This window comes from Callionymus lyra, chromosome 10 (genome assembly GCF_982586985.1).
Source record: "Callionymus lyra chromosome 10, fCalLyr1.hap1.1, whole genome shotgun sequence".
Taxonomy (NCBI): Eukaryota; Metazoa; Chordata; class Actinopteri; order Syngnathiformes; family Callionymidae; genus Callionymus; species Callionymus lyra.
Genome location: NC_141827.1, coordinates 14,049,081 through 14,110,028, shown reverse-complemented (window position 1 = coordinate 14,110,028; position 60,948 = coordinate 14,049,081). Strand labels below are relative to the sequence as shown.

Below are 60,948 nucleotides of genomic sequence, written 5' to 3'. Positions count from 1 at the left end.
CTATTTTGACTCACACATTTTCACAACCTGAATTTATATTTATTATATATAAATATGGTGGTAAAAGACACCAGCCGATGTTTATAATTATATAATGCACCGAATAAAATGTTTGTTTTTTTCAGTGTTTTCGTCAAACAAATTGATTGAGCTTGTTAAGAAGCAGTATTTGTGTCCATATCTAGACGGTTTGTTTTTTTACACAAAGTTGACAAGAATTCTATCCATCATCTCAGTTTAATTTTTGTTATAGCTACAGCAAAGACACTAATCTCTTATTTATAATAATTATTTAATAAATATAATTCCAGGATGTACATTAGTGTTGATTGATTCTCTCTCATTCTAGGTTTGAACTAATGATGGGTTGATGAGGCCAGTGTCTTTATTTTGAAAGGCCACTAGATGGCGCTCTCTGCTTTATAGGGTTTAGCTCAGAGCTGCTATTATAATGAAACCTGGCATCATTTTAACTGAGAGCGCCATCTAGTGGCCTGTTAAAGGTAGTTATCAGCTTCGTAGACTAGTTTGACGTCCCATCAGATTGTTGATATGATTATTGTGTAGCTCTTTTTGTCCATCCAATCAAAAACCAGCTCTGAACATTAATGCGTTTCTATTGTGTCGAGTAGATCGAACATGAACAAAAGTAAGTCAACTTACGTTGAAAATAATACAAACTCATTTAAACACATCTTCTGTATTTCTCTCAAGACAAAAAAAACCCCACAAAACTCTGCAAACATACAGAAATGTACATAACATTAAATTACAGTTGTTGCTTTAATAAACAAAATAAATCTCTTCTATATTTACATCAGCAGGGATGAAGGAACAATAACGGTTCACAGAGGGTCAAACATTTTTCTCCTACATGGTCAGTGAACGCAACCCAGCATCTTCACGAGAGGACCGGCCACTTCATCGCTGACATTAAACTCCTGAGCTCTGAAATGCTTGTGATGATCTCTGGGTCGTCGTCTTCTCCAACCGTCGGTGCTCCACTGTTACACTTTCATAATTCAGATTGAGCTTCTGTTATTGATCTGAGGCCAACATTCTTGACTCAAGCAAGTGGTTCACAAATATGTGTATGAATTAAAAATGTATTGTTATAAACCTTTTTTCACTCTGTAGAATCGTTTTTTTTCCCGTTAATTTTATATATTTACCATCAATATTTTTAAGTTTTACCTCAGAACGAGTTCTTCTTAATCTCTTTTTTTTAAATTGAAATACTTAAAACTAGCCCCACAAATATATACTTTCTTCCGATTGTTTTGTAACAAGTGTTCACAAGACACTCTATTTTTCCCACTAAAGTGGATTTAAAAAAAAGAAATCCAATGTCAGAATCCAATTTATAGATTTTTTGTTTCCTTTTTATTATTAATCATTTATTTTTTTCTATTTAAGTCGAACCTACATTCAAATTAACCGTCAATATCTTCTATCTGGAACTTCTATTTATGAACTGAGGAAATCCAGTAACAGCAACATAGTTCTTGACCTATTATATAGTTTTATTTAACCACCTGTGTTAGAAAGTGCATCAAAAGTTTTAGTATTTCCAGCATGTGTATTTCACCAGGCGTCATGGGTTCAGGAAGGGAGATCATCTCATGGATGTAACACTGAAGCACCGATCGGGGGAAGATCGATGGATGCAACACTTTTACAAACGTCAAAACCAGCCTTCACCAGCAGGGGGCAGTGCTGGCAATAATCTCAAAACGATGGCCCAACAATTGAGCTGAAGTAAACATGAGGTGTAATAGGTAAATATTTACTTTTGTACACTAGGGTGACCCCGTCCACCCGGATTCAGTCCGTCAGCAGCACCAGCTCCCCCTCGCTCCTGTCGGCGCCGTCGCTCTCCTCTCCTTCGCTGTACGGCGCCACCAGGTTCTCCCTCTCGGCCCCTGGGGCGCTGGTCATCGGCGTCCTGCTGGAGGGCGTGACGCGACCCTCGGGGCAGCGTGGAACCGGCGAGGCTTGCGGCATGTAGTGCTCCAGGAGGACGGGGTGGTAGGGCATCGTCGCCACGGGGACGGAGCCGCCGGGGAAGTGAGTCTCGCCGTGAGGGAAGTGGACCTGCTGAGCGTCGGCTTGACTGTGGAAACACGAGAGACGCGAAGATCTTGAGACCAAGACGAGAAACTTTTACAGATAAATATCATAAACTATTATTTTATTTGTATAAAAATATATTTGTAAGCGGATATATAAGCACGTTTTTCTCAAATTGACTCAAGACTTGCAAAAAAAGTAATCTTTAAAAAAAAAAAGTCCTAAAAACAAATACCCTATAATCATATTAATTGACTAGTAAAAAAAATAAAAATACAATCAACACACAATATAATTTTGAGTTTATACATTATTTTTGTCCTCATGAGGGCCACATTAAAACAGTCATAGGGCCACAGTAGATTTTTACAGTTGGGTTTTCAAGAACACACGTTTACAGCTCAATGGTTGACTTTCCTCAGAGGCCAAATTTATACAGCGGCTTTATGCAGTAAAAAGTATAAAATCAAGTAATAAATCAAGATTAATATCATAAACTATTATTTTATTTGTATAAAAATATATTTGTAAGTGGATATATAATCACGTCTTTCTCAAATTGACTCAAGAAAAAAAGGACTCTTTAAAAAAAAAAGTCCTAAAACAAATACCCTATAATCATATTTATTGACTAGTAAAAAAATAAAATAAATCAACACACAATATAATTTTGAGTTATACATTATTTGTGTCCTCATGAGGGCCACATTAAAACAGTCATAGGGCCACACTAGATTTCTCTAGCTAAAAACCTCATAATAATACAAAGAAAAACACAAATATTGGATTAGAATTCTCATATTTTTCTACTTCAATATTCAATAAAGTTTGCTCAATGGAAACAATTTACGTAATAATTGAATAATTATTTTAAATTTGAAATAAATAAATGTAATTATTGTTTTTCTATATCATTCCTGTCCACGGTGTTCTCACCTATGAGGGTAGGACACCCGCTGCTCCTGCCTCCTGTTCTTCATCATGGCCTTGTACTCGCCCACCCTCAGCCTCCTGCCCTCCACGATGCAAGTGCGTTTGGGTCTGGGCTTGTACTTGTAGTCGGGGTAACGCTCCAGGTGTTGCCTGCTGAGCCGGGCCTGCTCCTCGTAGTACGGCTGCTTCTCCTGGTTGGACATCGACTTCCACCTCGAGCCTGCAGGGACGGAGGGTTTGGAATGAGGTCTTCTCTTCACCCACGACTAGGTGGACACAGTCCAGTGACACTGGTTTTAAATGTAGCTAAGATTGTGGAAATTCCACCAGCAGAGGGCGATATCACTTCACTTTAACACTGATTTACAATTGTATCAGGTTATTTGTATAAAATATTCCAGTTGTGGCTTCTTTTCCTGCCTTTTGAAGGAATCAGTCGAAAATAGCCTAAACTAATATAATGTATAAATCCACACTTTGAAAGCTAATGAATAATTGTTCAGATACAAATGAAAACACATTTTAATTATAAAGTGATATACACCATACAGAATAAACCAAGTTATTAAACTGCAATTACAAAAATGTAATAAAAGGAAACTCGCCGAAAGTTATTCAGTTCTTTGTCTGAGCTACAGAAACGTGACGTCACTGATGGAACGCTCAAAAAGCGAACCGGGATAAACCGGATATGACGAATGAAGTATTCTACAAACATACAATATGATCACTGATGGTAATTTTCATACTAAAAAAAAAAGAACAAAAAAGAATATATAAAAAGATAAAGAAATTAAAATACGCAGCCAAATCAGTGGGAGCGCCCTCTATGGGCCACTGACGTGTGTCTACGTAAATGTAGAGCTCATGTTCCCTGAAAAAAAATCGGAAAAGTTTGGCTTTTTAATATTTAAATAAAAAACTTACCCACTATTAATCCAAAAATACAACATGAACATTGGTTGTATTGATAACAATGACGTTGTTTCATGAAAGTAAGTAAGTAAGTAAGTAAGTAAGTAAGTAATTTTTATTTGTATAGCGCTTTTCCAGACCAGGGTCACAAAGCGCTTAAACAATCAAAACAATATTCAATAAAATATATATTTTAAAGATCATAATAACACTGATAACACTAGAATATTTTTGAACATAACAAACATCTGGCAATGTTGGTGTTAAAGTTTAACAACTGTTTTACTGCACTTCTATACTAATATCCTATGAGAAAATACTTTTTCTGGTTGTTTTATGTTTTTGTTCACTGTTTTTTTTTTAAATCCATACTTCAGTTGAGTTGTGCAAAAACAATTATTCATTCTAATATTTCCACCGTTTGATTGATTCTCGGTGTGAAAAGCCAACAGGTCTCCATGACTGTAACAACAGCAGAATCTGCAACAATGTGGTCTGACCTGTACTAGCATGCGTGGGTTTTCTATTATCATCACGACGTGTCTACCTTTTTCTAGAGAACATTTAGTCGGATTTGTTTTGTTTTTTTCCGAACGATAAAGCCCGGAGGAATCCTGCAACACAGGTTTGAAGTCACAGCGTGACACCCGTGAGAGAACATATAGATGCCGACTGTAAAAGGCCAACAACTGAAACACCATCCAGGAGTTATTAGACGCACGCGAGTGTGCATCTAAGAATAAACGGTGTGTTTTGAGAGAAGCAGGTGTCGGTGTCCGAGCCAGCAGCTACATTTAAACACGCTACACGGGAAAACATCAAGTGGAAAGTGGAGCCTCCTCTCGCTGCTCACCCAGGATCTTGCTGATGGAGGAGTTGTGCATGTCTGGAAATGCCTGCAGGATCCTCCTGCGCTCGTCTTTCGCCCAGACCATGAAGGCGTTCATGGGACGCTTGATGTGTCCGGAGGAAGGAGGCTGTCGGACCTCCGAGTAGCTCCCCGGGACTGAGACCGATAGAATACCTGCGGGGGGGATGGGGAGAAGATTTCAGTTGAACACATGATAAAGATGGACTGATATCAGACGTGAAAAAACTTTTCTCAAGCATCGTTCAAAATCGTAATCTTCATTGTTATATTAAAACGTGTTCTATTGTGGTGTAGGATTCTCTAAACAAGTGTTGGGAAATGATGTTCCATCAGGGGCCACACAGTTTATACTTTAGGTCAAAATAAAGTAGCCAAAATATAAATTATTTCATTGTATTACAAATAAGTAAGTACGTCATAGTTATTTGTAAATAACTTAATTGTATCATATTTAAAAGCAAGCTTTTTTTTTTAATAATTTTGCGCTAAATAGTTTCTTTAAATAAAATTGAATTGAATATAATATAATATATATATATATATATATATATATATATATAATATTCACTTAAAAATCGTTGAGCGACAGTAAACACTCAATGACAAAAGCAAAGAACAAATGTAAAAAAAAAAACAACCCTGTAGTCAACTCTAGACACTAGTAATGAATAAATTGAATAAAAAACAAATAATATTGTTAGTTTCTACATTAAATTTAACTCCATGAAGAACAGGTGAATGAGGTCAAACGTGGCCCCTGGACCACACACACACAGATCTCCATGAGCATTATCTTTTGTTAGCAAAGTTTATTTGAGCAGTGACCCACTTTTATCTCTTTATCTTTTAACGGATCTAATCTTGTTGTTGACCAATAGATTGAACATTATTAACCATTATTTCAAACAGAGAATGATTATTAACAGAATGTATTTAGTTATTTGTCGCTCATAGATTAATTTAAACTAATTTAACCCACAACTGTTATTATTTTATTTTATTTTGATTATTTTTTATGGAAAATTGCTGTATTTGCTGTGGATAATTTGGAGAAAAAAAAACACTTAACCTAACCTAACTTGTCTCTTTGTTATATTGTTTTCATGTCTTTGCTCCTAAACTAGTTTGTAGAACAAAGCTTTTGGCTCCTATCTGCACCTGTTGCATGTGGTTTGACAGGTAACAATGATCACAACGAGCATTTCCACTTGAGCGTGTCGTGTCTGATCACCGTTGCGTGTGATTAATATTATGATTTACATTGTTAAACGAGAATAATCCAGCCATTATTAAGTAAGTAATAGTTATTTGTAAAGACCAGTGTCACAAAGCACTTGAACGATCAAAAGCAATACACAGTTAAAAATACATGCACATTTAAAAACTCTAAAATGCCAAGAGACACATAAGACAAACACAGGAGTCCCAGAAAATCAGGGAAAAGCCTGAATAAATAAACATTTCTTAAGGTGTTTCTTGAAGGAGTCAGTAGATCATCACCTTCCGAGTCGCTGCTGAGATGATCCTCCGTAGACATTAGCGCGTGTTTGTCCTCGTCACACTCCGACTGAACAGCTTTCTCCGTGCGAGGAGGATTCTTGTGCTCCTGTGGAAACATGTACGGTTCAGATACTCGTTTTCAAATGAACGTTAAGTGAACTAGCGATGGATTGATGAGGCATCACGAGGCACTCATATTCTGTTACAGTTTGAAAGAACACTAGATGGCGCTCTCAGTGAAAATGACGCCAGGTTTCATTGAATAAGGAGATAAGAGACCATTATTATAAAAGCAGAGAGTGACATCTAGTGGTCTCCAAAATGAAGACACTGTATCATGAGGCCTTGTCGACCCCATCACTAACATATAACATCTTTCTTCTTCTTTTGTTCTTAGTCGTCCTCGTTTATAAATAATACACAAAGCAAACGCTGATTATAAACACAAATTAGATGTTTAAGGAGTGATACTTTTTTGAAAAACAAAAGGTAATTTTTCGTACTGGCTTCTCTGGCTCTCGTCCTCCGTTGCTGTGGCTCCTCAGGAGCTGCTGAGCGTGGTGGATCGCCTGACTCACCACATCGCCGTCGCCCAGGAAACCTGCACGTGGAAAACACCATTGAATACTATAGAGAAAAAGTAATAGATTTGATATCAAGTCTCTAGTGTTTTTTTCCCTTTAAACCACAACCATTAGGAACATCCAAAATTAACTTCAATTAAATGAAGTAGGTCAAGCAACCTCAACAAAATTGAATAAATTCAAAATTAATTTCAATTGCATGAATCATGAAAGCAAACCTGTGGAGCAGTTATTCCCAGCAGTGCTTGTGCAAACTATTTTTGAATTGTTGTTTTTTTCCAACTTCCTGCATGGTTGCCATATCTTGGCTCGGTCGGCAGCGAGCTGAGAAGCGTATCTTTACTTTGACAATAAGGACTCACTGAGCGCTGTTCTCGGGGGGCTGTGGGCCTCCCTGTGGATCTCCTTGTGCTTGTAGGACCCGTGCAGCCTCAGCGACTCCACGTCCATCCTCTGGGGGCTCGGGGCTTTCCCCAGCTCCAGGGCCTTGTGCTTGGCGGTCAAGTTGAGCGGCTGGCCACTTTCCTAGCAAACACACAGAATGGGGCGCGGTCATGTGATCGCATCGTTTTTTTTTCTCCAGACATGTCGGTGCACATCTGTCACACCTTTGTTGGCTGACACTCACACACACATCTCGCTATGTGTTTACACAAGCGGTGGCGCTCTCACAAAAGCAGCGCAGAAACAACCTTTACACAAAGGGTGCGGCGTCCTCATTGTCCCGTACAGTCCCTTTGCAGACAATTAATCCGGCTATCAATTTTAATTTTGCCTGAGCCAACAGCTAAATGGTGCATTATCCTCGGCTCTATAAATCATCGCTCGACAGCGTTTGCGAAGACGTGGCGCTGACGGTTGAAGTACCTGTCGGAAGGAGCCGCCGCTTCTCTTGACCCCCGTGGCCATCAACTGCATGGGATAGTCCATGGCTGTGGAAGAACAAATGGGTTAATAAAGAGGGGTGATCTAAATGAAAAAAAATGACTTGTCAGCAAATTCAGTTGAATGTTTCTGAGGGTCAAAACAACAGCAACATTTTTTTTTTAACTTTGAAAAAGTGAGAATAATGGGTAAATATAATTTGTATTATTTTTTTAATCTTTGCATGATATGAGAAACAGAACATACGACAACCTGTTTTGCACCACGGACCAGTTTCATGTCGGTATTATACTCACGGAAACAGGAAAAAATAAATCATATATAATAAGTACGTTTCCCTCTTTTTCACTACTTTACAGGTTTATTCTCCCATTAAACTTGACTTGAAAACCATCTTTTTTTTCAAAACAAAACCACTTTCAGACATTAACAATGAGTTGAACAGATACAGATTCTTAAGACGTTTTTTTTGTTCAGGCTTTTCCTTGATTTTCTGGAACTCCTGTTGTGTTATCAGTTTTATCTTGATCTTTAAAATATATACTTTATTGAATACTGTTTGGATTGTTTAAGCGCTTTGTGACCCTGATCTGAAAAAGCGCTATACAAATAAAAATTACTTACTCACTTACTTACTTACTACATAAATACACACGCCAGACCGGAGACCACCATCAAATATATGTTAACTAATATTGTTGATGAATAAAATATATAAATAAATATATGTTTTAAACCACAGTTTCACCATTTGAATGCAGTCTTCTTACGCTGCTGATCACTGTCACTATTAACTGTGAGTGTGAAGCAACAGTCAAACATGTGGGGATCAGGCTCTACTGCAAAAAACAATGAATCATTGTGACCCGAAACAATCCGAACGCATTTTCTCCGCCAATGTTGTCTCTTTACATAGCAACGTACAACAATGCCCGTCACACCTCACGGACGACTCTGAATCGGAGATCAGCTGCCTCAGCTTTATAACTCAAATTCCGCACACCCGCCGCTGTCATTTTTCTCGCTCTGTCGGTCCGACGTCACCAACGTCTCGAAGAAAAAAGAAATCAGCCGAGCAAATAGAATCAGGGAGGAGAAGGCCAGCCTTTGCTCAAGGATGAGCAGGGAAGAAAGATCCTGTAACACAGACTAGTGCAGCTCAGGGGCCACATGCAGTCGCTGAAGTCTTAAATTATTAACAGTCATATATATATCTAAATGTTTAGGTGAACATTTCTGATTTTTGATATCGACAAAAGACAATTAAATATAATGAAGGTATCCACTGTTTATTTATTATAAGCCATTGGCAGGTTTGAAAGCAATTAAAAAGTATAAACATAAAATGGAATGTTTATACAGAAGAAGTATCAGTTTGTGTTATTCAACGGAGGCTACACACCGACTTGACAGCCACATAAACCACAGCCCTTATTATGCAAATGACAAGAAACCTGTTAACAGAAATCAAATTAAAGAATCACCTCCTGACAGTGGTTCATTCATAAAACGTGAGCGGAACAGATTCGTGTGTAAAATTAGCAGTAGAGAAAAATGTAAATGCAAGTTCAAGAATGCACAGCAATAATGTTTGGCACAACTTTACATTTTAATTCATATTCTCATTATGTTATTAAAGATTACTTTGAAAACAAACTGAACTTGACAAACAATTAAACTGATTTAGTTCAATTACTGAGTGGTTAAGACAATTTAAACTCCAGATCATGTTCATGTCAGTGAATAAATACGTGATGAATAGTAATAGGAATAACAATAACAATAAAAGAACATGGTGTAAAAATAGTCTATTTCCCCAATAATACGAGCAATGGTCTTGTCAGCAGGTGATATAGAGAGAGAGAGAGAGAGAGAGAGAGATTATCGGCACTCGTCACCTCCAGACCTGTCACAACTCAGGAGAAAATAAAACATTTATTCTTAACTCAACAAAAATGATTTCAATCTCTGCCTTAAAAAAGTCATTTTCTTTCTCTCTCTCCGTCTTTGTTTGGGCTTTGTCTAAAAGGTGGACTGGATCATCTACACCTCCTTATATGATCATTACCATGAGCTGCTCTCACTTTACAGTACGAGTGATAGACATTCATCATTTGTTTGTCTTTTCAAACCATGGCTGCAAAAACATTTTCTATAACCCTAAAAAAAAGTTTTTTTCAAGTGGACACTCGATGAACTTGAGCATCATTTATATTTTGGGCTCCATCAAATCACAACTTTCAATTGGTGAGTTTTATTTCCAGTGTGGCTCTGTTTGATAATGTTTTTTCTGAAGTAAAGAGCACTTCACACTTTCACGACGTGCTCCTCAAAGTGAAGATGTTGCCCTAATAAACAAGTCCGTGATACTTCCAAACAGTTTTCGGTTTTAAAAGAAAAGTGGAATAAACAAGCTGCATTCACCGAAGCAAAAGCTTTGACACCTCTGAATGCTGCCGGCTCCTCACTCGCATTCATCAGTTAACACATTATATAAAAGCCTCACATGTTTGAGAAACACTCAAAGGAAAGCTGATGAATGGTTATTAAAAATACCTCCTCCCGATTCACTCGCACTCGGCCTTGTGTCTTTTTTCTACGCTTGAAAAGACTCGGACACAAGGTTAGACATGAAAGGGTCTGCGAAGTGTACCGTCTGTATTGTCGAACCGAGGCTCTCATTTGTATTTCGCGATTTCCCTTTGACTTTTTCTATCAACCAGACCTTGAGATGGAGAGCTACTGAAGGCTCGATAAAACACTCCACAAGTGGTTCCAAAAAGAATGCGCACGTTTTCCGTTCGGCCTTCAGGAAAAAAAGAAACATCTTTGTTGACGCGTAACGGCGAGGGCCAATTAATCATGCAGGAGCTGATGAGAGCGCCAGAGTGTTCGTACGCCCCTGTATCAGAGGTGGAATTAGAAGATTTGGAAAGTAGAGAAGACGCTGGTTGTTTTCGACAACAACCTCGCTCTGAACCTGAGAAACTATCCTTTCCTCTAGTCACACATAAGCAAGGTTGAGTAACGCGTTATTAAGTAACTAACTATGTTAGTCTTTGCAGTAACCAGTGCTGTAACTAATTACTTTGTCCAAAAACCATAACATGTTAATCATTACAGGTTTGTTACTCGTTACTTCAGGCTTCGTCCTTCAGCTCTATTCGTTCTTAGAGTGTTATCCAAAAGGTCGACGGTTCAAGACCCACATCAGATTATCTTTTTTATTTTTTTTTACAAGAGGCTATATTCATTTATACAAGATGGTAAATAGATTGATGTCGTTAGCTGTTTAAAAATAATTTAACTAACTGGAAGAAAAACGACATCTGTTAACTTTCTTTGCTCCTCTTTGACTTTCTGTCTGTCTGGTGACTTGAATACAATTTGTTCATTTGATTTAATGTTCTTGAACTTTTTCTGAAAGGATTATCGCGAAAAGGTTTCCTTACCTAGTATTACTGGGTAAAACTAGTACTTATTGGCAAGATCCTGACAATACGAAACGATACGATATAGAGCGATACTGTAGTAACGAGCATATATTTGTAGTATTGTCGAGTACTTGACTTTAGCGTTCTAGAATTTACTGACCACATGACTCTTGATAAAGTCTTTACAGCTTTCATTTGTTTTTAATCCAAAATATGTCTAATCATCAGCTTTAAAGACTGCTTGAATCAACTGTATCCTCTCGTCCTCAGTCCTCCCTGGGATATTGCAGGGTTTAAATGCAATCTAAAATATTAATAATAGTAATAACAATTCATAATATAATAGATAGCAAAGCGTTGAATCTGTTTCCATAATATACTTTTTCTGAAAGGAACAATCCCAGAATCCAAACTTACACTCGCTCATACACTTTGAAATGTACAGTACCGTTATCTCTCTTTCTCTCTCTTACAAAAGGTTTCCTTACCTAGTATTACTAGGTAATACTAGTACTTATTGGCAAGATCCTGACGATAACATATCACGATACGAAACGATACAATATAGAGCGATACTGTAGTAACGAGGATATATTTGTAGTATTGTCGAGTACTTGACTTTAGCGTTCTAGAATTTACTGACCACATGACTCTAGATTTGTTTTTAATCCAAAATATGTCTAAACATCAGCTTTAAAGGCTGCTTGAATCAACTGTATCCTCTCGTCCTCAGTCCTCCCTGGGATATTGCAGGGTTTTAATGCAATCTAAAATATTAATAATAGTAATAACAATTCATAATATAATTAGATAGCAAAGCGTTGAATCTGTTTCCATAATATACTTTGTTTGTTCTATGCTTTGTGAGTATTAGTTTGTGACATTTTGTGTGTGATTTCAACACGTCAACAACTCACCAGGCTTGCACGGGATGGGCTGCAGTGGTAAAGACATCTGAGGGTCAGACGTGACTGACAGAGGTTGGGTGTTGGTGTGGAAGGCCGGAATCATGACGTAAGGCATGTTTACCTGCTGGGACCCAGTGGCAGAAAAAAATTGTCACCAAACAGTCCGAGACCATCTAGGACTGTGTGTGTCTCTGTACCTGGATCTGCTGCTGGAGAACGTTGATCTTGTGCTGCTGCTGGATCAGCTGCTGCTGCTGTTTCGTTATCTGGCACAGAAACAAAAAACCTTTTATACTTCTTAAGTAAACGTCAACATGTCCTTGTCAACGCGCATTCATATTGAATAAAGCGTGATATACATACCTAACTGACAAATCATAGCTGGGAAAAACGCTCTCATGCAATTTCTATAGACTCAAGCGTTTACATTAAACTGCTGCAGAGTTACATGTTTAAATGTGAATTTGGGGATTTTGTCTGTTAAATGTTTTTATACTAAAAACTGAAAAACAAAAGGGAAACTCACGTCTGTTGTTTCTTCTACAACTATAAAAAAAAGTCTGAGTCTGGTGCTGTGTCTCAAATCGCATACTAGCGTACTCAAAGTTAGTATTTTTAGTGCGTAAGTGCGTCTCAACGTTAAATAGAAGTAGAAGAAGAAGCTGTCGCGTCAATTCCGGTTAGTGCGTAGCGGCAGTGTTTGATTTGAGACGTACTATCTGTGGAGAATTTGCGTACTAGTTAGTGTGTACACTATCCTGATGCATACTAACTTCTAGTATACTAAGAGAAGTATGAGATTTGAGACACAGCATGGTAAATGCAGTCTGCATTTTGAATTTTTTTAAGTTTTGATAAGGCATGGCCGCTTTTAGTGGTGCTCTGGATTACCATCTGGATCCCCAGACCCTTTAAAGGATTTTTCACTCTCAGCTGAGACTAGAACTACCTAGGTAGAGAAAAAGCTTATTAATAGTGCTTTATTATTCCTTCGCCACATATTATCTATTCTTCTAAAACATCTGTAGGCCACACTGAGATGATGAGTTTTAGGTGGAACACCAGTGAGGTGCTGCTGGTACCTGCTCCTGCTGCTGCCGGGCCAGCTCCATCTGCTGCTGCTGCTTCTCCAGGAGCAGCGCCGCCATGTTCCTCTGCTCCGAGTGAGCTCCGAGGAGCTGCTCCCGGAGTGTGCTCAGCTGGTTGATCATCATCAGTAGCTGCAGCTCCTTCTCTGCCAGAGACTCTGGAGTACCTGGAGGAGACACAGGGATTATCAGTCAGGACTTTCAATGGTGTCAGCACACGTCACGTCGTTTTCAAGAAATTTGATTTATTTTAGTAATTACAATGTAAACTTAAGTTTATTAAGTCAAGGTTTTTGGTTGTTTTTGCTGGTTTTAAGTGAGGTATGGCTTGTGAATAGGAGCCGGTAATAGCCAAACATGTAGACGATGACACCTTCAAAGAGTTTTAGGTCTTTTAACCAATTTAAATTGAACTACTTTTATTATCATTCATTCATTCATTAGCCATGTTCTACCACTTGCTTTTATTTTGAGCTGCTTTCTTCCACACACACTTTAAAAATAAGGTAAAAGAGATTTTCTTTTCTCAACCTCTAGAGAATAGTACCTTGCACATTGACAACTTGACATTTGTCAGTTAGTCTATAGAAAAATAAGCGTTAATTTAACTGATTTTATTTTTACTTCATATAAGTTGAGGAAGATCAAACAAAACATGACAATGATCTCAAACACTTGCAGCTGAACTGAAATGAACTATAAACAGTATGTACATATACGAGTATCTTGATAAGAATCTGACAGGCTTTCAACTATGTCTTCAAACTAGCTATGCAACAATCAGAAAAGATTGTGATGGAATACTACACAGACACACACACACACACACACACACACACACACACCCCACACACACACACACACACACACACACACACACACACACACACACACACACACACACACACTCACTCAAGAGGTGATTACACATTTGGATCTGTTTTAATTCAAGGAATTCTCAACAGCTTTCGTGGCTAATAAGTCCCATTAAAGTAATGCCAAACGTTGATATCCTCGCATTATAGAGTGAAAGAATAAATAACTTGCTCGCTCGGTTTCTAGTGGAGATAAGAGGTGCGTACATTCATAGCAGATCTTTCCCACTCCTTTTCTGTGCTGCTTCTTTGTGTGGTATAAAACGTCTTTATTAACAAATCTAAGATTATTTTGACATCATTTGTGCAAGTGATTATTTCATAATTGTTATAATCTTTCAGACCCAGCCGTGTGAATTCACTAAAAGTCCACTGAACACGCACCACAACTATTAGTTTCTAGGACATCTAAACGGTGAGGTTGCTGGGCTCTTGATGGAGGAACGGTTCCACAGCCACACACCTACGAGGCATTTTGTCAAAAACATGTGGTTTTTCTGCCCTAAATTATCCTGAAATTATTCCTTATTTGCCGAAAACCCAAGAGGTTTTGAATGAGTGAAAGTATATTATTAAAGACGACTCCGATTAGAAAAAAATAAACCACCCAAATGGAAGAAACCTCTTAGGCGAGTTAGTGAAACTCCCTACAACTTTGAAAAGCATGACCTGGATGAACGAGAAACTTCACTGACAAATATTTTGGCTTAGTTGCATATACGACATATGCACTTAAATTCTAAAGAGATACAAAACTCATACCAGTGTGTGCTCTATCTCTAAATTTTATATTGGAGTGGAGTTTGAATGTTATCGTCAATTCAAAACCGACAATGATGTCTGAGATGTTATGAGTGTATATGTTCATAAAAGAAGTCATACAAGGACACAAAGTGCCACAGATGTTTTTCTTTTCTTTTAAAGAGGAGTAAAGTGAAAGAGTCGTTACCTTTGAGTGGGGCTGCAGCCAGTGAGCTGGTGTCCAGCATCTTCTCCTTCCAGTCAGACTTCAGCAGTTTCTCAATAGTCGGCATCACTGTTGACAAACACAACATCTACTCAGCGCTGGCCTAAAGGGTTTTCTGTCAAATAAATCCCATCTGATACCAAACTACTTTCTCCACCTCCTGGGTGCTCTCCTAATGGCACTAAAGAATAGATGAAAACATTGGCGGTGCAAAGGTTGTTTGTGAATGTGGTAGAAGTTTGGAGTGTTGGAGCCGATCAATATTTGAGTCGACAACAATCCACAAAGGTCAGCTAGTGGAGACAATTTGAGGCACATTTTAAGGCGAGGAGTGAAGGAGTTGAGGGCAGCCGTGTGTGCAGCAGCTGCTCTCGCTCTCCGTTCGAAAGCGTCAAAACGGCATCAGGCGAGGATAAAAAAAAGGACCAATCTTCACATGGCTCGCAGACAGCATCTCACTTTGTAAGACAAACAGTCACTTCTCTCCATTGATTTTCAGCAGAACACATTGTTTAATGTGGGATGGCTGCAGAATGGAGAGCACTCAAACAGAACACTGCATTCGTAAAGTTCGCCGGCCGAGAAAATTGCTGCGTTTTCAAATGACCAAGGGATGGCGGTTGACGATTGGTCGAGTTGACTTTGGCCCAAACTCCGGTTGTTGCTAAAAGTTAAAGGTTTACCACTTTCGTTTAAAACTGAACGATCCGCGCATAGAATAATAAAATCTCGGCAATAAAGGTTAAGAAATGTTCATGGATGCATTGAGAGTCATTCTGTGACTTCTTAATAATATAACTGTGAGACGCATTGTCACAGATGTTAAGGGATTACAGAAGAAGCAAGACAAATGTTTTTCTTCCTAAGAAAAAAACAATTAAAAGGTGTTTTAAGCGTTTAAGTAATCAGATTAAAGTTCAGTTACTGGACCGCCATCCTAACCTTTCAATCTTTCGCCACACTTTCTAACGCTCCTCATGAACATCAACTGTAACTACAACCATTCTTGATGATACATTTTTATATTTTGTGACTTTTTATTCCATTATTCCACTATTTGAATTTTACAGAAAAACATTTGTAAATATGAAATTTTGGATCATATAAAAATGAAAAATAAAAAGTGCAAAGCCAAAATCACACGTGAAAGTAAACTTTTTAAACTTGTTGTTTTAAAAATAATGAATTGAGTTTCGACAAACCTTCCCTGAAACTGGAATGTCCTTCCAGGTGCTCGTACTTCACGACCTCCCTCAGTCCTGTGGGGCTCTGTCGATGCGTCAGCTCTTTACCGGGTGAATCGTCCTGTCGAGACAATCCGTCACTAACCGACCAGGAAAAAAGTGCGGACGACACCAGCGTCCTCGAGGTTCTTACCAGAGGCGAGCAAGACAGCGGTGGGGTCAGTTGACGGGCCTCCAGAGTATGATTGCTGGGCCAGTCTCTGGGAGGGGAGGTCTTCAGAGAGCCGGCGTCTGCGTTGACTCTGCTTACTCTCAAAGAATCTTCTTGTTCTACTTTGACACCGATGCCTGCCATGCTGACATCACAACGGGAGACAAGGCGCAGCACAGGAGGGCAGGGCTCAACCATTCTGCGAGGAGACAATGAAGAACCCATTTAGGTATAATTTGTTAGCCGAGGCGTGGACATTAACACCCCAATTTAAAATGAGGCCTTATTGTATTACCGTGGAAAACCACAGAGAAATCACCAGGAGAACCTGTCCATAAATGAACCTTAAATAAAAGCACTTTGAGTCCAACAAAAGATGGACTATAATCGCACATGTTCACATGTCTACGTAACAAAAACATCATCATAGAGAATGAATGGCGATCATTAAACAATTAATTTGGGGATTGACTGAAAACTGTGCAAGGAGCGTTTTTATTTTGTCTTATAAGGAATGTAGGCTCAAAGCTTCATACATTGTTTCTACTCACAGAGTATTATTCATAGAGTGAATGGAAGATGATTTGGGCCGTTACCTCTTTTTGGATTTTTAACCCTTGTGTTTTCTCTGGGTCAAGGTGACCCGTAGGCCAAAACAAATGTGTTTTAGATATCCCTTGTAGTCAAGATGAACCACCTACACCACTGCATAGGTATTTCTGGAAGCCTTGACCCAGGGATTGCACAAGGATTAAATGTTTGTGAGTTTTTATGAGAAAAAAAACTCAAAATTGTCTGAAGGAAAGTATTTGGACTCCAGATTTACTACCCTGAAGATAAAATAGAATGTGTTTTAATTGAACTTGAGAAAAATACAGATGAAATCACTAAAATAAATCAAATTGTATGTGACTTTGCTGATAAAAAAATAGTTTTTATTTATTCAACATTTCGTTACGACCTTGAATTATGACATTAGTACTCCAGAATTTCACATAAAGTTTATCAGTCTGTCTGTCTGTCTGCTCTTATAAAGACATGAGAAATGAGGCCTTTGATAGCGGTATAGTATGCACTGTCGGTCCTTCTCCTTTGATCGTTTGTTTCCGATGAAGAGTTCATCTCAGGCGGCCACCATTAAAAACGGGCTACAAAGAGGACAATCTGTTAACTTGGAACGTGGGGAGCATTCATGGTCTGTTTATGTCATGACAAACAATTGAAAGGGGCACTGTTCTGGGTCAATGACAAAGTCACGGTCAAAGGTTAATTGGTAAATTCGTGGAAAAGCTTTATGTGAGGTAGAAAGAGTGAAGCGGACGAGAGCATACTTGGTGAGAAATAAGCCAGTGTGTGTGTGTGTGTGTGTGAGTGTGTATGCATGTGTGCTCCTGGCTCGGCTGCAGGAGGAAAGAAAAACACGTCAGACAGCAGAACAAAACAAACAGAACACAAAAGGGCAAAAAGTGCACATATGTATAAAGAGGCAGAAAAAAGCCATTGTTAGAGCTCAGGAACAAAGGAAGCCGGGACAATAGGGGAAAGCCTGACAAAAGCCGGCGGCCACAGGAAACAGGCCGGATAACAATGCCAGCGGAATGTGCCGATCAACTCGGGAACACGGCAAGAAAAATGCAGAGCGCCGCTATTGTACGGAAGGCATAATAATGATTAGAGCCCCCATGCTCCCTTCATTGTGCCACTTCAGTCGTATGTGCTTGTTTTTGAACAATAACACCTGTTTGCCACAGTCTACCTCAAAAATGTGGGCCAGCCAATTGTGTTGTGGCCACTTTAATATGCTTACACACGTACTGCATAGGACATGAAGGGAATACAAAAAAAAACTATACTGCACGACCATCCATTCAGGATTCTAAAGGGGACTTACGCAATCTGGGTCCTGAGTCCATTTACGGGAACACTTGACCTCAGAATGATGTAGTCCTGGAGGATACACAAAGCTAATCCACCAAACCACTCAACTACACAATGGCATAAAACAGTGAGATATTGTACCAAGTGTTTGTTTAAAGCTGCTCAGAAGTTTCTTAGGATCCAATTCACTCTCATAAAAAATCACTTTTTATCCACTTGCTCGTCACAGACTACTTTGTGTCAAAGTGCATGTGTACCAATCATTGTTGTGCTTAATGAAATATAAACTATTTAAGTTAAAAAAAAACTGTATTTCTGAAAAGTTATGTGGTTTCATATTTTAGATGACGGTAGGTTAAGTTAGTGTTTACCAACCGTTTTGAACTAGAGCACTTTAACATTAGGTAAATCACATGCAAAAATGATACATAATGAAAATTAAGGCCCGATTCACATACAAGGAACACTGTATAAACTCCATCAGTCCTACTGATTCATTACTATAAGCTGCATTAAATGCACATTAATTCCTTAAAAATGAATACAAAGGTCTTTTCCACAAATGCCTTGCATTGCAGATTCATCGATGACGAGTGGGTGATTAATAAAACATTCTAAGGCAATATTTTCCTTGGCTCTGATGATTGAAAAGATTGAGGCTCATGACTACTGAAGCCATTGTTGTTATGAGGACCATGACACATGCGTGGTACGGTCTGTGTCGACACGCCCAAACTCATCAGAACCGGTGCAACGCTTTCATTATGCTGGCGCTGGATCCCACAAACCGATCCCACTTCAAAAGTCAATATTAAAAGTTTCTAGCCTCGATTGGTGCTGGCATCCGTGCTGCGTAACCGAGCATTGCATCCAACACAAAAAGATATCTGATACGAATAGAATTGAAATATTCAAGAAAAGTACTTCCAGTCAATTTACAATATAAAACTATTTGACGACGATATATTGCTTTTAACTCGTGACATAAACATTACTTCCTTACTGACACACGTGCACCTACACATCCCTCCGTGACATCGTGGCTGAAGAAACCTTATTTTGGAGGTCCAGGGTCACCAGTTTTCAAATGACATCAAAGCTGGATCTTCATCAACATCGCTTCCAAAAAGTTGTCAAAAAATGCCAAAGTCCAGGGTAAGAAACGCGATCATTTTTGAATCATTGATGTTCCCGATCGGTCAGAAAAGTCTGTTTTATCATCTGAATGTTGTAAGAAGAAGTTGTAAGGTAAGGTAGAACTTACATCCAGATACTTTCACTCCACTCCTGCCCCCGAACTCAGAATTGTACAATTTAATATCCCGAGGAATGAATGAGTCCTTGAGTCTATTTGCTTTGCACCTGGGAATCCAATTTGATGAAGAAATAAATAGGTAGTTCATTGAGTTATTATTGATCTGCAAGTGCTGGAATACAACATAGAAGAGCAAAATATAGCTGAAATATGTAAGACCAATGAAAAACCAAGCACCTGGAATTTATCTTTTTTGCAATAGTCCTTGAAGGTTCTTATTCATCCAGGTCATGGTTATCCAAAAGGTTCAAAGGCAAGTCAACTGGACTCTACACAGTCATTAGGGTCATCATTACATAGTAGCTGACCGAGAGGACAATGTGTGTTGCTGTGACTCAACACCACTGCTAGCCACTGGTGTGTTTACACGATCACGTGCGTGAGGCTCTCACAATTTAACGTGCAAAGCAACCATCCTTGCAGTCGCAGAACCAGCTCTCTAACTCCTTTCCCGCCACCTGCTTAACTACTTTGATATGATCCTCCTCTTTGTGTGTTTGGGCCTCAATCTTGCTCAATAAAAAAAAAAAAGAAAAGTGTTTTTTTCCCCTCAGGGCTGTCAGTTCTTTTGTCATCTTAAATCCAGGTGTGTGGTTCAACATTGAGAAGTAGTCATGACTGAGGTGGGAAGTGTTTAGCAAACAAAGCTGCAGCTGCTGTTGGATTTGAACGAAGGGTTCTGTTGCGTGACTTGAGGGGGTACGGCTGGAAGTGCACGGGCGTTGTGTCCCACGCTGGAGGCTATTCCTGGGCTTCCCCCATGTGTTTGACTCAGACTGTCACAGGTGGCTCTCAAATGCTTTTGTGTGTGTCTGTGTGTGTGTGTGTGTGTCTGTGTGAGAAACACCATAAGCAAAGGTATTCAGAGTTTCAGTGACCCACAAAGCCGTTGACGGCGAGGAATGCGGCGAGATGGCTGCATGAGCGAGCGTGTGTTTTTGAACAATGCATTTTATCCACGACAAAACCAGCCGATGTTAAGACTCGCCTCCACATCGGTCTTATCTTGTCGAACACAAATGAATCTAAAGCAAGTGTGCATGTTTGTTTTCACTGCTACATTTCAACAATCCTGTTTGTCCCCGCACGTCTATCACGATACACAGCCTTCTTATGTGGCGAGAAAAATTGTCCTTGGTCACTTTTATATAAGCAAAACACAGGTCGTACATACTGCGGTTATATTTTTTCACAGTAAGACTTTTCTTTTGAAACTGGTTAGTACAAAGAAACGTTTTTATTTTCCTATTTACATTGCCTTTTGTTTGCGCAAATTAATTAAATTTGCATTTATAAATCCCTAATAGCAACAATTACTGCATGTTGTGTTTATAGTATTTGGAACAAATAAATAAAATAATCTTTATTACATCTTAACTAAAATCAGTTTGACTAAGGTTAAGGATAATAGGTTATACATTTTAGAGTTATAGGCAAAAATGTATGTTCATTTTAATAACATGACTGGAGCTCAATTGTCATCATCTTCGTCCATAAATACATGCTTAAAAACATCCAAATACCTCCATCTCACCTGTTATATCCCTCTTGTTGTGACACCTTGACAAGAGCAATTGTTTTGTAAAAAACATGCCACACTGACAACAAAGACCAATGTTGTACTCACCCTCGTGTCGACTATCACTTAAACCCTTTCTTTAAATGACATATAACACACATCAAAAGACATGTAAATATTCAAGTTTTGAAAAACAATATAAATAATCAATGATGTTCATCACCATGCAACATCTTTTAAGTCATATTAAAAATTGTCTTTTTGAAGTTGAGTTGAGTTTCATTCAGTAAATGTTTGTTTTTCTGTGAGTATTTTGGGCCTATTCAATTGAATAAAACAATTTACAGCCAAAATACTTTCATAAAACTGAAGTCTTTTAATCGGGACAATCAAAGATTCAAGTACATCTCGGTGTGTGGAAGAACTTCAGTCAGCTTTTGATACTTGTCCTGACCTCATTCTAGCCACTGAAGGTGTGCGGCTTGAGCCCTAATAAAGCTGCACCGCCCCACAGTAAAACTTCAGTTGCCTGACAAGTCGTAACCTGTCAAACACTTCTTCCTGGGGGAACCGACGGCATTTACGAATGCTGTTGTTCCGCTTTTTCTTTTCTTCTTTTGTCTTTAAGACTCTTTCTTCCGGAGTTGTACCGTTCCACCGCTTCGGGACACACTTGTTGGTTTGACTTTGTAAGAGCCCGTCATTGTTTGTGGCCCAGAGAGTGAACATCAGCGCGACAGAGATCCTCACATCTGAGGAGGTTCATGCTCAAGAACAAACATGGTGTGTAAGGTCAAAGTCTGACATCTAAAGCACAGTAACACTAAAAGCTGTTCGGGATAAACTAGTAGCATTGTCCTTAAAGTAATAATAATAATAATATCAACTCTGCAATTAAAGTGTGTTCTGGACTGACCTTGCAGACACAGGTGGATGCAGTCACGTCCAACGGTCCCTGACCAGAGCTGAGCCACCAACACGAGCCAATGACTTATTAACTCGTCTGTCTTTTCTCTTTTTTGTGACCTTTGACTTTTGCTGCACCTCCCACACGCCCACCCAATCTCATCTCTTTAAGACACGATGCCTTTTGTGTTTTTGTAAGATGGAAAAAAACATATTGACATGAATGTGAAGAACAATAAGTGTCCATTTGTTTGTTGCAGTAAACACAATAAACAGGCCCTTGCAAAACATAGTCAGTCTTGTACAGACCGGGGAAAAGTGCTGTCCAGGGGCCAAATGCTGCCCTTTGATGGAATTTAAGTGGCCCTTATTAGGTCAAAGATCATGTAAAAACTAACCTTTTTTGTATTTTGTATTTAATTGTATTATTCATTACTAGTTCTTACTGGGGGTTTTGTCTGTTTCTGTCAGTTTTGTGAGTATTTACTGGCCCCTTAAAACGATTTAAGAAAAAGGATTTAAAGATTGAAATAATGTGCTTTTACATTGGATGTGTTTGGAATTGTGTAAGTAATATGGAATAAGTATATTTAGCTTTAATTTGTGAGCCTTCATTCGTTTTCTTAATTATATTTAGGCCTTTTGCTACTTAAGTTTCTTTTTAAGCTTGAAGGCCCCTTACAACTGTTTTAAAATGTGGCCCCTGAGTAAATGCAATTTCTCACCACTGGTCTTGGAGAATATTCACTCCCTTTTTCCCAACTTTGTACAGAAATAGATCAAACAAGCCACGAAACTAAAGTCCATCAGAGTGACCATTTGCTGAGGTGAAGAAACAACAACAAAGAAATAAAAGGAACAACTGCAGCAGTCAATAACAATTGCTCTTTAGATTAAGCAGAGAGAAAAAATGTGAATTCATCCAATTCTTAGGAGACTAATTTCCATGTCTACAACTAACATGAAATTGAATCTGCTCATTGAGTAAACTGTTGAAGTGTTGCATCATGGTAGCAACACGAGAAATGTCGGTTGAATCTGACAGTGGTTACAAACTTGTTAAAGATGGTAAATAATAATGGAATGTGATAAAAGATGCCACCACACAATTTTTATTTTGACCTAGTCTAATTCCATCCTTCCCTTACTCATGAACAAAACTCCAAGACGCTTACATTTCTCAATCAGGGAAGGATCTTGACATGACTTTCCAACACACCAATCGTCAAGACCAGGACAAAAAGAAACGTCTACACAATGAGCCTGAAAAGGCCTTATTGTGGAAGTTGAGGTAGAAAACGATATCAGATTATATGTATTTTTAACATTTTTGACATATTATTTGAGAAAAGAAAAGCTAACTTTAGACCAGAAACAGCAGACTCAAGCCCCAAAAAAAACTTTATTAATGATGCAATGATTGAAATAACCCCAGGGAAAAAAACATAATGCAATGCACCAGTTGAAGGCATCATAAAAGTCCATGCTAAATTGAATTTGTATTCTTAATTAAAGACGGTATGTGTTGGTAAATTAAACAGCAGGTTAAACAGGTTAAATCCAGTTTGGTTTGACTTTCACCCTGATCTGACTCTTGTATCAGGAAATTTTTCTCAGTAGATTCAAATTTTTTTTAGCTGAGAAAACGATGAGTTTCTGATCAAAACCAGCATCTTTTTAACCTGAGCCGTGAGGCTCCCTCCTTCCGGCTCTCTTTTCAGAAAAGTGAAAAGAAAATAAATACATTGAACAGCCAAGAATTCTGTATTTTTCAAAGATGCAGGCGGGCCTTCTGTGAAGGAAAAGGCCAGAGAGCTCGTAATTATGAAAAGATTTTTTTTAATGAATATAAATTAATTTAAATAATTCATGATGAGATTTTCCTGAAAAGTTGGTTCATAAAAATGAGTTGCATCTGATCATTTATTGTTGGGCTGGTCATCTTGTTTTAGCGTCATCTAGTTTGGTGAGATTTCGTTGTCACTGCCTCCACTCCTCTTGCCACGCCAACATCTATGACCAAACTATTATGGATTACACATGACCCTTGTTGGTGGTAATTAAAAGGACTATTATTAAGGAGTTATTTTCATGGGGTGCATGTGCATGTGCATGAGCATGTGTAAAGAAAGCTCTGGTTTCAGTGGTTCGGCCGTGACTCAATGTGCAGGGTTTCTCAAGGTGGGATGAAACCAGGATAGGCCAAAATTTTGTTTTGAAACATTTACTTGCATTTAAAAAAAAAAAATAGGTAAAGACAGTTTCTTTCAGCAGCAAGTTGTGTGATCAGTGTATTGTTTTGTGGTTATACATAGAGTACTTACCTAGTTGTTTTGTTAATTTGGACATGTGTTTTTGAAAGGGACAATTTCTTTTGTTTTTTTTAACTGGTTAATTGGTGACATGATCTTTTGAGCAAGATATCATTAGAAAGATGACTAACTTATTCATTGCTGGATTAAAAATATTCCATAAAATCTTCTTTCTTTATACTTCTATTAATTTACATGGTGAAATGTCTGCTTTGTTTTGCTACATAATGACAAGAACCTCACATGTGCAGTAATTTAGGAGAGAAATAGGCAAAGATTTGAGCCATTATTCTTTTTTTTTTTTCAAGTTTAAAATAAACTAATTTGGCTGATTGTTTTATCCATCTTGTCTACATATATAACAGATATAATTCAGTATTGGCACCGTTGCTTCTCTGAAGTGTTATGTTTAATGTCTTCTTCGGCTCTTGCTTTATGTTTGAAAACTGTGAGTATGGCCGACAGTTTCGGTAGCCAACTTTTAAGCCAGAACTCGTTTGTCCCGTGTTCACTGAAACTGCTTCAGCCATTTTCTTTAAAAAGATGGTGATATTTCATGAACAGGCTTGTATATTCACTGGACTTAATAGAATACTTAGTCTCCATTCGAGGTTGGCATTTCCTAGATTATCTGAAGTCTGAACTTCTTGTTTACATTGACAATCATCTAAAAAAATATTTTCCTTGGCTTCAAGAAATACATATGTGTCTAGTTCAACACTGCAGAAAACTGACCAGATACTGTTTCCTTCAACTGAGAAAAATCTCTAAATTTAGGAAAATGATGTCACAACATGATCTGGAGTTTATAATCCATGCATTTGTATCTTCTCGTTTAGAATATTGTAACAGTTTATTTTAGTGTTTAAACAAGAAGGAGCTGTCTCGCCTGCAGTTAATACAAAACTCTGCAGCATGAATTCTGACCCGCTCTAGTAGAAGAACTCACATTTTCCCAGATCCTTAAAACTCTTCACTGGCTGCCAGTTTCTATCAGGATCAATTTTAAATTCAGGTTCTTACTTTCAGATCTATTCATGGTCAGACTCCTCCTTGCATCAGTGATCTGATCCAGCCTTACACCCCAGCTCGGGCTCTGAGGTCTGTGGATCAGAATCTACTGATGGTTCCTGAACATGCTTCCGGACCAGAGGAGAGAAATCCTTCCAGGCTGTTGCTCCTAAGCTTTGGAACGATCTTCCTCTCCCTCTGTGTTTGATGATCTACTGAATCCTTCAAGAAACATCTTAAGACGTTTTTATTTGTGCAGGCTTTTCTCTGAATATTCCTCTACTCCTGTGTTTGTCTTATGTGTCTTGATCTTTTAAAGTATATATTTTAACCGTGTATTGTTTTTGATTGTTAAAGAGCTTTGTGATCCTGGTCTAGAAAGGCGCATTACAAATAACCTTTAATTACTTACTTACTTACAGAGACAGAGGTCGTTGACTTCAAACACATTCTTGATACAGACAATGTTTTAAGAGATTTATGCTGTTAAATGAACTAGCTGTCTTTCACTGACACACCTACTAAGTAGCTATGGAACAAGCTTCCGAAGCATCTTCGCAGTACTTGGGCTGGTGAACGTGATAAAATATCACACAGCTGGATGTTCACGCTCTGGTCTGGAACAGATGCATGTATCTTCTCTTTTCATAATCCGTCTGCAATCATACTTAAAAATAAACGACTCGTTTTTCTTCTAGCTTCTGTCCAGCATAAGCCTGTGACCAACCAAGAGGAGGCTGGAACCCAAAACAAATTCTACTGAAGCATCTGAACTAAAAAACATTATCACCTCCGGCAGTGTGTCATGGACTCATCCGGATCTCTACACGTCTATATAAGATGTACAAATGAGTGCATACATAAAGACATGAAGGGCGGAGAATAAAAAAATAAAAAATAACAGGTCTTTCGTCAGGGTTCTTTTATTCTTTTGCCTTTTCAGAGGGACAGGTTAAAAAGCAGCCTTTTTTTTTTTTTCTTTTCAGGCCTTTTTCTCATCCCTCTTCCCCTCCCACTCTCGTATTCTCTGAAACAGGTCGTCTATTGTGGCGGTTAGCGAAAGGCTAGTGTGGCATTTATCAGAGAGGACAGGGAGGAGGGGTTCCAAGACTAAACACACCCAATAAAGAGATACAACAAGAAAAAGAAAAGAAAGGATGTGTATGAAGGGCTTTTTTTTCTTCTTTTCCATTTACAAAACTCGCCCCCCAACCCAATCCTTCCACTTCTTTAGGCTAGCATACACAAAAGGGCCGACAATACGCGTGCTCTTTTAGCACGACACACTTTCTATACTTTCTGCAGTCGCCACTTCTGCTGGAGAGCACCCACGTGTGTGTGCGTGCGTGTGTGTGATATATGGAGTTGCCGATGGCGGTCGCGGGGGTCTATGTTTGCTGAGGGTCTTGTAGGCCAAGGGGCCGTGTCTCTGATGTGTTACTATGGTAACGCCTTTGAAAAACTAAGGAGCACAACAGGTGCTTCGGCTGCAGGTTTGTTCATCTGAGCATTGAGGAGCAGCAGGAGGCCCTTCTTGTGTGTTTGTGTATATTTGTGTGTGTGTGTGTGTGTGTGTGTGTGTGTGTGTGCATGTGTGTATCTCAGCAACAAACAACTCAGGGCCAGAGGTCTTAACCAGCTGCAATAGGCTGGTGATCATGTCCGAGGGTTGTGGTCTCACCCACATAATGGGCGCCGCCCGTTTAAGAGATGGACACACTGTCTGAACAACACCAGAGAAACAACAACACAATTTAAAAAAAATGGGTTTGAAGTCAACATTCTTTGAGGTGTATACAACAATTGAATACATGTTATTCATGTTTCTGCTTTCTGTTTTCTTTTCTGGTCAGGTCAGGACATCCATGCAATTGGCAGACTTCAAAAGCACATTTCAGGTGTTTCTATTAATGAAACTATACTTAGTCAATGTTAACAAATATGTTACCGTTGAGTTATCATGAGTTACACATGCATCTTTTTCCCCAAATCTTTACTTTTTGTTAACTCTTCTTAAATGCATCGAAATAGTTTCTTCCTGCAGTGGTTAAAGGTAGTTTTTAATCTTCCCGATATGCAAGTATATTTTGGATTGCAGACGGATTATAAAAAGATATATCAGTATTTTAATTTCGATATTAAATGGAAGATTTAGATAAAATGATTAAGGTGTTGAATCAGTTTTCTCTTCGTTAACAGTAAAACAATCTTATATACAAGGGAGAACCATTATAAAATATCACATATATTAATATAATATTTAACTGAATAGTTTAAATATTGCTCTTTTTTTAAAATTTCCCAAACTTAAACTCATCTGTATTTATCACAGATAGATGTGACAGAAACAATTGAAAAAAAACCAACAAGAAATTCACTCGAACATTAATTATTATGGCTCTTTATACTACAAACCAAAAGTGTTTAAGAACTTAAAAAGTTCCTACAAAGGAAAAGACAAATTATGAATGCATGAAGCATCTAAACAAAGCACTGAAACCACACAACTGGACTGAGTTTACAACTCTGTAAAATCAACATTTTCTAAAAGTTGAGTAGTTTTGCCGGCAGACGAACAACTCCTGCATAACTCAAGACATGTCAAAAGGACAAAGAACAAATATTTATGACTTTGAGGATCATTTCTTCTAAGAAATGTGAAGTTCAAACTTGTTGATTCATGCCGAAAATGAGCCAGCAATACCAAATAATCATGGATAATAATCAAGGAACACACAAAAGAAAGGCCCTTTTCAAAGAACCTGACAAAGCTTTTTTCTTCTGAACTGTTGAGTTTCACAAAACACACCTTGGACCCGGAGGAGCGTGCACGCTCACCTCACACACACACCGAGGAAGAGTCAAGGACATTAGTGTTGACAAACATGTTAGTGCTCTCAAAGCAGGAGCGAGTGAAAGGCAGCAGAGTGAGGAACCTTCCACCTTCTTTACAGATGAGCACGAACGGTAAGGAGTCCATGGGTTAGGTAGTAAAACTGGATTTTTACCTTGAATGTATGCGTCTGTGTGCGTGGGTGGCCTGTCACTAATACAGATGCACACACACCCTCAGCAGCTCAGTGTGTATGTGTGAGTGTGTGCGTTGGGGTAGTCAAGCTGCTTTGTTTCTGCTGCAGCAGCAGGTGGAGTGGGTCTCTGCAAGTGTTGACAATCTGTATCCTTTGTATCCTTTTCTTTGTGTTATTTCCTTTAGTCTATGTTCTTTATACTTTGTCATCCCTTGCACTTTTTCTTTTGTTCGCATTATTCTTGTTCTTATGAAACTTGCTGTAACTTCTATTGTCTGCTGTGAACTGGAAACCCAATTTCCTGAAGGATACAAATAATGTGTATCCATCCATCCATCTATCTTTCCATCTATCTATCTATTTGCTCTCTTTCTTCACTGCCCAGGATTGAGTAGCAAAGAAAGGATCAAAGGTCATCCTCGCACGTTGACCCGAGACGTTTTCATTTCGTAAATAAACACTTTCTCTGTGAAGCAGAATCTCACTTTTGTGCAACATCAACAGAACAACATGTTCACATGGGTCAGTGTGTCAGGATGAGCTGCAGAACTGAGCAGGATGTCAGTGCCATCAGTAAGAATGATCGATAACCTCCCCCGAGTACACTACGGTATAAACACTGAAATCACCTTCACCTGCTAAACTCCAAGATAAACAGCAATGGATTTTCATTGTTCAACAATTAAACTAGGTTTCTACTTTTTGTAACTAGTTATTGTAAACAAAACTGACACTGTTGTGAGCGTAGATCAGGGGTGGCCAATTAAATGTCCTTAGGGGTCACATTTCATACTGTGACTGTTTTGAGGGGCTGTCTAGCCAAAATAGAGGAGTGAAACTGTGATGAAATAGTCATTAAAAAAACAAGAAAGACCTAAGATAAGCTTTAGAAAAATGTAAAAACAACAACAATGTCAATAATATATTCATAAACCTTTTCATAAATATATATATATATATATATATATATATATATATATATATATATATATATATATATATATATATAAATAAATACAAATTCAAAATATTATCTCAATATTCACACAATATATATATATAAATATGACAAAAAAATGATAAAGTTATTTACAAAGAGCTTATGGAAGTTGTATTTAGAGTAAAGATAATAATAAATAAAAAAAAAATAAAAAAATTGCTAGCTGTCACTGTTATAAACGTTTTCTACATGTTCTACTCTGATCAGGTTAATATAGTCAAAGCCCTTTTTGCCCATGTTAAGGCCTAAACAGTCTTAAATATAAGTCTGAATGATGATATTTATTATTACACTTAAAAAATATATAAAGAGATGAAAAGTCAAAAATCTTTTGTTACTTCAAAGTATTTTCCCAACTCTTTCTTCACACCCACGAACATTTCTGTTTCATAGGATGAAGGAGTGAGTGTAGGATGACGTCAGATTAAACTACAGTGGACCGATGTGACTTGTTGAAACAGTCAATCTCTGGAAGAAGTGCTGAGAGTTAATGTCCCTCTGACACATAAGAAAAGGAAGCAGGATCCGTGACACAACCATCAAAAAAGGGAGTTCCCGTTTAGAAGTCGGACGTTGAAATTTACCATGACAGATAAATATTGCCTTTAACTGACAGTCTGACATCAACGGGCAACATCCGGTTTTAAATGTCAATGCAGAAGTGGAGACTGAACAGAAATCAGGTTCACACAGACAAACAAAAACAGACTTTAAAGACAATATGAAACATATTTACAGACCGTTTACGTGCGTCTTGAACACTAATCGGAACACACTGCACATTGATGACGTTTTCTATCATTTACCTTATGATTATATTTACATATTACTCATATTAAAAGGGAGCTGTTCCTCAACTAAACGGGCCTAGTTTCATCATCTAATTCAGCTCACCCATACTTCACTCTTAACCTGAGTCTGGCTCTCTTTTTCTCTGATTCATATCACTTTTCTAAATGCATTTCTTGTTTCCTTAGAATCTTTTTTTTTAAAGCAGCTCTATGCGATTTGAAGGCAAGAGACGCCAGTGGACCAAAGTGGTAGTGTTTAGCCAGACGGGAGACCACATTTCCCATTAGCACTTGCTAAACGTCGCAAAGTTGCCATTTCCTGGTTTGCAGCAGTTGATGAATTTTCTGTTTCCAAAATTCCATTGATGAATGAAGGATGGATACTGATGAGGTAATGAATCAGATTCTGGATAATGAAATTAATATGCGTTATGACGGCTTTGTAAATAACTTTAACAATAATATTAAGGTACTCAAAACTACCCAGAGCTGCTTTAATACCGTTTAATCATTTGTTCCCTTCATCTTTGTTTGCAGATGCTATTGAATTGCTGTGATCTGACATAAGATGTGAGACTATCTTGACCTTCTCCAGGAGAGAATAGGTTATTAGATTATGGTGGTCGGCGGCTGAGACTTCAAAATCAAACAGCGAATAAACATGTCTGAGGGATAAGTGTTCAGTGTTCGCCTCTCTTCTGAAGAGACAATGTCGAGTCGTCGCTGTTTAAAGAGATCATAGGTTTCCCTGCACCCTGCATTGTTCTGTGGGACCGACTGGGCCTCACACTGCGCTACACACACACACACACACAAGCACCCACACAAGTATGCGCACACACACACTCACAGACATTACTCTCCATTGTGGTGATTCTCTGTGGACTCCAGGTTCAACAGGCTGCTGAGAACAATGTTCAGAGGATATAAGAGGTCAGAGGGAGAGATGGAAAAAGCCTTTGTCTTCCCTGCTGCCCTTATGGAGACATTGAGTGTGTAGGAAACACACACACACACACACACACACACACACACACGTTTTTACACACAGCACAGCTCATGCGTGCACACACAAGTACACCACAGACAACTACAAGTTCATTACTAACATCCTAAGAATTTAACCTTTTTAATCTTGATCATGTTTCTCGTCACCAATGTTGTTAGTTTGACGTTTTCAAACTTGACTCATATCTTTTATCGATTAAATCGATGAATCATTGTCAGCCACAATAGTTTGCACCTGTGCTTAAAGGTTCGCAGCGACATGATGTTGAAACAAAGCATACATATTTCTAACTTGCATTTTTCAAATATATTTATATTGTAAGTATCATACATCAACTAAAAAATTAGACCCGTCAAACATGATATAAAAGAAGAGCTTTTTAGAGGTGATTTAAAATGTAGTTCTGTCGCAGAATTTACAAAAAATAATACTATTAATGTATTTATATGGTCTGAAAATGAGTTTTGCTGGCTTGTAAAACAAAGGTTAAAAAAAACACAAATAACACTATAAATCCCTCATTATGAGCTACAGTATATTCAGTGTCTCGGACCACACCAAGTATCAACTTGTGTTTTCTATGAACACAAACTACTATTCTTTTATTCCAATGACTTGTGAAGTGCATTCAATAGAAAAGGTTATTTATGTAAAGACGATTCATTGTGTGGGATTACAGAAGAATTGAGACACAAAAGAAGGAAAAGCATTACACCATCAACAAAGACACTGGAAATGAGTCAAAGTTCAGGCGAGCTTCGAAGTCACATAACTGGTGCCAATCATTGGGTCGACAAGGATGATCCTTTTATTAATTTATTTTATCTGGTCATGGGTTCTACGTTGAAGAAAAATAGTTTCAACACATTTTATTGCAAATCTTATTTAATAAAATGCGAGTTTCATCTGGTACTTAAACCGTTTACATGATGTGATTTTAGTGCATCTACCTAGTTTGTTTGTTTGTTTGTAAAAGTGTCAATATTTGAATTAAATTTTTTTGTTGAGTTCTGTTGAGTTCAATAGATAGTGGAATTTTTTTTTTTTTTCTAATGTTACTTGATTTGATTTTATGCTGTGCTTTTGGTAGTCGAGTGACTTGAGCTAGAAGTATTTGCTGCCAGAGTGCTTTCTGAGTTGCACATAAGATGTATCTTTTAAGTGTGCAATGTATTTGAAAACTCATTTTTTGTATTTGAAATGTCTGGTGGTTTTCAAAGAATCTAGAAAATGGCTGAGGAATTACTTGGGACAATAGCTGCGCTCAAGCGGGTCTTTAACGAAGGTTCTATTTTGGCTTTTTTGACAGTTAGATATAGTTCAGCCATACTCTTTATTAAAGTGTATTTTAAAACACTGTTATTGAGAGCCTCAGAATATTGAGAATCACAATCTTGTTGCGCTGGGGTCGGGCACATGAAGGGTTAAATTGTCGACTCTAGTCAATCGTGACACCCAACACGATCGCAAACAAGTCTCCGTCTAAAGACCATGAACTCGTTCAACTGTTGGACACACGAGGAGGGGGGCCCTCAGGTGAACGGCCGTCCCCTCCTTGGACGAGCAGGTATTTTGTGGGTGAGCTGACAAGTGTGGACAGGATCGCTTAAGAGCAACTAGTTAGTTTGCACAATGACAGAAGTTAAAAAAAAAAAAAAATCTCCAATGCTCAAACCTGATCTTTTAAAATACACGACACAAATTTGGCCAATTATCTGTTCGCACCTCAACAAACTAGTCATTAATCCTAATAGATATAGATTATATAGAAATATAATTAGGTTATATCATATTTTACCGTAGGAAGAAAGAGGATAATACAGAAAGAACGTCAAACAAACTTCCTTTGATTAGTATGAAAGAGTCTTACTAAATAAGATGTCATTAAAAAACAAAAATCGCTGCATTTTTTAAGAACATTTTAATTAAATGATTTTCCCCTTGTTTAATTTGTATGCACTTTCTGCTTCAACTTTGCACGTTGACATGTAAATGTAAGTAACTTAAATCTCAGAAAACCAGTTTATGTGGTTGATGCAGGGATTGCAAAACTATCATAAACCCTCCTTATGTTCAAAAGTACTCGCGATGATAAATCTCTGCAGGCAAATACTAAAAAAAAAAACAATCGATGGACGAGAAGGAAAAGATCGAGGGCTCGTAGCAGCAGGAGGTGTGAAGATGGTTGTAAAGAACGACAGAAGATTGACGGACAGAAAAGGTCAGGGACTCCCCGCTGACAGACAGCTTTGTATGGGGGGGCAGCCACTGGAACACACGCACGCAGGAAGGGCACAAAAGACAATCGCGCTGTGTGTTAAAATCTCCAAATAAATAAATAAATAACTTATTTGACACTCTTGTGTCTCTGAAGTTGAGCGTGTAGTGACCCAGCAACAGGCGCGCGTCAGTGATGAGGATGAAGTGAGCAGCTTCCATGTTTACGTTTAGATACACAACTTTTTGACAGTAAAAGATGCTGTTTGTGTTGCGCCTGTTGCTCACTCACCAGTTGAGAAGAAAAGTAACTTCCGTCCTCCTTCCGTTTTTTTCCCTCTTCACTTGCTCGGCATGCAAGACTACTCGCTGGTGCTGCGGAGGGTCCGGGTCTGGGTCCGGGTCCGGGTCCGGGGTCCGGGTGGCTGCAGACAAGGTGGACAGCTGGACTCCCCGGCGTGTGTCAGCGAAGAACGGAACCTCACAGAGAGACGTCCTCTTCTTTAGTCGCTCGAGTGACTCTGGATCGCTCCCTGTCTGCTTCCAGCAGTCACCCTGTCGCTCACCTCCCCCTTAAAGGGCGAGGGACGGATTTCACCAATACGCACCATTAGTATATACACACATGAGAGGGTGGGGGGTGACCCGAGAACGATCTGCATTTCAAAAGACTAATATTAAAATTAAAATTATATCTTGTTAAATTACTATATACGGTGAGGTTTGTGTCATTCAGTTGGAACAGAAGATTTGCTTTAAATCACTTGATTTAAATGTTGTTTACAGAGATAACATACAGAATAAAGGTAACATTGAATAATAAATAATGTATGCATTGTTACAAATAGACAGGTTAGATGTATGGTTAATGATAAATAATATATTCTAACAGATTTTTCATTGTTGAGGTTCTATTTTTAATTTGTTTACATTTAAAAACATAGGGTTTTTATTAAATAATAGAGGCTGGCATGAGTCAAAAGTGATAGTTCACCTGAAATTCTTAAATCACCCAAATTTTAATCACTCTTGTGTCAATTTAGGGTTGGGATTATTTGTCGGATTAATCTGTTACTTTTTAGAGTCATAGGCAAAAGATGTATGTTCATTTTAATATAGCGACTGGAGCTCAGTTGTGTGTCTTCATCATTGTCCAAAACATCCAAATACCTCCATGGTGCTCGTCTGTAACGTCCATCTTGTATTGAAGCCTTGACAAGAGGAATTGCTCCGAAAAAACTTCAATAAGTTTATACATTTTTGTTTGTAGCGGAAGTATGTTTGTATCAGTCTCTCAGCTGCTGCCTTATGTCTTTCCTCGTTTATCCTAAACAATTCCTCATGTCAAGGCTTCAATACAAGATGGACGTTACAGACGAGCACCAAGTATTTGGATGTTTTTAAATGTATTTTTGGACAAAGTTTAAGAGGAAGACAACTGAGCTCCATTTGCTACATTAAAATAAACATACATTTTTGCCTTTAACTGTAAAAAGGATTACTCGCAAAAAAACCCAACCATAGTCGACAATGAGGGTGAGTAGAAAATAAGTGTTTCCTGGGTTGAATAACTCTTTAGATGTAATTTAGGCAAGCTAGATTGAAACCCAGGGTTGAGTTGATGTCTTTCTGTCCAGGAGGAATCATCTGCCAGAAACCTCCAGCATAGGTTGAGCATGTCCCGTACATGTCACTTACGGGGTTTCATCTGTCAAAAGGGCAGTGTTGAGTGAGACAGGTTATATTTTAAAGGGTTTCAATGAGGGAGTTTTAGTGACCAAAGACTCGTAGTGTAGCAATCAAGACAAAGGGTACCCAGGGTACTGTTTTAGGCTGTTTTTGTTGTTGTTTTCACTTGCAATTCAGTTTAAATAAAATGTATTTAATAGTACCCGGTTCAAATTCACATTTCTTCAATCAATACAATGAAGAAATAAAACTATTTAAAAACTATTTTAGTACAGTTTACATTTATTATCAATTTTGTTGTATTGATGTTCAACCTGCTGCCATAAAGAAGTTCCATACAACATGGGTCAATTATGAATTATGACTAGGATATTTTTTTCATTTGCATTCCATTCACTAGGAAGAGAGAGATATAAAAACAAGGATTATTATAAAAGTACCTTTATTCATTCAGCCACTTAAATGAGTTACCAATATAATAAACAATATTGGCAATAAATAAGTATGTAAGTAAGTAATTAGTATTTATAGAGCGCTTCTTAAGACCAGGGTCACAAAGCAATAGTGTAACTGTTCATCATTCTGACAGTTGAGGGAACGATACTCTGCCTGCTGGTCCTGCTGTGGATGTTCCTCTCCTCTCCACATCAAAATGCATTTTATAATACAATAATCCGTATTTGATTATATAATAAAATTGGTCAACAAACAACCAAAGAAGAATGCTAAGATTGACCCCCACTGTGAACATAACTGATGGTTAGTGTTGCAAAGACAACGTCTAATTACAACAAAAACGCTGCCAGTAGCCAGATTAGAAACGCGCACTTCTCTAAGTGCACTGCTTTACAGTACACTATAAGACTTGGCATTTACTTGCGCAGAACCCGAATTTCTACAGGATAGTACTGTGTCAAATCAAACACTGTCGCTACACACAGGAAATGACTCGACAGCTTCTTCTTTTACTACTTTTTAACGCTGATTGCAACCAGCGGTTGGAACACTATCACCGATATTGGCAGCGCTTTTCTCCAATTCAAACTTATTACGTTTTTTTTATTTTGTTATAACTGTTGTTGTGTTGTTTTGTGGTAAAATCAGAGTTTTCGCAAGACATTTACGTTGGTATCTGCTCCGAAGACGCGTCGTAAGTGACTTAGTTTCACTTTAGCGTCATCTACGTCACCAGGACGGTGGCCATTGAGGGTGGAAAGTGTCCATCCATCCACACTCAATTTTCTGGTCATTTAAGTGCACCAATTGAGTGCGAAAAATGCACTACATTTTCACTCAAAATATTAAGTGTAAGCGCTGAAGGGTGCGATTTGAGACAAACCACTGGATGATTTGAGTGTCACGTGCAAAACAAGTTGACTTTTTTATCAAAAGTAAATTAGGAAATTAAAAAAACCAATGGTATGGACCAGGGGTGTCCGACTACATCAGACAAGGGGCCAAAATCTTAGCACTCTTGGTCGCCTGCCAGACAAATGTTATATTAAACAAACTGTCTGTAAGTGTCTCTGTATAACTGTTGACATATATATTCTTGATTCCTTATTCCTAATCACTGGCATCATAACAGGTCACCATATAAACAAGAAACACATTCATTTATTTTGATTATGAGCAAACCATTCTGTGGTTCAAGTACAATGACTTGCAGGGTTTGACATTTTTGGTATAGATTGTTAATACAGTTTATTTGGACAAATGACCTAAGAATAGCTTGACACATAAAAAAAAATTCTTCAATGAACAGGTGGTTATTTACCCATCTTTTTAGTATCACAACCAACTTAACTTAAAGTTAAACTTAAAGATCATGTACTGTAATCCTCCCCAAAAAATAAACCATCTGATTGTACATCCCATAACCCAAGACCAGCTCACATCACTGTAGGCTGCAACAGCAAGTGACGAGCAAAGTTTTATTTAATATATAATTATTATTTATATAGCTTTGTCTCTGTCTTCATTAGAAACAAATAAGGGTCATGATGACTAAATTCCTACTCAATTGGATGACAAATAAAAATAAAATATTTGATGTTGCACCAGGAGTCGAAGAAGGAAGATGTGTGCTTTTTTCTCACATATATGAATTTATGCTTTTTTCTCTTTTCTGTGACAGCTCCAATGCAAGCAATGACATTTGGCTTGTCATAAATCTCACCACACCTCACTACAGAGTTTATAGCGGACAAAAATACTGGATTTGTGTAATAATGTGCACTATGAAGAAACTGAAAGGAGCATGGAGGTCATTAGTGAGCACTTGTAGAGAAGAAAGGATGAAAAGAGGCATGGCTCAATGGGGACAGAAATTGAGAGAAAGAAACAGATGTAGTGAAGCATAGAGGTAGTGAGAGAAAATATAAGGATGATCAGAGAAAGCAGAATGAAGACGATATTGAGATGAAATGAACAATGGGATGGAGAATGGTGAAGAAATTGAGAAATGCTTTGAAACAAAAACTATGTGATTCAAGTGAAGTTTGTCAGGGTGTTGCCAGGCCGGGGTGTTGTTTCTAATCCCTCCTCTTCGTGGCTTTGTGCTGTGGCCCAGCAGGAAGTGGGAACTGGGCAGACAACAATTAACAAAAGAGTGGTGAAGAATACAATTAGCCATCAATGGCCAACCACAGGCCTTTGTGCCAGTCGCCATGGAGACAGCACAACACCACCGTACAGATATTGCAAAAACCCTGCTCCACATGTCTGTTTTCTACGCCACCATTGCTCTTCCTTTGCCGGATTAAACCAGACACCTCATTGTGAGTTCATGTCCCTCACCTTATGTATACTGAATTAAATGTAAAACAACATGTCAATCAACAATGTTCCCTGTACATTAAAACAAGAATTGGTCTACTGTAATTTTACTTCTTGATTTAATTTAAATTCATAGCTGTTAAAACAATCTTCTTGTCCTAAAAGTGAACTGAACTCCATCTTCTTGTTCTCATCTTGTGTCCACTGCCTTCCAGTTGCCCATTTGTTGTTACAATGCCCTAGATCCACAGCATTTGAGACATGCTGCCAGTTTGTTTTTTGTCTCTCATCATGTAATAGGGCCGGTGGTAGGACCCACACTGATAGATGTCGTTCAATCCTCTGAATGCTCATATACTGTAGATATATATGGGATAGTGCTTAATTTAACCCCTAAATAACTAACTGACCTGACAGGTTTGGTGATGGCTTAGATGAGCACCTGTCATTCCAGACACCAATACGAAAGGAAAGCTGAAGTGCCTCTAGAGAATAGAGCAATGTAAATGTGATTATTGAAACAATACCAACTGTAAACATCACAGAGACCAACGAGCTGAGGTATAGTATAGCAACAGCAGTCATTGAGATGTTTGGAAACCTGATGGACAATTAGAAGGCGAACAAAGGGCCGGCGCCACCAGGGCCAGAGAAGGAGGTCAGCAAATTGTCAGGAATCCAGAAAGGTGCAACCAGGAAACCCATGTGGTATAGGAAGATGCCTGCAAATAAAGCCTTTAAAAAACTGCTCAACAAATCTTTGCTTGCCAGACTATTCTCCACTGAAACAGCAAAAGTCTACTCTAATTGGCAAGTTAATAACACAAGAGCTACTGGTTTAATGGGCTGTCCTCACTCCATTAATGCTGAGCAGAACAAATACAACAGCTGCCTAGAGATGGGACTCACCCAGGACTGCTGACCAAAGGCCACACAATACTGATTCAGAAAAATAACCCACAATGAAACAGTCCCATCGAACTATCAATGCCACACTACATCCTCCTGAAATGTCTGAAACTGTTCAAGTTGAACAAGATTCAAATGGGCCCTGATTGCAAACTCAATGAGGCAATAGAATCACACCATTTAGGTCAACTTTAAGAAAATTGTGTAGATGTGTTCCATAAAGAGGAGATGCTCTGTTCACACTGCTATTCTGCTTACACCTAAAACCCCCAGCCAAATCATTTCATGACGAGAAGAACCCCCTGCTTTTTCATGCATACACGTCCCTTGGAGGTGGAGACGGCTGGGATTGATGAGACTGAATGACAATCCTCTAAATTATTATGTTGAGATTAGAGATTTTAGCTTGAGAAAAAACTGAAGTGTTTTCAGTGAGCGGGGCTTTAAGTGCATTTTCAAATGCAAATATCTTTATTTAAAGAGAGTTTTGTACAGAAACATACTTTCAGTACAATAGAGGTCCATAATCAATTTAAGAGACCCTTAAATCAACACATTTGTTTCCCTTCAAGTATTTTGAATATTTCAAGACAGTTTGTGAAAATAGTTGCATTGAGGACCTCTGCAGCTGAACTGAGCTTTTTTCACACACGAATGGATCTCAATTTGATTGTTTTATTTTCAACCAAATGCCTCTATATCAAGTGTTTTTGGTTTTTTTATTTAAAGCTCATCATGTCATTCACTCAGTTTCATTACATGTATAAGTTACATCTATATCTTACACTATGGGTTATACACATATTTATGTTGTATACATCTTTCTCATATATACTGTTCAACTATAAAAAGCAATCTAAATTTTCAAGTTATTGCCTGACATCAGTTTTCATCTGTATTCAACCTTGTTCACAGCAATCAATTCATCGCTTTGGACAAAAATAATCAGCTTTAAATCAGAAAAAGAAAGAACTTTTTTTTTTACAAAACAGTAGAGAAGCCTGCTCGGTGCTCTCTGCTAATGTCTGTACACAGTATTCCGCCTCACTTCTTCTAAACATTCTTGCATTCTTTTTTTTCTCTGTCTTTAAGCTTCACTCGGTGAAAAGCCACGAGCGGAGGAACAACTACAGCATCATCTCAGTTGTCCATTTTGCAATGGTGAAGGCATACCTGTGTTCCCAGAGTGTGCAGTAATGTTTGAGATGAATAGGCATTTGAATTGAAATCTTCTCTTATATCTACATATATATATATATATATATATATATATATATATATATATACATTTGAAGAGCTATTTAGAAGAGCTTCCTAACCAGGCAGGATGTGTTGGTGCTCCAAGTGAAAATATCACGGATGTAAACGCCCAAATATTCATGGCTGAGACAACCTCCACAGCTGTTTTCTCGGCTCTTTTCAGAACAAACTGGAGGTGAACATTGTGGATAGAGAAGGTGCTACAGCACACGGTGCAGATGGAAATTGTGGCTCTTCCTCCCACACTACCCGCGCACCAGTCTGTCCAGCCATCCGTCAAAGCTGCAAACTCTGTAGTAAAGTAAAGCCCAATTCCTCCGCCAGGGTTATCTTTAAGTCCGCCTAGACCCAGGCAGTTGCAACCTCACTGCTTTTTCAACCCACACAGGGGTGTTTTTTTTCACCTGTATTCCCTTTGGCAAGGGCTCTGTCTCGACTTTTTCCAAAAGATATGACACTCATCTTTGCCGTCATACCAGGTGTGGTGTACCTGGATGACATTGTGGTTCATAGGCCGAGACAAACTCTGCACAAAAAACGCCTGATCAGGGTGTTTGATGTCCGGAGAAATAAGGAGAAATACATCCTTGCACTGGCCATCATTGAGTTTATGGGGTTCCACATTACCACAGGGGCTTTCCACTCAAACATTGGAACTTTGTTGTCTTACCTTAGAACTCTTTCCCTGCTCAGCGGTTTCTGTTTTTCAGGGTTCAGGGCCTTTTACCTCCGCTTATTACCCTGTAATTTAAAGACCAGAGTTCGGCTTCGTACCCTCCTCAGGAAGCACCCTGGTCCTGGACCCCTTGCATGCACTGCTTCTATCTATGCTCCTGCTCACACCACAACTGACTTCCCCATCTTTACTTGCCCACTTTTACTTGCGGAGTGTAAGATTTGGGACCTGTGTTGCAGCCAACACTGCTTTCTGCACCGGGTTTAGTGTCACTATTCTGCACTTATTTTTGTTACTGTTAATTCGAACCAAAACAATCCTTCCAAGGCACTCTTTGTGTTAACAGAATAGCTTTAATAGTGTTTGTACACTACACAATAGTTCATAGATCTCTGGATAGGAAAAGCTGAAGATAGTGGACATCACATGTTCACTTATGGGCCAGAAGAGTATTTACGATTATCTGAAATATTACGTAGTTAATAACATTAACATGGACAACATTATTATAATACTGTAATTTTCAACCATAGGGAATTAATTTAAATAAATACTAAGAAAAGGTAATCTATCTTCTCATTTACAATCTTAGAATGTATGATATACAGTTGAAAACATTGTGTTATTTGATATATACGATTGTACTTTTAAACTGATGGACAATGTTTTGGAAGTTGGATTAAAATGTTTGTAGCAAAGATCAGAATGTAAAGCTTCCTGTATAGTAGGTCCCTCCTCAAAAGTGTTGATAATCTCTGCCGAATAGACAATCGTTACCATTCCCATAAGAAAAATGTGTTGCTCATCTGTTGTTCAATCTCATCGCTTGAGATCAATTTGAGATTCTCATATACATATCATTCTGTGATCATTTGCTTCTGAATTACTTACTCCTAAGTGACCCTTGAAAGCAAGACATAAGCTAAAAAGAGACAAGACACCAGTAAGACAAAGGAGGTTGAATTGAGAAAAACATTTGAGCGATACTAAGGATAAACAGAGGAGCTCTCATAATTGTATCCCCTTGATCTCAATTATGTCTGATAACCTTTGAATGTCAATTAAATAGAAATTAATATGAGACTTTTACGAGACTTTTATGAGAAGTATGAGCCTTAAAAGAGATCCCACAACCTTTCAGGCCATGGGTCAACATTCATCACACTCACCATCTGAGCTATGACACTCCATATTTGTTATATATGAGAGTGATAGTATGGACTGTATTTGAAAATACAAGAACAAATTAAGAATGCAATTTAAAAATGAATTATCTTTAGCAATTAGAAATGACTGTAAAAACGATACTAAATATTGAAAAGTTGAAACAATATAGTATTTCGCAGTAGATTCAATTAATTTCAATTAATAACCACAGTGTATTTCATCTTTTTTTTTTTTTTTTTAATTATTTTAACTGGAATTCCCATCCATACAAATGAGAAACCAGTGAATCGCCCACTAGTGTCATAATAGTGCAACTCTAATACAGTGCAAATATCAAGTAAAGTGCAACTGTCTGGTAAACAAATGTGAACCATTTGAACTCATCTTCAATTCTGCTTTGCTATGGGTTTGTACCTTGTTCTCTCAACCTCTTTGACTTGTAGTTTTTATAAAAAAGTGATTATAACGGCAATGACAACAGGCTTAATCGGAATTGGAAGGTCAAGCTGCCATGCAACGTGTTGCTGATATGGAAGCTGAACAGCTTGTTTACACAATTGTTGACTAGTTGGGATTATCATGATCTATGACTTGATTGGAGAGCAGGAGACACTTTTATTAAAGTCCCACTCCTAACCTAGAAACTCCATAAAACACAGACGTCATCATGTGATGATGTTTCCTTGTCAGGATTTATAAGCTGGTTCTTTTATCCAGAGCTCATAACAGTTCATGTTGTATTGAATGCATTACATCAAGCTGATAATATGAAGTATATTACATAATATTAGGTCAGTGTGAAATAAAATTGCTTATTGTATGAAATTAATGTTTTATTTTCTTTTGATATGTTTTTCAATTCTTATAAAATGGTTTAACATTCTGGCCTCTATGCGTTTGGCAAACACTTTATCAGGAAAAGGTCGATATGGAATCACTGCAGATTTGAAGAAAGTGACTTGTGACTTGTGAGTAGCGCACAGGTGGCGATCTGAGAGTGTTTTATTAAAAACAAAAGATTTATTTGGTCGCAAAACCAGGACTGCAGCTGTGGTCTGGATAAGTACAGCATGACCAAGAATAGGAAGAGTGCAATCTAGTAAATAACAAAATATTTATCCCTTGTGTTATCTCAGGGTCAAGGTGACCCAGAGACCTAAAAAAAACAAATGTGTTTGAGGTTTTCCTAAACACATTTGTTTTCGGGCCTTTGAGTCATCTTGACCTTGTGTGTGTACTCGTTTTTTTTTATACTACTATATATATATATATACTATTTTTTTTTTTTTTTATCATACTTAAGTATGATTCAATTTTAAAGTAGCCAAAAAATGCTCAGGTGAAGATGGACAGAGCTCAAGGCTTGAATTGTAGATAATTATTTGAGAGGAAAAAATTAACTTTTGGTGTTTGGTCTTCAATAATTACTTATTTTATTGTTAAAAGTTCAAGAAAATAAGAAATAAAGGGGAAAAAAGTGGGTTTTGTTCATGTTTTCTTCTAACACCATGTAATTGATTCCAAAGGTTTTGAAATAAATCTAACACATTTTTTTCGATGAGATATTTTATATCGTAAAAAAATACACCAAATGGTTGAGTTCATGTTGGGACTTTTAATATCAAATGAATGACTTATATCCAAGAACTCGTCACTTAAAGTATAACCTACGTTTTATCATTGTGGGGTTTTTTTTGCGGGGTAAGTAAAATATTGTCAGAAAAAACAGAAAGCCAATATATTATGAAACCATTTGAGGATGATATTTTCAAATGTGCCTGGAGGTTTCTTTGAGCATCAAATGTAGAGAAGTTATTTTCTTAATACATTTTGAACTCAAACAGTTCATATATACCCATTTCAAGTGCTTCAAGTACATGTGTTTTTTTCGTTGTTGACTTGTGTCTTGTTTGTTAATCAGTCTTTTTCTGCCCCATTGCCTCCTCTGTGCTGTTCTTCTGTCCACCTGCAGCTCATTCACTCATTAGTTCAATCGTGCTTCGAGCTCTGTGTTTGTCAGATGCTTTTGTTCTGCTGCTGGTGGTTTGTTCTGCTTCCCAGTAGCCCATTCTCACTGCGCCTGACTTCAGCCTCTGTTGGTCTTGTTTGTCTGGCTTCCAGCTACTTCATTTCCAGCTGTTGTCGATGCTTGTGTTCGCTTAAATAAATTCATGGTTGTCCAGAAGTGTCTTGTCCATTAACTCCAGTGTCCGCCAGTCTCCACCATGTGTAACTCAGTTTTGTTTTCAACAAGTTTCTTCAAATTAATGTTTTATAACTTTTACTTTTTTACTTGAGGCCAACAGGTAGGTTCATGAATGCAACTTTTTCCACAGGTGATGAATGAGATTAGTTATAATATGTGTGGATGGTTCTTTGGTGAGTATGATTATATCTGAGCAAATTTCCAGTTTCCTCATTATGGCTATTGTTGAAAAAACACCCAATTATTCATTACTTCTACTATGTTCTTAGTTTAATCTTTCATTTTTATTCTTACAAAGATTCTTGTTTTCTTGTTAGTGCTTTATATTTTCTTCCATTAATTGTGTTATTTCACTTAGGCCCAGTACAGACATTGACATTAAAGCAAAACAGATAAAAACATAAGCAATAATAATAATTATAAATATTACTTGTAATAGATCAGTACAACTGTTCATCTGTCATACTGCTGTAGTCTTGATATAAACTATATTAAACAAAAAGTAGAGTACTGTACAGTATCACATGTAAATTTCTTTCTCTTTCTCTTTTTCTCAAAGGAAAAAAAAATGATTCCCACATTAAAAGGAATCTTTAAGAGGAAGAAGGGGTCTCGTCCTCCTCGGATATCCTTGTCTGGAGTTGTGTTCAGACCTTGGTTTAGTGTGTTGCTGCCTTGCTGCTTTAGCTTCCTGCATAAGGTGTTGCACCTTTTTGACGGCTGATACAGCATTTTAATTACTTTGTGTCTACCCTTGTAAAAATGTGCCCTGCTTCAAATTCCACTTTTGGCTAAATGTCGTCAACTCCTGTGAAGTACATATCAGCCAGTTGTCATAATATATGAATAGTTTGCTTAGAACTTGTGCTTAACTGTTAAACTCTAGGTATCTGAGAGATTGTTGAATTCCTAGATGTTTTTTAAATAAACCACAGTTACCATATTACCCTTGTTGGCCGTAAGGAAAGATAATATCTCACTCTGCTGTTTTGATCAAACTGAGTGTGTTAAAAGTATTTGTCCAATGATACCTGCCAGTACACACATTCAGTAAGCCAATAAGCTGACACTTAACTTATTTCTCTCCCTCAAACCCAATGCCACCCTGAAAGCTCAGATCGTTCTAAAGAAAAAAAAGGAAAATAATTGAAAGTCCAGTTTAATGTCTCCTCTTGCCAACCTGTGGAAACAGTTTTTCACTGATTTTTCTTTGCATCATCTTTTGTTGCATCTTGGATGGCGTCAAGTTTCAATGTTTATCTCTGTGTTTTGACTATAAGCATGTCTCGTCCTAGTACATAGATCACATTAATGTCAAAGCAACGTTTTCTGTATTTTCTGTAATCCCTTTGATGCACTAAGTGCTGTCTTTTTCACAATATTCTCAAGTGGCTTAAGGTCTTCACGGTCACTTGTCTACCAGACATATAGGGAAGGTTTCCATACAAAACACAATGGCAAACATTTCTTTTCAAACCCTTTCTTTTGGAGCCATCACTTCAGTTTAGAGTAGTTCAGTTTCAGATAGTCCACCGCCTGATCTGGCATGTCCAAAGGTTCCCTTCTCTTCTAGGAAGTTGGTGGAAAAACATATCTTTACCTAGGTGTCCTCAGTCTTGGTCGGGATGTGTAAAACGTGAACACATATTTCCAGCTTTTCAATTTCTTTGCTTAATTGGCAGATTCCAAACTCAGTATTGGTGGTGGTTTCAACGCGTCTGATAAGGTCTGTAGCTTTCATTGACTCGCTAAAGATCGTAAAAATTGTCCAGTCACTTAAACTCAAGAGCTTTGCTAACAGGGACAAGTTAGCAACACATTTACAAAAGCTGTAAAACTCTTTTCTTGAGGGAGCTGCCATTATGTTTCATTCTGTTCTGTTCACCAACCTCATCAAATGGAGTATTTAAAGCAGTATTTCTTTCCTGGGGACCCTCTCTAAATTAATGAATTCATTTCTAAATAATACTTTCTAAATTGTTATTGCCTTAAACTTGAAAGAAAGAAGGCAAAATGTATATGTTTTCAGACCAATCATTTTTTATTGAGTGTAAATTACAGTGAATATTGATCAATCCAACTCATCTTTAATGATATTCATAATTTGTGATGGTTGATACTGAGATGAAGGCCAACAGTGAAAGAACCTCTGATGATGATGTGGCTCAGCTGCCACCTGATCACACAAACTGAAAATCTGCCTATGTTTGCATTAGTAAATTACAACGTGTGTCAATAACGTTTTTTAAACACTGAAACCACACCATTTTCTGCTTATGTTGACGTGTTAGAGATTGTGTGACCAGATAAAGAAAGCTCGGGCTTTTTCTAAGAAGTATATCATTAAATTTACTTCCCCCCCCCTTGTTTTCAAGCCTGCACTAATTGAGGGTTAAGTAAGAGTCAAGGCACCACCTTACTTACGAATCACATGATGCTCTAGAAATATCAATTTTATAATTTAAGTACAGCATAGAATTTTAAAACGTATATGTTAACTGTAATTGCAATTCTTTTAGCTGACAGATGACCCCTGACCTGCCAATCTACCAGTCCTCACTAACCCCTCTTTACGGTATTTTATTCCATATGACTGATCCAAAAGTAACTCACCTTTTTTTCACTACGTACATCTCCGATGGCACTCCTGCCTCATTTTTTTTTCATTGTCACATGCATCGATCCTACTGGTCTGCATTCCTCATCCCTCAAAAATCTTCTCTACCCGTCTTCTTAACTTGGCACAGCTTGGCAATTGTTATTCTTCACAACTATATCAAAATAAAGCAGTTACTAGCAGAATAGGTAGTAATGCTGGAACGGGGGGGCTACGAATATGATCTCCATGTGGCGTCAGAGTTGAATCGGAGGTACGAATGATAGCATTTCTCCAGTTTCCTTTCCCGCCTTGTGACACTTTCATGATTATATGTCAAGGATTTACATTGCACATCAGAGAATAATAAAGTTAAATGGGTAAAAGAACCAAAAGCAAAATACTGGGACTTGGCGGCTGCTTTCCCGGACTGGAGCGAGAGAAATGGTTTGATCCTCCCATCAGCCGGCCACAGTAAATGGACAGGTCATTGACGTGGTCCAGTCATACAAGTACCTGGGAGTCCACATGGATCACAGACTGGACAGGTCAGCTCGGGCAGTCTCATTTTTCACCTCTTCTATCAGTCTGTTATAGCTAATGCCATGTTCTTTTGGGTTGTGTGTTAGGGCGGCGGCTTGTATCATGTATTTATGATGTTTCTATGGAAGGATGTGTTATTGCTCCTGGACAAAATAATTTCTCTTCCGGGGGATCAAAAAAGTATCCATCCATCCATCCAGACACACACACAAACCTTTAGCCAGTCATTGGACCAAACGACCTTCAGCAAAGTAAGCTTCTGCACCATGGTTTCATTGGGTCTATCTTGGTCATCTAGACATTTTTCATCTTGAGATGACAACCACAAGGAACCGGACATGCCTCTCTGTTCAATAATTACTATATACCCAATAAACACCAAAATCAGCGGCTGCTAGTCTTTAATGGAGGCCTTCATTATCAAATGCATCCTTTTAAATTCAAGTCAATGCAAGTGAAGTTATTTTATTGTCAAATATGCATGTATCAAGACGTACAGCATAAATTAAATTATGGTCCTCTCTGACCCAAAGTGCAAAACATGAATACGGTTGAAAGGACTTAACAACAGACATTAAACACTTAAAACAATAAAAAATTTGACAATTAAAGACTTAAACAGACATTAATTAAGACATTCAAGAAAAAAAAAAAAAAAAAAAACTAACAATGAAATAAATAATCAACAAACTTAAATAATTAACTAATGAACAGAATATTAAAAAAAAAAGAAGTTAATGCACAGGTAGTGCAAGCACAGGTGAGATTGGTGGTAGGACAGGGAGTTGAGTCTCCTGTAAGCCTTGTGGAAGAAGCTGACCTTTAACCTGATGCTTCCCTCGTTCCTGTTCAAGAAAATGATTGGTGACCTTGTTGTCCAATTGTCTTTTTAAGGGACTTGGTCAGTGTCCTCGCAATGGCATAACTAGCATAACAGCATAACTAGGCTGCTTATACAGCCTTCAGTCTTCAGTCCAAAAACACCAGAAATAGATGCTAGATTGGTCACTGATCACTGATTCGCTCGTTTTGCTGTCAATCAAAAAGTGATACAACCACAGACAGATCATCTGATCTTCACGCAGAAGCCTATAGCACCCGGGCCAGTTGAGGATTCATGGACCCCAAGATAAGCTGAGCATCCGATACTGAATGACAAAGTCTAGCATTCATCCAATGATCTATCAATCTAGTTTTACTTGACCCACTCTATGCTTCCCAATTTAAGTCAATTGACCCTCGGCTTCTTCACTAAGGTTGAATAAGAATGAGGTCATGTTTGTAACCTGTGATAAGTAGATGATTCGGAACAAAATATGCACAAAATCGATCGCATATGGCTGATGATAGGCATTTGAACACAACATTTTTGCATTGATATTATGTTTGGTATCTGTCCAATATGTGTGAGATGATGTCGATGCCATCAAGAAAAAGAGATGACAAAAGTAAGAGGAAACATTTCATTTGCAAAGTGTCATGAAAGATAATTAAATGAAAGGCGTAACCTGAATGGATCGGTCACAGGAGAACGTAACCCTTGGACATTCAGGTCCTGTGGCAGATGAGCTCTGTGGCCTTTTGTTGATGGACGGCACATAACAAGTACACATAAAAGACTCGTCCAAGCACATACACACACACACACACACACACATAGATAACAGGGCCTCTGTGGTGATGACTATGATGAGAGGGATTGAGAGAGTGGAGGAGAGGTGGGGGGGCTATTTCAGGGCTGCCACACAAAGGCAGCCCTGAAATAGCCCCTGTGCACAATGAGACCTGCCACTCTGTATATGAGATTATGTCTAATTGAAAACACTGCAGCCATTGTGCTGCTGTCACCGGCTCTATTGTCCACATCAACCCCCCTTTTTTCCATTGATGCGGTGTGATTGTTCCTCGCCATTGTGGACCTTGTGCACTCTCTCCCTTTCTTTCTCTGTCTCTCTCTCTCTCTCTACCTCACCGTATTGTTATAATTTCATTACTTATTTGTTTTTCGTTCCACTTCTTTTTCACTCCCCCTCGGGTCTTTTGTTTTCTGTAGTAAGGCACTTCATCGGGACCTGCTGGCGGCGTGCATGTCTGTGTGTGTCAGCGTGGATTTCACCAGATCAAAAATGCAGAATGAAACGCCAGGTAGGGCATATGGTCGCGACCGCGACCCCAAATTCGCTTCCAGCTTGAGGCATCCTGCGGTTTTTCTGTGTTGATTTTGTGCTCCTGACACTCCAATACCACAAGCATACAGATGTTTATTATACACCCTAAATTGTGTGTGTGTGTGAACATGTGTCGGACAGACCTGTTTGGGGTGTCTCCGTCTCTTGCCCAAGTTTGCTGTGATAGGCTTCAACCCCCCCTAACCTGGTTATTAATCCCTTTACTCAATAAAGAGAGGATGCGAACATCGGACAATGCCAGTACTTATATCAGCATTTATTTATATAAGAGTCCGATACATCCACATTTTTAAAGTATAATCTGATGCTCAGTTCATCCAATGGAAGGATAAATAACTGACTCACTCTGTTTCTGGTGGAGATTATAGCTGTTATAGCTATAGCTATAGAATCCACTGCAATACATTCTTTCGGCATCTTTTGTATAAGTTGATGTTTCAGAATTATGAATACAATAAACAGATGTCAGTGCCAAATGTCATGAAAATCACCTAAACTTTCATACAAACTTGAAAAATATCGCACAGATCCATGTTTTCTTTTCACGATATTTTATTTTTGTGTGTAACATGGAAGTCCATGATATGGCGCTGGAAACGTCCAGGTCGTGGCCATGTTTCCATTACAAAAACCTTAGAGCCTTAGAAGTCTGACTGGGCCCGGCATCACTTTCCCATTTCAAAGAGGAGCGGAAGGGGCAGAGGCAGGATTAAAAGTTGTGAGCATCTCTGGCTTCACCATTGTAAAATTGCGCTCTACAAATATAAATTGTTTACTTACTTACATTTCATAATAGATGTTAAATGACATAATAAACATATGGCAAGCTTTAAAAATCACCTTAACAATCATAGGTCTTTATTTCATTACGGCTATTTCCTTAAGTAGGTAAGTAATATTATTTGTAAAGCGCCTTTCTCAGACCAGAACAATGAAAACAATACACACTTAAAATACATGCTTTAAAAGGTCAAGACAACATAGAGTTAATTAATTGAATGAACACAGTTTGAAAACAGATGAAAACTGATCTCAGGCGGATGTCTACAGATTGATTGATTGTATTGGAAAAGCATAAATGAGAATGATGTATAAAACATAAATATGCGCAAAACTTGTCATCTTATAGATGTAACTTATAAATCTAATTTAAATGATATAATGAACTAAATTATATAAGGGAAAAAATGGCCGTCCTGACCAACTGATGCTGGATGGTTTCATCTGCTAGGATTTCACCATGCCCATTTTTGTGTAAAATTTTTTTTTTTAAAAACTGTAACATTTCTAGAAATTTCTTTAAAAAACATCCAAAACTATCTCAAATATATTTGAACAAATTAACATCCAAAAAGAAAATTAATTTCACCTGCAATGAAATGGAAAAACAATTATTGTTGATGATCAAGTTGATTTATCCAGACAGCACTTGAAGGTTTTCATCGCTTGAAGGTGTGTATGTGCCATTTGGTGCAGTGTATAAGGAATTTGTGGAGTTTAAATGCAAGTGTAAATGTGCAGAGAGAAGAAAATTGAACATTATTACTTTATAATAATAAAAAAAATCAATAAGATATATATATATCACAATTCTAGAGACACAATGGACCAAAAAAGTTAAATGTGCAACTATAGATTAAAATGATCCAAAGAGAGCAGGAGCAGATTGAAGGGACGATGTATATCTATATTAATCTTTGTATACTTTAAAGACCTTTATGCTCTTTATATTTGCACTTTGTTATCTTTTGCATGTTGTTCTTTGTATTTGCACTTTGTTCTTGATCTTGCTTTTATGAAACTTTTGTACCTCTCCATCTAATCTAAGCAAAAATGAAATAAACTTTGTACTTGAAATCATATGATAGATAGTTGGATGGATAAACTTTATTGATCCCCCTGGAGGTCTCCTTCTAACAGTCTAATAGCACGAGGAATGAATGAGTCCCTGAGTCTATTAGTGTCGCATCTGGGGAGGAGCATTCGTGCACTGTTCAAAGCTTAACAGAAGCAAGGGCTCAAATCTACTTAAATAAAAATAATGATGATAAGGAAAAGTTAAGAAACACACAGTACAGTAGAACACACACCGTCTGGGAAGATTTTTTCTAACTGAGTGATCTTAATTTCTTAAAGTAATGATGGTCATTCATTTCTCTTTACGAAGCTGATTGAAAATAAATATATATCTGTGAATTAAAAAACTTTTAAGTGACTATGTTTTGTAGGTCCTCCATAAAATGCCAAAAGTCTGAATAGCAGTCATCAGAGGAAGGTGGGTGCTTTGAAGGAATCTTAATGGTGATAATTTTGGAAGCTTTCTTTTTTTGGAGCATGTGATGAACATTTCGGTGTGTCCGTTCAGTTTAACACACCCTCACAGCACGTCGTCATCTAACTAATGACAAAATGTTACCACAACAAAGGCTGTGTCAGCAAGACTGAATTCCCTTTGTCTTGTCTCATAAATACAAAATTAACTATTAAAAAAGAAATGTTCTCTACCTCTGAAGAATAAAAGAAATACAAAGAGCATTTGACAGCTGGAGTTCAAGTTACACAATACATGCATTATTTGAGCTGGTGTGGAGATCATTTAATATTTATAAGCTTTGTTTGGAATCAGCCTTAAGAGCACTGCCCAATGAGAAGCTCTTATTACTGGATCATAGCAACAACATCATTATCAACACAGTCATAATGCACGCGTGGGTTTATCAAAGACATACAGGTACATCCACTCGTATTCATGATTTGGTCAAAAATAATTTCATTATACTATCAAAAAGATATTTTAATATGATTTATAAATAAAGAAATGGCTGTTTTAGGTTATAAATAAAAAATACAGCAAACCATAATATTTAGATTTCTTTTGTTAATATTTTCTGATATTGATATATATATTTGATAGATTGTTTTTGGTTAAAACTCAGACTAATTCAGTAGAGCTCTCGTTGTAATTTTAACCCTTTTGTTATTTCAGGGTCAAGGTGACCCACAGGCCCAAAACAAATGTGTTGTCTCTGGGTCAAGGTGAACGACCTCACTGGCTGCCATAAATACATACGCAGTGGTGGAGGTCGTTCACCTTGAGACAACACAAGGGATACTGGGAACCACTTGATACATGGTTCGAAGCTTCAAGGCGCTTCATTTGCTCCACTATGCCATCATGTGGACAAAAAATGTATAACACGCCAAATGCTTACACTAAATCAGGTGCATGTGCTTGTGTAACTTTGTTTATTTCTGTGCTTTTGCAACATGTGAATATGAGTGATACATTTAATAAAAATAATGTATTTGCTTTTATTTCGAATCACGCTCCAAATCCCCGAACCAATTCCTGAACCAGTCACGTGTTACGGCAAACTTTGGCCGTCATTGCATACATCACCAACACACGCTCCGATAAACGCTTCAACCAAACCCCCTCTGGATTACTCGGCACTTGTTCGAGGAGTTGACACATCACTATCTAACTAGATCTAATAGAACGAGGAACAGATGAGTCCCTGAGTCTATTATTGTTGCATCTGGGGAGGAGCATAGGGGTATATCATAATTAATACGGGTAAATAATCCATTACCATTTTAAGGTTTTGACCTAAACAGGTTGTTTAAAAAAAACCTTTGTGTTTTCCGATGTGTAATGTGACTCAGCAGGTTTACAGACGTGCATGAGTGATCAACAGAAGCTGGTACCAAAGACTTCTGAAGATTTTATTATTTTGATGTTTGTATCCTTTTAAAAAGTTTAAATGAATACAGTATTTTATTAAACGTCACTAACTATGACTAAGACTAGGAGTCTGATACGGGAGTTTGTGGACTGGAGTGAGAGGAACCACTTGCAGTCTAGGACAAAGCCACGTCCAGTGTTCATCAGAGGTGACGAGGTGGAGATAGTTGACAGCTATAAGTACTTCGGTGTGTGGATGGACAGTAAACTGGTCCTGCAACACAGACCATATGTATAAGAAAGTTCAGAGTAGACTGTATTTTCTGAGGAGGCTCCAATCATTAAAAATCTGCAGGAAGCTCCTCTGCATGTTCTACCAGTCTGTGGTGGCCAGTGTTCTATGCTGTGGTGTGTTGGGGTGGGAATGTGTCCAAGAGGAGTGTCAACAGGTTGGACAGGTTGATCGGAAGGGCTGGTTCTGTGGTTGAAGCTGGACTCACTGGTGACAGTTGCTGAGAGGAGATCATTGAACAAACTACTGTCCATCATGGATGATGACAGTCATCCTCTGAACACTGTCATCAGTGAACAGAGAAGCAGATGGAGCACGAATGCTCCTCCCCAGATGCAAAACTAATAGACTCAAGGACTCATTAATTCCTCATGCAATTAGGCTGTTTAGGAAAATGTTGTCACAACACGATCTGGATCTTATAATCCATGCGTTTGTGTATTCTTCTCTGGACTATTGCAACAGTTTGTTTTCATGTCTAAACAAGAAGGAGCTGTCTCGCCTGCAGTTGATTCAGAACTCTGCTGCGAGACCTGCTGACCTGCTCTAGTAGAAGAACTCACATTTCTTCTCATTTTGATCCTTAACTCTTCACTGGCTGCCAGTTTCTTTCAGGATCAATTTTAAAATCCTGGTTTTTACTTTCAGATATATTCATGGTCAGGCTCCTCCTTACATCAGTGATCTGATCCAGCCTTACACCCCAGCTCGGGCTCTGAGGTCTGTGGATCAGAATCTACTGATGGTTCCTCGCATACGGTTCAGGACCAGAGGAGAGAAATCCTTCCAGGCGGTTGCTCCTAAGCTTTGGAACGATATCTGTGTTTGATGGATCTACTGACTCCTTCAAGAAACATCTTAAGACATTTTTATTCTTGCTTTTCCTTGATTTTCTAAGACTTCTTTGTTTGTCTCGGTGTTGTCTTGACCTTTTAGCATATATTTTATTGAGTATTGTTTAAGCACTTTGTGACCCTGGTCTGGAAAAGTAAATATAAATAAATAAATAATAAAGTACTTACTGTTTAATTCTGAGTTTAAGGGCAGGAGTGGAGTGAAAAGATGATAATATTCCATGTTAATCTTTGTATCCTTTGTCTTTGTTATTTTTCTTTGATCTATGTTCTTTATCTTTAGATTTAGATTGTGTCATCTTGCTATTTTTTTTATACAAACTTTGTCTTTGTTCTTGTTTTTTATGAATCTATTGTCTGTGTTGCTGTGTAGTAACTGGAAAAACAATTTCCCGAAGGAGACCTCCAGAGGGATCAATAAAGTTTGATCTATCTATCTATCTATCACTACAATGTTCTGATAGGTCTCAATAAGAATTCAAACGTATATTAAACATTAAAAGGACAGGTCAAACATATAAATAATAATAATATATATATATATATATATATATATATATATATATATAAAATGTATATATAAAATATATATATAATATATAATAAAATAATAATGCTTAAGAATAAGGTACTCCTGTGTTTGTAACTCCTGACCACTTAACATTGAGAAGTTATTTCAGACAATGCAAAAAAAACCTTTTACATTTCCTGTAGTACATTTCACAAAATGAATCCTGTCATGTATCTGATTGTGAGCCTTTCTCTTGATATCTCTGCACACCGCTTGTTTACTCAACCCTTCAGGAGAAACTAAGTCCAACACCAGATGCCCGGAGAAAGAGCCAAATAATATCACAATGAAAAATGTCAGTACATTTCCTTGCTCACACAAACACTGCATGAAACAAAAAGCTGTTATTGGAACCTGCGTATTATTGACAGAGCTAATTGAAGGGAAACTAAATGCATTGTGCATCAAGCCAGTGCTGTTCAAACGAGATAAGAAGCACGCCAGCGGGTCCAAGTCAGTGGCAATCCACTGAATTGTCTTGTTCGGCCGGACTGGTTGTCGCTCAGTAGATTTTCTTCATTGATTGTCACTGATACAGCCTTAAACACACATTCCTATAACAAAACCCAGAAGTCATATCAAGAGAAGTGTTGAAATGCACACACTCACCACATTTAACAATGTAGTTTGATAAAAGACTGTTGTGATGTAAAGTTGAACATTCTGTCCTGAGCAGCATTTGCTGGACGACGACCAGTGTTGAGACAGAACCAGGATTATGTGACGTCATGATTGGGGATTCAAATAGGGATTAAACAATTAGTGAGAGAACAAATGAGGAGTAAATAAACGGTCCGATAGAAAAAGTGGGTAAATAGTTGACATTACCTTCGTCTCCTTTTGCTTAGCCACACACACACAAACGCGCACACACACACACACACAGTTTTACTTGCAATATTAATTGGGGAGTTGACAAGCTTGCCTAGTTTAGCTCTAGACTGCCATCTTGTGGTCATATTGATCGTCTCTGTAGGATAATCAATATCTTGCTTTGGGCAAGTAATTCTAAAATGTCAACGCATTATTTATTACTTATTACTCTCATTTCAAAGTAACACGTAACATTAAAATACTGTCTTTGTGTGATACTTCTTTTGTATTACTTTTTTATTACTTTCAAAAAAATATTGTTTTAGTATTTGCTTTCAATACAGCAATTAATACTGTTTCATTAAATGTAAAACCATTTTTTTTATTTTTTTTATTTATTTATATGCTATTTTATGATAATGTCTGTTATTTTATTTTAATTAATTGTGTTTTATTTAATCAGTCTATTTTTTTTCATTTAATTAATATTGTTTCATTTTTATACAATGTGTTGTGTTTTACAACAATTAAAGTTTATGATTTGGATTTTGAAAGGAATGGCTGCATTTACGAGTCACTGCACAATAATATCGTTGTAAAAATACCTTTTGACATAGAGCTACAGTCTACAGCAGTGGTCCCCAACCTTTTCCAACTCAGGGCCCACTTTTAAGTCTCAAAAACCTTCATAATGCGTTCTCATTTTCTTGTCACATGTATAACACTCAAAGGAAAAACAATATAATTTAACAGTTAAAACATTATTATGTATATTTTTATTTTTCATATAATAACATCCACCCTCCCACAAAAAAATGATGCCATTTTGGAAACGATTTTGCGGCCCACTTGCAATACCTTCGCGCTCCACAGGTTGAAATCACTGGTCTACAGTATTATGTGTTGTTTATTGAAACAAAAACCTTTTTCACTGTCCCTTTTTATTCTTCGGAGAATTCCAAGCAAAATGACACTTAATGCTTCGTCAAAAATCAAAGATTAGTCCTTAGATCCAGTAGAAAACACAAACCAAACAAGTATAATATGCAGTATTCTAATAAGCCAAAAAAATGAAATGAAGTACTTCAAATTAAATCTGAGTGAATTGTTCTACTGACATACTTCAAAAAACAAACTTGTCAACAGATGCCGCTAAATTTTTTCTCTCTTCTTTAGAATCAATACACAGAAAACTTCTTGAAGCAAGTTGGATTATATTAAGAGATAATGTCCTTCATCTCACTAATAATTTAATCAACTCAATAAAAACCATTGAGTTGGTTAAATGCTTAACAGGAAGTCAACATTTGAGAATTTGTTGTCCTTCATAACAACTGTTGCATGGACAAATACATCCTTTATGCTATATTGCCAGTGATGCGTTGATGTGGCCTAATGAAAAAGCTTTGCAATTACTAGATCACTAGTCAATCTCTGTATTATCATATTTGGCTATGATCTACTGATTCAATGAAACCTGCCATCATTTAAAACTGTTGATCGTCATCTGGGGGTTGAGTTCAGCCTAAAAAAAATATTTTGTTTTTTAATGTATTTCGGAGTGGCAGGTGTTTTTTCAATCAATATTAATAACAGAAATTCAACCATTTTCAGTATGAAAGCATTCCTTAGTTAAATTTGGATGTTCAATAAACTCTGATCAGGCCTTAGACTTACTTATGTCTGAACACTGCTAAAGAGACTGAAACCAACATCTAAACATTGGAATTAGTTGACTGAATCTTTAAAAAAAAAAAATCTTATTCAACAACAGATGAAAAGGTTATTTGGAACGACTTTCTAAAACGATGAGTCTCTAATGTGGAAAAAGCATAATTCAATTGATCTAACAGGTTCAAGTTGTCTCAATACTTAAAACTCCTCACTGGCTGCCAGTTTCTTTCAGGATCAATTTTAAATTCTGGTTCTTACTTTCAGATCTATTCATGGTCAGACTCCTCCTTACATCAGTGATCTGATCCAGCCTTACACCCCAGCTCGGGCTCTGAGGTCTGTGGATCAGAATCTACTGATGGTTCCTGAACACGGTTCTGGACCACAGGAGAGAAATCCTTCCAGACTGTTGCTCCTAAGCTTTGGAACAATCTTCCTCTCTCTCTGTTTTTGATGATCTACTGACTCCTTCAACAAACATCTTAAGACATTTTTAATTGTGCAGGCTTGTCCCTGATTTTCTGGGACTCATGTGTTTCTCTTATTTGCTTTCAAGTATGTATTTTAAATGTCACTGTTTTTGATTGTTAAAGTGCTTTTCTGACCCTGGTCTAGAAAGGCACTTTATAAGTAAGTAAGTCATTTGCATTTATATAGCGCTTTTCCAGATCAAAACAATACTCTAAACAATACTCTAAATATAAGTTTAAAATTTTGAACATACTCCCCCAGGTTATACGTTTAAAAAAAAAAAAGTTTAAAATGTTGAACCTACCCCCCCAGGTTCAACATTTAAAAAAGAAAATAAATAAATAAAAAAGTTTAAAATATTGAACCTACCCCTCCAGGTTCAAGGTTTAAAAAAAATAAAAAGTTTAAATGTAGAACCTACCTCCCCAGGTTCAACGTTTAAAAAATTAAAAAAAATTGTAATATGTTGAACCTAACCCCCAGGTTCAAGGTTTGAACTTGTTTAAAATGTTAAACCTACCCCCCAAGTTCAAGGTTTAAAAAAAAAGCAAAAAAAAAAAAGTTTAAAATGTTGAACCTACCCCCCCAGGTTCAACGTTTAAAAAAAAAAAAATTGAAAATGTTGAACCTACCCCCCCAGGTTCAACGTTAGAAAAAAAAAAAGAAAAGTTTAAAATGTTGAACCTACCCCCCCAGGTTCAAGGTTTTAGAAAAAAAAAAAAAAAAGTTAAAAATGTTGAACCTACCCCCCAAGGTTCAACGTTTTAGAAAAATAAAAAAAAAATAAAAAAAGTTCAAAATGTTGAAGCTACCCCCCCAGATTCAAGGTTTTAGAAAAAAAAAAAAAAGTTGAAAATGTTGAACCTACCCCCCCAGGTTCAACGTTTTAGAAAAAAAGAATGAAAAAAAAGTTGAAAATGTTGAACCTACCCCCCAAGGTTCAACCTTAAAAAATTGTTTTTAAAAAAGTTTAAAATGTTGAACCTACCCCCCCAGGTTCAACATTTAAAAAAGAAAATAAATAAATAAAAAAGTTTAAAATATTGAACCTACCCCTCCAGGTTCAAGGTTTAAAAAAAATAAAAAGTTTAAATGTAGAACCTACCTCCCCAGGTTCAACGTTTAAAAAATTAAAAAAAATTGTAATATGTTGAACCTAACCCCCAGGTTCAAGGTTTGAACTTGTTTAAAATGTTAAACCTACCCCCCAGGTTCAAGGTTTAAAAAAAAAAGCAAAAAAAAAAAAGTTTAAAATGTTGAACCTACCCCCCCAGGTTCAACGTTTAAAAAAAAAAAAATTGAAAATGTTGAACCTACCCCCCCAGGTTCAACGTTAGAAAAAAAAAAAGAAAAGTTTAAAATGTTGAACCTACCCCCCCAGGTTCAAGGTTTTAGAAAAAAAAAAAAAAAAGTTAAAAATGTTGAACCTACCCCCCAAGGTTCAACGTTTTAGAAAAATAAAAAATAAATAAAAAAAGTTCAAAATGTTGAACCTACCCCCCCAGATTCAAGGTTTTAGAAAAAAAAAAAAAAGTTGAAAATGTTGAACCTACCCCCCCAGGTTCAACGTTTTAGAAAAAAAGAATGAAAAAAAAGTTGAAAATGTTGAACCTACCCCCCAAGGTTCAACCTTAAAAAATTGTTTTTAAAAAAGTTGAAAATGTTGAACCTACCCCCCCAGGTTCAAGGTTTTAGAAAAAAAAAAAAAAAAAAAACGTAAAAATGTTGAACCTACCCCCCCAGGTTCAACGTTTTAGAAAAAAAAAAGAATAAAAAGTTTAAAATGTTGAACCTACCCCCCCAGGTTCGTTTTAGAAAAAAAAAAAAAAAAATTGAAAATGTTGAACCTACCCGCCCAGGTTCAACGTTTTAGAAAAAAAAAATGAAAAAAAAGTTGAAAATGTTGACACTAACCCCCCAGGTTCAACGTTTCAGAAAAAAAAAAAAAAAGTTGAAAATGTTGAACCTACCCCCCCAGGTTCAACGTTTTAGAAAAAAAATGAAAAAAAAGTTTAAAATGTTGAACCTACCCCCCCAGGTTCAACGTTTCAGAAAAAAAAAAAAAAAAAAAAGTTGAAAATGTTGAACCTACCCCCAAAGGTTCAACCTTAAAACAAAATTTTAAAAAAGATGAAAATGTTGAACCTACCCCCCCAGGTTCAACGTTTTAGAAAAAAAGAATGAAAAAAAAGTTGAAAATGTTGAACCTACCCCCCCAGGTTCAAGGTTTTAGAAAAAAAAAAGAAAAAAAAACGTAAAAATGTTGAACCTACCCCCCCAGGTTCAACGTTTTAGAAAAAAAAAAGAATAAAAAGTTTAAAATGTTGAACCTACCCCCCCAGGTTCGTTTTAGAAAAAAAAAAAAAAAATTGAAAATGTTGAACCTACCCCCCCAGGTTCAACGTTTCAGAAAAAAAAAAAGAAAAAAAAGTTGAAAATGTTGAACCTACCCGCCCAGGTTCAACGTTTTAGAAAAAAAAAATGAAAAAAAAGTTTAAAATGTTGAACCTACCCCCCCAGGTTCAACGTTTCAGAAAAAAAAAAAAAAAAAAAAGTTGAAAATGTTGAACCTACCCCCAAAGGTTCAACCTTAAAACAAAATTTTAAAAAAGATGAAAATGTTGAACCTACCCCCCCAGGTTCAACGTTTTAGAAAAAAAGAATGAAAAAAAAGTGGAAAATGTTGAACCTACCCCCCCAGGTTCAAGGTTATAGAAAAAAAAAAGAAAAAAAAACGTAAAAATGTTGAACCTACCCCCCCAGGTTCAACGCTTTAGAAAAAAAAAAGAATAAAAAGTTTAAAATGTTGAACCTACCCCCCCAGGTTCGTTTTAGAAAAAAAAAAAAAAAAATTGAAAATGTTGAACCTACCCCCCCAGGTTCAACGTTTTAGAAAAAAAAAAAATGAAAAAAAAAGTTGAAAATGTTGACCCTAACCCCCCAGGTTCAACGTTTCAGAAAAAAAAAAAAAAAGTTGAAAATGTTGAACCTACCAGGTTCAACGTTTTAGAAAAAAAAAAAAAAAAAGTTGAAAATGTTGAACCTACCCCCCCAGGTTCAATGTTTTAGTAAAACAAAAAAAAAAAAAAGTTGAAAATGTTGAACCTACCCCCCCAGGTTCAACGTTTCAGACAAAAAAGAAAAAAAAAGTTTAAAATGTTGA

At 37.4% G+C, this 60,948-nt stretch overlaps 1 protein-coding gene across 2 annotated transcripts; it reads right to left on the bottom strand.

The window, feature by feature from the left end:
* Positions 1-637: 637 nt before the first annotated feature.
* Positions 638-33,920, bottom strand: sox13 (SRY-box transcription factor 13). Of its 2 annotated transcripts, none has more exons than XM_087800368.1 (14): positions 33,705-33,920; positions 16,408-16,624; positions 16,233-16,335; positions 15,013-15,099; positions 13,183-13,355; positions 12,298-12,366; positions 12,110-12,221; positions 7,741-7,805; positions 7,236-7,398; positions 6,793-6,890; positions 6,290-6,395; positions 4,772-4,942; positions 3,007-3,223; positions 638-2,113 (listed from the first exon to the last, which is right to left on the bottom strand). In XM_087800368.1, the coding sequence occupies exons 2-14, from the start codon at positions 16,621-16,623 to the stop codon at positions 1,825-1,827; spliced, it is 1,869 nt and encodes a 622-aa protein (XP_087656494.1). In that variant the 5' UTR covers position 16,624; positions 33,705-33,920; the 3' UTR covers positions 638-1,824. The 2 variants fall into 2 exon arrangements, with proteins under 2 accessions (XP_087656494.1, XP_087656493.1); XM_087800367.1 differs by having other exon boundaries at positions 639-2,113; positions 12,110-12,224.
* Positions 33,921-60,948: the final 27,028 nt, after the last annotated feature.

Coding starts and splice junctions, on each gene's coding strand:
- sox13 (XM_087800367.1), bottom strand. CDS start 16,623: ATGGTTGAGCCCTGCCCTCCTGTGCTGCGCCTTGTCTCCCGTTGTGAT. Junction 3,224..4,771: donor CTCCATCAGCAAGATCCTGG/GTGAGCAGCGAG, acceptor CCGTCCCTGCAG/GCTCGAGGTGGAAGTCGATG. Junction 2,114..3,006: donor CGGGTGTCCTACCCTCATAG/GTGAGAACACCG, acceptor GTGTTTCCACAG/TCAAGCCGACGCTCAGCAGG.